Source organism: Peromyscus californicus, unplaced genomic scaffold (genome assembly GCF_007827085.1).
Source record: "Peromyscus californicus insignis strain IS unplaced genomic scaffold, ASM782708v3 Scaffold_9__1_contigs__length_137607984, whole genome shotgun sequence".
Classification (NCBI taxonomy): Eukaryota; Metazoa; Chordata; class Mammalia; order Rodentia; family Cricetidae; genus Peromyscus; species Peromyscus californicus.
Window position 1 is genome coordinate 72,182,043 of NW_026294617.1, and position 72,089 is coordinate 72,254,131.

A 72,089-nucleotide genomic window follows, 5' to 3' on the forward strand; every position below is an offset into this window, starting at 1 on the left:
ACTTATAAACTGAATGTAAATATTTGTCACAGAAGGCATGAAATCATGTCCAAGAACAATCCAGGGAACAAAATACAATTGAGGAAAAGGCCCTCTGCCTTTTTCCCTGGAGCCTCTCTCACAGTTCCCCAAGGCATTGCTCACCATAGATCATTCTTTTGACAGTGTTCCGACCTTCCTCCTCTCCATGGTGAGGAGTTCACTCTTTCTTGTAAACAGGTTCAGTGGCTGAGTGTCTGCCTCTCCTCACCTGCCCTCCTTCTCCTGAGTCTTCTTCATTTCCTGCTCATACTAATTTCCAAATCAGCCTGGAGCAGTAGAGTTAGAGGTGAACCCCAGCCAAAGAGGAACAGCCAAGCTCCCTCTTGATTTAGGCATCAAAGGTTAAAGACAACATGTCCATGTGCGTGTGGTAGGCAGGTTTGGGTCAAATCACACTCATCTGGCAGAAAGAAATCACTTTCCCTGGTTACTTTTGCTATGTTTGCAAGTTGCTTTATGGGAGCTTGAGATTACTTGTTTCCAACATCTGTACTTACAACAAAATCAAGATGCAGAAAGATAAAATATAAAATTCCCAGCTCAGATTGTCCTGCTCTTTCCATGTGCCTTATTCTTGAGGAGGAGACTGCCCAGTTACTCTATATGAGCCCCTCTTTCTACAAGCAGCAATTCCTAAGCATCCGTTTAATCTTTTAGAAATTATAAATAATTACTGTTTTGGAGTAATAAATAGAAGGAAATGGAAAATAAAAAATTAACTCCAAATTATCTTGTCTTAAAAAGGACCATGGACCCCAGAGACAACTTAGTCTCTGACATCTGAACTTATTGTATATGTCTAAGGGCTGGAATTAAACACATAGTTTAATGATTTTTTTTATTTCTTTATCACTTATTTTCTTCTTGGCATACTTAGTCATTTATGTATTTGAGGGGGGCTTTCCTGTAGTCCACGCTGCCCTCTCACTCACTCTGAAGTCCAGGCTGGCCTTGAACTCCTAGCCTTCCTATCTCTACTTCTGGAGTGCTGAGGTCTTAAGACAAGGTTATCTTGTATTATCTGGGTGGCTAATGACATCACAGGAGTACTTACTTATAAAGGGGGAAGAAAATGCAAAGTAGCAGAGAAAGAATGACCGTAGAGAGGCTTTCATGAGGCCAGCCTGGAGCCCAAACCAGGTGGTGTGGCGCCATCTATAGGCTGAAAAAGGCTACAGCCTCCAGTGTACTGTTGATGGCTTTTTTGTCCTGTACACTAATGCATTATGAAGAAGCACTCAGCTTGTCTGCTCCGCCGCAGCAGAATTAGAAAACTAATGTGTGCTCTTTTGCCTTATCCTGTTCAAATGCAGTTTGGTGAGAATATATTAATCAAAATAGTCAACAAATTCTGTGACTTTTTCTTTGTATCTAGACATTGATATCACAATAGCATTTCCAAAGAAATCAAAGCAATTGCTTCAAAAATGAAAATAAAGTATGGGTTAGACAGTCTGGTTTTAGTGACTTCAACGTCAGAGTTACACCCAAGGACACACAAAAGGGGCAATTAAGGACGGCAAGAGTCTACGGTTGCCTCTAACTCAGCTGCACACGAGCTCGTAAATGCTCACAGTTGTCAGGAGACTGCTCAGCACAGTGGAGGCCCACTTCATCTGTAGACATCTGCACAACTCTCAGTAGTAACATCTGCATAGCTCTCAGTAGTAACAGGAGCCATAGACATCAACTCAGTCTGCAGGGCCACAGGACCCAGACATGGCCCTAGGCAGCATTTTGGACCCAGACAACACCATCATGACCCTATGTAGCAGTACAGGCCATCCAGGCCAGCATGACCCCAAAGCCCTCAGACCCCAACATGGCCACAAGTTGCTGCCTAGACCCTAGGCATCTGTGTGACTTTTGGTGGTACCATGAGCCATGTACATCAACACAGACCCCTGACTGTGGTAGACCCAGACATGGTGCATGGCAGCAGCCCTGGCCAAATGTCACTACAGTCCCAGGTGGCAGCACAGCCACTCATATAGGCATGGCCCCCATGGCAGCATGGCCCTCAGACACCAACATGGCCCCAAGTGGAGGCCCAGACCCCAAGTATCAGTGTGGCCTTCAGTCATATCAGGAGTCACAGACATCAACACATCCCTAGCTGCAGTAGGGCCATAGACCAGACATAGCCCTCAGCCGCAGCCTGGTCCCCAACATCACTATGGTATCTGTGACAGTGCAGGACACTCAGATCTGGTCTGGCCCTGGCTGCAGCATGACCCTCAGACCCCCACCTGGCCTCAGGTGATGGTTCAGACCCCAGGTATTTGCACAGCTTTCAGTGATATCAGGAGTTACAGGCATCAACACAGACCTTGGCTGCTGTAGGGCCACGACCCAGACATGCCCCAAGTGGCAGCACAGGACACCCAGATTGGCATGGTCCCTACAGCAACAAAGCTCTCAGATGCCAGCATGGACTCATATGTCTGACCAGACCCCTGTCTTCCACAGGGCCTTCAGTGGTTACTGAAGCCATGGACATCAACACAGACCCTGGCTGCTGCAGGGCCATAAACCAAGACATGGCCCCCAGCAGCAGCTCAGGACTGTATTTCATCATGTCCCTCAGGGGCAACACAGGCCACCCAGGTCAGCATGGCCCTAGCAGCAACACAGCTCTTGGACACCAAAATGGTCACAGGTGACAGCCTAGACCCCAGGAATCTCCACAGCCTTAGAGGCAATATGAGGCATGGATGTCAACAAAGACCCCACCTGCGGTAGGACCATGGACCCAGATATGGCCCTAGGCAGCAGCCCAGGTGGGTAGCAGGCCTCCCACATCAGCCCATTCCTTACCACCCTCGCTTCTTTAGAACTGCTTCTAACCACAGCACGCAAACCATTCTGCCTCTCTTTCTCCACCATATACTTGCTCGTCATAATGGCACCCACCTACCCAGCATCACAAGGCACTGGGTGGGCCTGTGGATGCCTTCAGCCAGCCTGGATTGTGAGGACCCAGGCTAGCCCAAGGGTGTCTTTTGCCTGTCTGAGCCACGTGGTTTCAGCACTTTTTTTTGAAACAGGGTCTCAGTATGGATTCTTGGCTGGCCTAGAAATTACTTTGCAGACCACGCTAGCCTTGAACTCACAGAGATCAGTATGCCTCTGCCTCTTGATGCTAGAATTAAAGGCACTCACTACCACGTCTGACCAAAACAAGGTTTCTTAAATAAAACTTCTGTAAAGAATGTTACTTATCTATTCCTGACACTTCACTCATTGTCAGAATCTTCATACAATAGCTTCATTGGTCTGTAATTAGGTGTCTAACATAACAAATCCTACAGTTTAATAAACAAAATTCAACAATGAAGCTAACTGTGGTGGTTTCTATAAGAATGGGCCCCACAGGCTCATATATTTGAATGCTTGGTCATTAGGGGGTGGCACTACTTGACAGGGATTAAGAGGTGTGGCCTTATTGGAGGCCTTGTCACTAGGGGTGGGCTTTGAGTTTTCAAATGCTCAAGCCAGACTCAGTGTTGCTCTCTCTTCCTACTGCCTCAGCCATTTTTCTAGCACCATGTCTGCTTGCACGCTGCCATGCTTACCACCATGCTGATAATGGACTAAACCTCTGAAACTGTGAGCATGCCCCATTTAGGAGTTGCCATGGTCATGATGTCTCTTTACAGCAATAGAACAATGACTAAGACACCAACATCCTGTAATTAACAATTTAGAGGAAATTTTATTAGAATGCATTAATACTCATGAAATCCTGCCTTTGATGATAGCATGAGAACGTACTTCTCCCCAGGCGCTTTGGCTGTAAAATGGAGTTAATAATGGACACCTCACATAATTAACCTAGTGATTAATGAAGAGAACTTTGAGCTAATGACTAAAAAAAACGAGACTTAAAACCATGATAAGTTATAGAAAGTCTAGAGAGAAAAGGTGCTATCCCTCCTTCCAAATGTTTCCCCTCATTTCTTCATGTTCTAACTACTTTTGAATGTGAGGTGGATGAGAAGGCTTTTATTAGCATATGACCACACCAGGAAGGACCAAGTCTGATGACCAAAATCTGTCTTGAAAAAGCTTACAGCAGACTAGCATAATCTAGAGAAGAGAAACAAAGGCAAGGACTTGGGAGTGGGTAAGGCTCTCTTGGTCTGGCTGTGGACTACCCTGTCATCAGCTTGGTTCATTGTCTGAGGATCAGCCTTGCAGAGCCATGTTAGTACCAAGAAGGTCTCTGTTGCCTGAGGAGTAATTTCTGCCCTTTGATTTTGTTCAGCAATTGAGTGTGTCATTCCTGGGAGCTAAGGTAAGTGTAGGAGAGAAAGGCTTGGGAGAATTCAGAACTCAAAGGAAGGCTGCTATGGAATAATCCTTCTGTACACTGTGTGAATATATGTTGCTATGATTGGTTTGGTTTTGGGTTTTTCTTATTATTATTTTTTTTATTTTACAAACATCCGTGTTTTGCCTACATGTATGTCTGTATGAGAGGGTCAGATCCCCTAGAACTGGAGTTACAGACAGTTGTGAGCTGCCATATGGGTACTGGGAATTCAACCCGGGTCCTTTGGAAGAGCATTTGGTGCTCTTAACCTCAGAGCCATCTCTCCAGCCCTACTATGATTGGTTTAATAAACAAGCTGACTGGCCAGTAGCTGAACAGGATAAAGTTAGGCAGGACAATCAAAATGAGGACTCAGATGAAGAAGGGTGGAGTCTGAGGAGTCGCCAGCCAGACACAGAGGGAGCAGGAGATGAACGTGCCGTGTTAACAGGTACTGTCACATGACAGAGTGTAAATAAGGAATATGGGTAATTTAAAAATGTAAGAGCTAGTTAGTAATAAGCCTGTGCTATTGGCCAAGCATTTATAATTCATATTAAGTCTCTTGTGCTTATTTGGAAACAACTGCCAGGACACAGGAAAACTCCACCTACAGAAGGCAATAAGGTAGAGTCTGAAACAAAATGGAATTAGGTAGGTCAGTACTTGGGCCCTCTTTCAAATCCCCACTGTCAAGCTATCATTCTATTTTTTATAAAGCATTTATTGATTTATGTTGTGTGTATGTGTGTACATGTACATGTTCATATCATAGCACACATGTGGAAATCAGAGGACAACCCATGAGATTCATTCTCTTCTTCCACCATGTGGGTCCCAGGGGTTGAACTCTGGTCATTAGGCCTGGCAATGGATACTCTTACCCACTAAGCCATCTTATCAGCCTCCATTCCATTACTATTGGAGTGATCTGGAATGTAAGACCCAGTTATGACTTCCCCTTTTTCTTACCCATTCCTCAGTCTTGAGGGACTTGGAACACAGTGCCTTGACTTGACTGTCTATTGCTGAACTGGTACATAGTTCACATCCAGGGCACCTGAAGCATGTATGTCAAGAGAAACCAGATGTTCATGCCTGTAACCCCCATCACTTGGAGAGCTAAGGAAGGAAGACCAACAGCTGAAGAACATCCTTGGATATATAATGTGTCCAAAGTCAACTTAAACAAAGTGAGACCCTACCTTGGGGAGGACTTCCTTTTTCTCCCCTTAGTAACTGCTTTCAAGTGCCTGTGATCTGTGCTGGGTACTACAGATGCAGAAGGAAACCAAGAGACATTTAAAATACATGGTTTCCTGAAGGAAACAGGCAGCTTACAAATTTAGATTGAATTACCCCTATGAGAATTTACCTAAAATGAAAACTTAATGCAGGTCTAACTCAGATTAAATGATCATGTACATGAAGCCATTATCATAATGACTGTCACAGTGTAAACACCTTGCCCAGGGAAGACCATACCAAGAAAGGGAAGGCTACACTGACTCCACAGGAAGGGAGAGCTTAGCTATGGGAGAAGCTGGGCCAAAGCAGCAAGCAGAGGACCGACACTCTCGAAGACACCACGACAGAAAAGACTGTGGGATATTCAAGGAGTTGAAAAGAGACCTGGAAGGCCAAGACATACACCAATAAATGAAACCATCTACCAGACCACCCCAGAAAGAAAGAAAATGACTGAGAATATACAACTCTAAATACTGGATCAAAATACCAATGATGCAAATTAATTGCAATGGCCACTTCCTCCTTCCAACAACCTCCTCAACTGTCATCCCCTCCCATCACTCAAGGGAAGATTTGACTGTCCCTGACCCAGAATCTTACTTTGGTGCCTTGCCCTGTGCTTAACAATTCAAGGGTGCATCCTTCCTGAGGGATGTCTGGTAAGAACACATCCAAGAGAAGTGCAAAGAAACAGTAAAGGGGCAGCAACAGCGATTCAGTTTAGCCTCTCATCTGAAAGAATGCCTTGGCTACCACGCAGACAGACAAGATACATGAAATGATGTCTAAAAATTACTTTTTATTAACAAATAGAATTATCTACATTCAATACCACATGAAGTCTGAAGTATGTTCACAGTGGAATGGCTAAAACAAGCTGACTAATATATGCATTACCTCAGATGGCTGTTTGTAGTAGTGACACTCTATCAAGCATAAAATACACTTGTATTAATTACAGTTGCCATGACGTTACATGATAGCTCTATTTAACTTAACCTTTCTTAACTGAAATTTTGTATTCTTTTTTTTTTTCCGGTTTTTCGAGACAGGGTTTCTCTGTGTAGCTTTGCGCCTTTCCTGGGACTCACTTGGTAGCCCAGGCTGGCCTCGAACTCACAGAGATCCGCCTGGCTCTGCCTCCCGACTGCTGGGGTTAAAGGCGTGCGCCACCACCGCCCGGCGAAATTTTGTATTCTTTAACCAACATCTTCCCAATCCCCAATCCTCCCCACTGGATCTGATAACTGCCATCCTAACCTCTGCTTCTATAAGTTCTACTGTTTTAGATTATACTTATAAGTGAGGTCACATCGCATTTGTTTATCAGTGCCTATTTCATTTAACATGTCCTCCAAGTTCATCCATGTTGCTGCAATAACAGAGTTTCCTTTTCATAATTCTTATATTTATTTACTTATTTACCTGTGTGTGTGTGTGTGTGTGTGTGTGTGTGTGTGTGTGTGTGTACCACATGTGTCACAGAATATGTGTGGAGGTCAGACAATAATTTGAAGGAGTCCTTCTCTCGTTCTACCGTGTGGATGCTGGGGATTGAACTCAGATCATCAGGCTTGGTAGCAAGTCGCTTTATCTATTCAGCCATTGGGCTGACATTTTTGACTGTTGGGCTTGAAGAGGGTAAGTTGGGAGGCCTTGTGCTACTAAGATTAGTGAGGAGGATAAGCACATACACACAGACACACACACACACACACACACACACACACACACACACACACACACACACGATCTCATGTATCCCAGGGTGGCCTCAAATTCAACAGGTGGCTCAGCATAACGTTGAACTCCTGATCTTCCTATCTCTACTTTCTGACTGCTGGGACTGTAGGCCTGCCATACCACATCCAAGCTAAGTTATGATGGTGCTGTGAGTAACAACCTCCATCTGCTCCTCAAATCACTGCCCTGTCTCCATTTTGTTTCTCTGACTTGCTCATTCTCTGTGTTATTTCTATTTCCTCGATTACCTCAAATTCCAGAAACGACGAGCCCTGAAGGCTTGCACCCTATGATGGGAACCAGAACCAACCCTCAAAAGATAATGATTTTGAGGTTGCAATCAGGACCTTAAAGGGTGAAACAGAACACAAGGATCCACCAGACCAGAGCTTAAGATTGCTACAAATTTCTGGGATAACTTGCATACCTTCCCCAACCACAATTTGGTTTTTACCCTATACAATCTTGCAGCTATTCCAAGTACCTTGAAGACAGTTCTCAGGATGTCATTAGGCCATTGTCCTTCTGACCTTGGGAACTTGGACATAAGTTCCTTAATCCCATTTCTGTTTTACCACCTCTCTCTCTCTCTCTCTCTCTCTCTCTCTCTCTCTCTCTCTCTCTCTCTCTCTGTGTGTGTGTGTGTGTGTGTGTGTGTGTTGTTTGGAATTGTGGTAAGTAACCAACTCTAGTTCATTAGGAGCCTTCAAGTCAGATATCCCTGGCTCTAGCCTCTAACAAAAGAGAAAACTTTCAGATAAAAATGGGTGTCATGTAAAGCAAAGGATAACCAGGCTACAATCCACAACCCCAGAGAAGCTAGGTAACAAGGAGTTCCCTAAAAGGGACACGCATCACCCTAGGAAAGGGAAATAGAAAAGGTCTCCTGGGTAAGTGGGGGGGTGGGAGACATGACATGAGGGAATGGAAAATGGGATGGTCGAGTTGTGGGATGGTCGAGTTGGGTAAGGGACAGAGAAGGAGAGCAAGGAAAGAGATATCTTGATAAAGGGAGCCATTATGAGGTTAGGGAGAAACCTGGTGCTAGGGAAACTCCCAGGAATCCACAAAGATGACCCCAGCTAAGACTCTAAGCAATAGTGGAGAGGGTGCCTGAACTGGCCTTCTCCTGTAATCAGATTGATGACTACCCTAATTGTCATCATAGAACCCCCCCATCCAGTAAGTGATGGAAGCAGATGAAGAAATCCACAGCTGAGCACTGGGCTGAGCTCCTGGAGTCCAATCGAAGAGAGAGAAGAAGGATTATGTGGGGGCGGGGGGGGGGGGGGCTCAAGGTTATGATGGGGGAAACCACAGAGACAGCTGACCGGAGCTAGTGAGCTCACAGACTCTGGACAGACAACTGGGGAATCTGCATGGGACTCAACTAGACCCTCTGAATGTGGGTAACAATTGTGTGGCTTGGGCAGTTGGTGGGGCCCCTGGCAGTGGGACCAGGATTTATCCCTAATGCATGAACCAGCTTTTTGGAGCCCATTCCCTATGGAGGGATACCTTGCTCAGCCATGATGCAGGGCTGAGGGGTTTGCTCCTTCCTCAACTTGATATGTGTTGCATGAATTCTAAATGGTCTTATAATAAAAAAACAGAGCCAGGTATTAGGGTAAATGCTGAAAGATCAGAGGATACAAGCCACAGCCACTTCTCACCTCACCAACTCTTCAGTTGTTTCCAAGAACCCTCAGACTGAATGCCTCTGAGTCTTCAGCTGAAAGGGTCTCTGGTTCCTGTCTTCCTCTCGCCTTATATACCTTTCTCCACCCAGCCATTTCACTTCCTATCTCAACATTCCTAGTGCTGAGACTAATGGCGTGTGTACTTCCCAAACACTGGGGTTAAAGGTGTGTGCCACCACTGCCTGGCTCTGTTTCTCCCCTAGACTGATCAATCTCATGTAGCCCAGTGTGGTGTTGATGGATCTCTGCCTCCCGAGTGTTAGGATTAAAGGTGTGTGCCACCACTACCTGATCTCTATGTTTAACTCTGTGGCTGGCTCTGTCCTCTGATTTTCAGGCAAGCTTTATTTCTTAGATTACAGATATCACCAGATATGCCAGACTTTGTTGACTCCCCAAGGGAGGCCTTACCCTCTCTGAGAAGTGGTTGGGGGTTCGGGAGGAGGAGGAAAATGGGAGGAGGGGAGGAAGAGGGAACTGTGGTTGGTATGTAAAATGGAAAAAACATTTAAATTTAAATAAAATTTTTAAAAATGGGTGTCTTTGTGGGAGACCAGCTGGAAGACCGGCTCCCACATTTTACCCCAGGGTACTCTTGAGGAGAGAGGGATAAGAGATATAGATAGAAGGATAGAGGGGAGAGAAACAGATAGAAACACAGGATAGCCTTGGGAGAGCCTGGATCCTTATCCACCAGCCCCTCTGGCTCTTCTAAAGGGCTATTTATAGGAATGCCAAGGGGTGGAGCAAAAGACCTCCCCCAGCACAGCCAAGTGCAGACCCTTTCCAATCACCTGGTAACCATGCACATGGTCAAGCAATCCTCTAATGCAGCTCTGCTGAGTAAAGCAAGCTCAGATCTCACTAGGAAACTTTTGTGGGCCTCCACGTGTCTTAGGTAAAGGATGAGATAAACAGAAGATTAAGTGTTCCAACTAGAGAATTTGAAGGCATATAACTACCCACTGTGAAACAGAATAGAGAAAAAATATTTTTATTTTATTTAAATGTGTGTTTTGTCTGTACACTACATGCATGCCTGGTGCCCACACAGACCAAAAGATGGCATCAGATCCCCTGGAACTGGAATTGCAAACAGATGTGAGCTGCCATGTGAGTGCTCAGGATCAAATCTGAGTCCTCTGAAAGAGCAGCCAGTACTTTTTTTTGTTGTTGTTGTTGTTTTTGGTTTTTTTGGTTTTTTGAGACAGTTCTCCGTGTAGTTTTGGTGCCTGTCCTGGAACTCACTCTGTAGACCAGGCTGGCCTCAAACTCACAGAGATCCACCTGGCTCTGCCTCCAGAGTGCTGGGATTAAAGGTATGTGCCACCATCGCCTGGCCAGCCAGTACTTTTAAACCATCTCTCCAGCTCTATGCAGATTTTTGTTCATTTGTTTGTTTATTGCTTTTTAAGACTGGGTCTCACTAGGTAGCCTTGGCTGGGCTGAACTCACTCTATAGACCAGGCCTCGAACTCACAGAGATCCGCCCTCCTCTGCCTCCTGAGTGCTGGAATTAAAGGCCTATACTACCACTATCCAAATGTTAGAATACCCCCACCCAGATAAAATGTTTACATAAAGATTCCAGCCTTCTCTGAATTTAAGCAACTTAAAAGTATTAAGTAGTCAATCCCTTTCATTTTCTTCATAATTATTATTTCAAAACTAGCCAATCACGACAGACTCCAGGCAATGGGGGGAAGAGAGGGTCTGCCCCCTGTCCCCGTGTGCTTGCTAACCATGGTTGGGTCTTGGTGCACTCTTTCTTTTGACCAAAAAAAAAAAAAAAAAGGCAAAGCCTTGATAAGGGGCTCCCCTTGTCTCTGTATTCCTTTGTGAGATTACTCTGTCTAGCAATCCCCAGCACCGAATGAACAAGTCAGCAAAGCAATGGATATTCTTTTGTTGTTGTTGTTGTTGTTTGTTTGTTTGTTTTTGTTTCCGAGTCAGGGTTTCTCTACGTAGCTTTGCGCCTTTCCTGGAACTCACTCTCTAGCCCAGGCTGGCCTCGAACTCAGAGAGATCCGCCTGGCTCTGCCTCCCGAGTGCTGGGATTAAAGGTGAGCGCCACCTCCGCCCAGCGCAATGGATATTCTTTAAACTAAGAAGCTCCCATTAGACAGTTCAGGCTAACTCTATGGAACCAGTCCAGCAGCACTTTCTTTCAAAGAGACGGTTCTTGCTAAAGTAAAAGTTGATAATACAGTCTTATCAATACACAGACGCGCGCATGTGCGAGCACACAACACACAGATGGGCAACTGAAGAGTGTATATATTAACTAGAATGGACTGACTTTTTGTTGCTGTTGATGTTTTTTGTATTTTGAGACAAGGTTTCTCTGTGTAGCCCTGGCTGTCCTGGAACTCACTCTGTAGACCAGGCTGACCTCGAACTCAGAGATCCACCTGCCTCTGCCTCCTGAGTACTGCGATTAAAGGTGTGCGCCACCACCGCCCGGCAAGATTGACAATTTTAAATGTGCAAGTACCGTGCACCCAGAAGACCGGGATATCAACATTATCCACCGAGTTATGCCCTCCCGTCCGCCCAAGGCGAACTAACGGCTTGGTGACGAGGAACTAAAGGAGTCAGCTGACTCGTCGCGGGAGTGCAAGGGTCCATGCAAGCGCTTAGTGCGACTGGGAGCCGGGCGCAAAGTGTCCCGGAACCAAAAGCGGGCGGCGAGGAGTCTGCCCGCCCGGGTTCGGGGAGGCGTTGGCATTCCGGGCGGCGCGAGGCTCCGCCCTCCACCCGCCTTCACAGTAAATAGACCCGAGCAGGCGCTTGGGCTTGGGTAGTAATGCGCTCATTCTGGGTGAGAGGAGGCCGCAGCGTCCTGCCCTGGCCTGAGCGATGCTGAGACGCTGCGCTACGCGCCTGCGCACTCTTGCGGCCCCGCCTGCGAAGCCGCCGGGAGTAGTGTGGGTGAGTCCTGGGACGCCGCGGCGGTCGGTGCGAGCAGGGAGACAGCGGGACCGAGGCTAAGCTAACACCGGCGCTTGGCTGTAACGGGGCGCAGGGGCTCTTCAGCCCTGAGATTCGAGTCGGGAGGAACCGGAAGGGAACGTAACTCAAGGTTGAAATAGGTCAGCAGGGATAGGACCGCCACTACAACTGATATAATAAGGAAGGTTAGCAAGGTCACCCAGAAACACCATGAAAGAACCAGCCAACACAGAACCCTGGATAAGATCACCAGAATCTAATCCTGATGGTCTCTGATTCGTTATAACCAATTTGGGAAGAGGCTTCTGTCAGAATCAATTATGCCCTCTCTAGCCCATTTTCATCGCCTTAGAGGATGTTATAAGATTAAATGAGATCGTTTAGCATAGCTGGAATGTAAGTCTTAATTCCCTGCCCTTATTTATGTCCCTACCTTGTTTCATTGATGTAGTCAGTACTTGTTGAGCTCCAACAATATTCCAGGCATAACTGGCCATTGATGGTAAGACATATTACAACAGTTAGATAAGTAAAAAGAAAAAAACGTTCCTCCAAAGGAGTTTCTGGTCTCGTTTGGGAGAATGGGGTCAGTTTGCCAAATTCAAATGCCTGTATCCTTTGTGTCATTATAATAAATGACTAAGGAACGACAGAACAGCTCTGTGTTGAGCAAGAACCAAAAGAGAACTTTGGTTATTAGGTGACTGGCATCTCTCTAAAGCTAGACAGTGAGGGCTTGAGGTATAGCTCAGTGATGGACACACACACACAATTTTAAAAGAATAGTGAATGTATATTATTAACCAGGTACCGTCGTGCCCACTAGAAAAGAAAATGCACTGTGCTAAACTTACACAAATATGAATTAGTTTCTTTAATTACATGTTGGTGCCTGGCAGTCTGTGCTGAAAACAATTAAGCATTAGTATTTACAGGCTTTATGGCTTTAAGGAGGCATAAAAAGTCATAACTTTTCTTACAAGTCTAACTTTCATAAATGTATAACTAAAGATCAAGCGTGACCTTTCCTCTACTGAAAACAAAGGGTAATGATTATCCCTAGGGCCCATCCTTCATTCATGACTGTGCTATGAATTTACAAGTGCGTTTACTGCAAGTAGCTCTTAGTTCTCACCTCTTTGAACTGAAAATTGAGTTGTTTCCTACCACATTGTCCATCTAAGATAACTCAACATACCTTGAAATTGGTAGTTCCACTCTCATTCTCTCTGATCCACACTTTCACATTAAAAAAAAAAAGTCTTTTCCTTCTAACCATGCCATCAAATCCACAGCCCTGGAATCATCTAAGACTTGTGTGCCTTCTCTTCCCTGAAATTAGTAACGCCCCATTTCCCTGGGTTCTAGTGCTGAATGTCATTTGTGTAAGCATTACAGCTCGGATGGAAAGGTATCCTGGCAGCCAGAAGCCAAGGAATATCACAAAGTCACACTGCACAACAAACCTCACACAAGAGATTTATTGGAAGGGGAAAAAACCAGGAGGGTGGCTGCCTCTGCTCCAACGGGAAACAGCAGCAAACTAAACAGGATAGAGGGCTTATAGTGAGCTTCTTCGGAAGGAGGTGGAACTTTCCAGGGTGGAGATAGGTGGGATTTCATGTCAAGAGATTGGGCTTTTTGCTCTGCAGGGTGGGGGCAGGGGCTGGCAGTTAGGGCAGTTAGAGTTTACTGTGGGTGGAACCTGGCAGTTGGGGGGGGGGGCGGGGCTGGCACCTTCAGTGACTCAAGGGGCTTATATTCCCCTCTTTTTTTGTTTATTATTAATAAACAGTCAGGTCACAGGAAAAGGGGCGATGTTATCATTAGACTACTTCTTGCTCTATCAGGGCATTGAGGTTCTTTGGGCAATTTTTTTTTTTTTTTTTTTTTTTTTTGGTTTTTTGAGACAGAGTTTCTCTGTGTAGGTTTTTTTTTGGTTCCTATCCTGGATCTCTCTCTCTCTGTAGACCAGGCTGTCCTTGAATTCACAAAGATCTGTCTGGCTCTGCCTCCCGAGTGCTGGGATTAAAGGCGTGCGCTTTGGGCAATCTAGATCTTCATCAATTTGAACCTTTTCTTCTTATTCCTCTGTACCTAGTTCAACTTTGGACCATAACCTACCTAGACCTTTATAACAAGTCTTTGGCCACTTTCCCTTTTTTTCTTACCATTTTAACTCCTCCTTTTCACTTGATAAAACTTTCTAAAAACCAATGTTGTTACTTTGCTAAAGGCTCATTATGGAAAGAGGCATTTCAAAACTCAAGTATCACCTTCATGATTTTTTACATGATTGCCCTTTATTTAAAAAAGAAAAAAAATAGTTTTTAAATTTCTGTGTGTTGCCTCTTGTATGTCTCATGTGTGGCAATGCCTACAGAGGCCAGAAGAGGGTGTTGGGTCCCCTGGAACTGGAGTTACAGACAGTTGTGAGGCCATGTGGGTGCTGGGAATTGAACCTGGGTCGTTTGGAAAAGCAGCCAGTGCTTTTAACCACTGAGCATCTCTCCAGCCCCATGATGGCCTCTTTAAGTAGCTTCATCCTAAGTAAAAACATGTGTGACATAATAAGCGTGATGTGCTACTGATGTCCTTCTGTGTTATATAAATATATATAGTGTAAAGGATTTTATTATTACTGTAATTATATATCATGTTATTTATAATATTTAAACATACATCTGTCTTTGTCCTTGTGCTACCTAAAATCACCTTTCACACTAATTTTTTAAACCATTGATTGACCTAGAAGGTTAGATTTCAGACCTGTGGTGTGATCCATCTTCTGTTTTGTCAACCATATCTTGCTGTGCCTCTCTCCTCTGCACTTTCTGTCCATGAAGGTTGAGATCCTAGCAGTTCTCCTGTGTGTCATGTAGTCATTTTATCCGCTGTGTCTTTGCTTAGCATAACCCTAGTTCTCACTTTTGTGGAGGCCCACATAGATTTCCTAGTGAGATCTGAGCTTGCTTTACCCAGCAGGGCTGCATTAGGGGATGGCTTGACTGTGTGCGTGGTTACCAGGTGTTTGGAAGGGCCTGGACTTGGATGTGCGGTGTGCTTTGATCTAGCAAAGGGGAGGTGTTTTGCCCTGCCCCTTGGCATTCCTTTAGAAAGCCCTTTAGAAGAGACAGAAGGGGCCAGTGGATAAGGCCCTCCTGAGTATCCTGTGTGTGGTAGTATTGTGTTCCCCAATATATCGTGCACCCTAATAAATTTATCTGGGGTCAGAGAGCAGAACAGCCACTAGACAGACATAGATCCCAGAAAATGGTGGGACTCAGGCCTTTAATCCTATCACTCGGGAGGCAGAGATCCGTCTGGATCTCTGTGAATTCAAAGCCACACTGGAAACAGCCAGGCATGGTGACTCACGCCTTTAATCCCAGGAAATGATGTCAGGAAGCAGAAAGGTATATAAGGCGTGAAAACCAGAAACTAGAGCTGGTTAAGCTTTTAGGCTTTTGAGCAGCAGTTCAGCTGAGATACATTTGGATGAGGACTCAGAGGCTTCCAGTCTGAGGAAACAGGATCAACTGAGAAATTGGCAAGGTGAGGAAGCTGTGGCTTGTTCTGCTTCTCTGATCTTCCAGCATTCACCCCAATACCTGGCTTCAGGTATGATTTTATTAATAAGACCTTTTAAGATTCGTGCTACACCTGTGTTTCTTTTTTTGTTTGTTTCTTTTTTGTTTTTTTGGGTTTTTTTGTGTTTTTTTGTGGTTTTTTTTTTTTTTTTTTTTTTTTTTTTTTGGAGCTGAGGACCGAACCCAGGACCTTGTGCTTGCTAGGCAAGCGCTCTACCGCTGAGCTAAATCCCCAACCTCTTTTTGGTTTTTTGTTTTTTTGTTTTTTTGTTTTTACACCTGTGTTTCTATCTGTCTCTCTCCCCTCTATCCTTTTATCTCAATATTCTCACTTCTCCCTCCTCAAGAGTACCCTGGAGTAAAAGTGGGAGCAGGTCTCCCACACACTTTCATGAACTTTAGCTGCAAGAAATCCCTTTGTTGATGTGTGTGGTTTGTTTTTTAAGTGTCCCCCGAAAGCACTTGTATCTATCTATGTGTGTAGTAATATTTCCCCTATCTGAGGCTGTTAACACTTAAAGGCAGGACCTAGCTCTTGTCTTTTTGTCTTTCCTGTCCCTGGTATAAAAACAGGGCACCTAATAGAACTCAAGAAAATTTATTAGATTTTATTTAAAGGTTAAAATCAGACTGGACATGGTGGAACACACTTTTAATTCCAGCACTCAGGAAGAAGTAGGTGGAGCTCCATGAGATACTGTCTCAAAGAAAAAAAAAGGTTTAAATTAGGTAGGAGAGCCCAGGGAGTCAATCTGATTACTAAAAGTCTTCAATTAACTGTATTTCATTAGCCCATAAAATGATGCTAGAACTGATCAATTCGGGTTTCCTATTTAAGAGATCTGAGACGGGACAAGACACTGTGAAGACACAATGACCAAGGCAACTTATAAAAGAAGGTGTATATTGGGGGCTTACAGCTTCAGAGAGTGCGTTCATGACCATCATGGTAGGGAGTATGGCCGCAGGCAGGCAGGCAGGCAGGCATGGTGCTGCAGCAGTAGCTAAGACCTTACATTCTTATCTGCAAGTAGGAGGCAAAGAGAGTTGACTGGGAATGGCATGAGTTTAAAAGTCTCAAAGTCCTCCCTCAGTGACACACCTCCTCCAATAAGGCCACACCTCCTAATCTTTCCCAAATAGCTCCACCAACTGGGAACCAAACATTAAAATATATGAGCCTGTAAGGTTCATTCTCATTCAAACAACAATACTGCTCTTCCAGAGGACCCAAGTTCTGTTCCCAGCACCTCATGGGATGGCTCACAACTGTCTGCAACTCTAACTCCAAGTGATCTAACGCTGTCTTCTAGCATCCACAGGCATCCACACGTACATTGCCCACACTCACACAGACACATACATAGAAATAAGAATTATATAATTTTTTTTTAATGGTGGTAACTGGAGAAATGGCTCAGCGGCTAAGAATGCTTGCCACATGAGCATGAGGACTTGAGTTTGGATCCCAACACCCATGTAACAAGCTGAGCATAGCCATTTGAGTGGGTAACACTGTGGCAGGTAGAGATAGGTGGATACCCAGAGCATTCTGGCCACCAGCCTAGTTCCAGTTTCCATGAAAGATCCTATCTCAAAGGTATAAAGTGGAGAGTAAGAGAGCAGGATGTAGGACATCCTCCACATGTATGCCAAGCACACCCAAGCACACATGTGCACATACACACACATTTGGTGACACTAAGACTAAGAACATGAGAAAGATGGTGACACACGCCTTTAATCCCAGCACTCAGGAGGCAGAGGCAGGCGGATCTCTGTGAGTTCAAGGACAGCCTGGTCTACAGAGCAAGTTCCAGGACAGAATCTAAAGCTACACAGAGAAACCCTGTCTCGATAAACCAAAAAAAAAAAAAAAAAAAAAAAAAAACACAAGAAAGTGAATACTGAATAATTTTAAATGGCAGCACAGAAAAAATTTATTTCCCAGATTATGAGTATATTAAGGAAAATTGTATTTGAAGAGCTTGGAGGAGGCGCCAAAGGGCAATACCAAGAGCTCTCACTCATACATGAAAACTAAAAAAGCTAATTTCATAGAAGCAGAGAGTACTGGTTGCTAGAGACTAGAAAGGGGAGAGAGAATAGAGAGGCTGAATAACCAATAGCAAAATACAGGCACACAGGGGTGTAAACACTACAGCACAGATGGATGGTTATAGTTTATAGCAATTTATTATATATAGGTGTGTTCTTTTTTTTCTAACAGGGTCAAATTGGTGTCCTACCACTGTGTGTCTGTGTGTGGTGCATCCATCACATGCATACAGAGGCCAGAGCAGGCTAGCAGATGCCCTCCTTTATCACTCTGCATCTTTTTTTTTTAAGATTTATTTATTTATTATGTATACAACATTCTGCCTCCATGTATGGCTGCACACCAGGAGAGGGCACCAGATCTCATTATAGATGACTGTAAGCCATCATGTGGTTGCTGGGAATTGAACTCAAGACCTCCTGAAGAACAGCCAGTGTTCTTAACCTCTGAGCCATCTCTCCAGCCCATCATTCTGCATCTTATTTTTGCCTTAAGACAGAGTCTTTGATTGAGCTAGAAACGATATTTTGACTAGGCTGGTGGCTAACAAGCTCTTGGGGATCTACCCATCTCCAGACGCTCAGTGCTGGGTCATAGACACATTCAGCCATGGCCAGCTTCTATGGGTGCTAGGGATATAAACTCAGGTCCTAATGCTTATAGACAAACCCCTCTTACCCACTGAACCATGTCCAAGCCATCTCCCTAAGCCCCTATTCTATAGTTTATAAAGGACTAAAAGAAAGGCATTTGAAAGTTATAGCACCAAGAAATGTTAAATGTTTAAAGAGGTGAAAATGTGCCAGAAGTGATGGCACACACCTTTAATGCCAGCACTTGGGAGATGGAGATAGGTGGATCTCTGAGTTCAAGGCCAGCCTGGTCAGGCAAGGTTATATATAGTGAGACCCTATCCCAAAATAAATAAGAGAGACAGCAGAGACAGCGAGGGGGTGCTGTGCTTGCAAAATGCAAGCTGGGTAAAGGTACCTGCTATCAATCCTCAAGACATGAATTTGATCCCTGGGACTCCCATGATGGAAGAAGAAAACTGATTCCTGCAAAGAGCTGGCAGAGTGTGGGGCACACCTTTAATCCTAGCACTAGGGAGGCAGAGGCAGGCAGATCTCTGCAAGTTCAAAGCCAGCAGGGTCTACATAATGAATTCCAGGCCATCTGGGGCTTCGTTGTGAGACCTGGTCTCATAAATAAAGAAGATTTTCATGCTAGGCAAGATTGTACATGCCTGTAATCCCACATTTGGGAGGCAGGAAGATCACAAACTTTAGACCAGCTTGGGCTAAACACCCTGTTTGAAAAACAAAATAAGGTAAAACCGTTCTTCGTTTTTGAAATTGTATTTTAATTACAACATTTCTCCCTTCCCTTTTACCCTCTAAGTCCTCTCATATACCCCTCCTCACTCGCCTTTAAATTCAAACCCTCTTTTATCATCGGTTGTTTTTGCATCCTTATATGTATTTATATATACATACATAATCTCAGATATAACTGTTGAGTCCATATTAATGGTGCTTGTATGTATGTTTTCAGCACTGTCTGTTTGGGACTGAACTACCTACTGGTGTGCTCTTCCCTGGGAAGAACCACCTCTCCCTCCCATTGCCAGCTTTACTCAGTTGCCTGTAGTTCTTAGTGTAGGGTTGAAGCCTCTTGGGCTGCTCACTGTGTGGTTTAGCATGTCCGTTGCTGTCATCCTTGTTCAGCTTACATTTGGGCAGTCATGTGCTGAGACTTTACTGATATCTACAAGGAAACACAACCTCATGGCAAAGTCCTTGATCCTCTGGCTTTTACAATCATTCCACCCCTTTAAAACTTTTTTCATTGAAAAATTAAAAAGTAGATGGCAACTTCAATGGGAATGAACAGTATAAAAAGAGAAAAAAACCTAATGAATGAAGTTTAAAATTTTGGAACTATGCAACGTTTTTGCTGCCAGAGGCTTGCCAGAAATATGTAAAATCAACTACCTTAGCAGTGTAAATCAGGGTGCAGTACGTGAATCAAAGAACTTGGAGGAAATACATTGATGTTTTACCACAGTTTTATTTAGAGGGAGAAATAATGGGTAGAGTTTTTCTGTCTTTCCCAGGTTATCTAAACTGGGTTCTGAAGGGATGAGCTGATCAAAGAGGCATAGAAAATGAAGTTACCTATCCTGAGCTACAGGCAAAATGTGATTTGTTTGTTTCCTCATGTCTCTAGTACCATAAAGTCAGGACTTCCCATTTATCTCCATGGAAGGGTTTTTGTTGTGGTGGTTATTATTTATTTAGTTGGTTGTTTGTTTGTTTGTGAGTGGAAGTTGGGGGGCAACTTTGTGGATACTTTTGTTAGTTCTCCCCTCCCACCGTATAGGTGCCAGGGAGCCAGTTTAGGTCATCAGGCTTGGTGCAGGCACCTTTACTTACTGAGTCATCTCGCCAATCCAGTTTTTAATTTCATATAGTGCTAGAGACAGGCTCCTCTGGTCTTCCTATTGAACCAGGATTGGGGCCAACCCAGGCCCAGCAGAAGCCGATTCTTCCATCAGTGAGTGCCGAGTGGTATTTTGATGTCAGGGGTGCAGTCCAAGTGATACATACATTGATCAGAATTTATTGATAATGGTGACTAGAAATAGAAGACCACATAGTTGAGCCCTTCTATAACCTAAACTGCCTGAGATTTCTACTGTCCTTTCCTGTCTGCTGTCTGTGAGCATCAGAATTTATTGATAATGGTGACTAGAAATAGAAGACCACATAGTTGAGCCCTTCTATAACCTAAACTGCCTGAGATTTCTACTGTCCTTTCCTGTCTGCTGTCTGTGAGCATCTGTTTTATGCCCCTTCATAGATCATACTCTGTCTTCCTAGTCCCCCAACATTTCGGTTGTTGACTGGAATGGTGGCAATGCTCAGTGTTCCAGAGAAGCATCATGAGTGGAAGTCATAGTTACCATGACACCAGCCTCTCTTCTCGCAGCCTCCTCCTGTCCCTCTTGTATTCTTTCTTGTAATTAACTGTCATTTACTCCATGGTGCCATTTGTACACCAGGGATTGACTGTAGTGTTTATCCTATTCCTTCATTTGCTTTATGGAAGTAGTCTCTGAGTTCTGCTTTATGATCTCATAATTCTCACTGAGTTACCCTAATACCCCAAACCCTTCATTTGCAATCATGGACATTACCATTCTCTTTCCTATTATGACTAAATCTGAGCATGTCACTCCCTGCTTAAATAATCTGAGAGTGCTGCAGAATAATTCAAACCAGTTAGCTTAACATTGAGGCTTTGCCTATACCTCTATATCCTTCTGCTCCTTCTCTCACACTGTGACATTGCCTAGCTTCTTTCAGACCTTAATTTCATCATCTTTAAAATGGGGATAATAGTTCCTATTGCATAGAGTATAATAAAACCCTTCAAAACTGTTTCGTGCCTCTTTTACGTTTGCACACATTGATTTTGTTTTGTTGTTGCTGCTTGTTTGTTCATTCTTGTTTTTACATACACTACTCTTTCCAGATGGTTAGTTTCTACTTATCAATATTCATGTCAAAGAGCCAAATACTGAACCAAATTCTACCATTCCCTTGTGTTCCACCTTCCCATGTGTCACAGTTAGGGTCTCTACTGCTGTGAAGAGACACCATGACCACAGCAACTCTTACAAAGAAAAACATTTCACTGGGGTGGCTCACTTACTGTTCAAAGGTTCAGTTCATTTTCATCATGGTGGGGAACATGGAGATGTATAGGCAGACATGGTGCTGGCAAAGTCGCTGAGAGTCTACATCCTGCAGGCCACAGGAAATGGTCTGAGACACTAGGTGGTATCCTGAGCGTAAGAAACCTCAAAGCCCGCCCCCACAGTGACACACTTCCTCCAACAAGGCCACACCCATTCCAACAAAGCCACACATCCTGTTAGTGCCACTCCTTATGAGGTTATGGAGGCCACTTGCATTCAAACTACCACACCGTGTCTCTCTCACCCGTCCATTTCTCTGTCTCTGGTGACTGGCTCACCTGGGCTTAATGCTATCTCTGCCAGTAACTAGCTGGGAGAAGTTGGGCAAATCACTGCCCCTTTGTCATTCTCTCATTTCCATGAAGGGGTGTAGGACAAATGAGCTCAGACGTTCCCAGCCATGTTGAAGTGATCATCTTCTAGCAGTAAGAAAAAACAGCATGGTAGCCTTAGGAAGTTGTAGAAAATAGAAAATAGTATATACCTCCTGTTCTTTCTTGTCTCTGTCTTTTAGAGGTTATTTTCTTCTGAGAAAGTCATTCGCAAGGACTATGGTCTCCCGAACCCCAGCTGGAGCAAGGACCTAAGACGACTCTTTGACCAGTTCATGAAGAAATGTGAAGATGGTTCCTGGAAACGTTTGCCTTCGTACAGACAAAATTCTATTCAAATCTATAAAGAATTTCAAACCCGTTTTGTTGGTAAGAACAGCCACTTTCCCGTAAATAATATTTGAACATCAATGTAAAGTGTAACAAACTGAAGCACTAATTACTACTTAAAGCGAAGGAAGAGCCAGACATGGTAATTCCTCTCAGTAGGCTGAGACAGGAAGATCATGAGCTCAAAGCCAGCTGGGGTCACAGAGCAAGTTCATGACCATCTTGGGCTACACAGTAAGACCCCTTTTCAGGGTGGTGAGGAAGGAAAAGGGGGAATGGGAAGCAAGGAGGGACTGAAGGGGAGAGAAAGGAAAGAAGGGAGAGGGGAAAGAGAAAAAAAACAGTACTGGGGGTTCTATCGTCCCTAGGTTTTTTTTGTTTTGTTTTGTTTTTTTCCGAGACAGGGTTTCTCTGTGTAGCTTTGCACCTTCCTGGAACTCACTCTGTAGACCAGGCTGGCCTTGAACTCACAGAGATCCACCTGCCTCTGCCTCCCGAGTGCTGGGATTAAAGGCATGCGCCACCACCGCCCGGCCGTCCCTAGTTTTATAGGCAAGAAATCTCACTACATTTTGTGGATTGTGGGAGAACATAAAACATATTATCAAAAATAAGATAATCCCAACCTGGCATCTTGAAGCTGATATCAACAATCTTTCTCTTTATCTCAAAATCTGGCTCCTTCTCTTTGAGAAGATCAGAACACTTGAATTACCCTCTGTCATAGTGAGGGTTACTATTGCTGTGATAAAACACCATGACCAAAAGCAAGTTGGGGAGAAAAGGGTTTATCTGGCTTACACTTCCACATTGTAGTCCACCACTGAAGGAAGTCAGGACAGGAACTCAAGTGGGCCTGGAACTTGGAGGCAGGAGCAGAGGCCATGGAGGGGTGCTGCCTATTGGCTTGCTCCCTATGGCTTGCCAGTCTGTTTTCCTATAGAACCACCAGCCCAGAGGTGGCATCATCCATGATGGGCTGGGCCTTCCCCCATCAATCACTAATTAAGAAAATGCCTTACAGCCAGATCTTATAGAGGCATTGCTGCAATGCTCCCTCCTCTCTGATGACTCTAGCTTATGACAAGTTGACATAATAGCTTGTGTCAAGTTGACATAAACTAGCCAGCACACCCTCTAGTCTCTCAGACTTTAAGCCCAAAGACAACCTACCGCGTACCCAACACTCACAAATTACACTTCCCGTCATTCTGGGGTTTTTTTGTTTGTTTTATTTTTTAACATGCTTTGTATTAAATAACTATTTGAGTGAATTCTTTGAGAGTTTTATACAATATTTGATGACTTCTAATTAACCCTTAATGTTTCTTGACAGCCTGTCTCCTGTTTTCCTAGTCTGTTGACTCTCTGGCTCTTCTGGAGGCCTGCTCCTGACTTGCTCTCTACTCACACCTCTAATTCTTTCCCATCTCCCTCTCAGCAGGTCTTGCTCCCTGTGTCACTAACAAAAGCCAGCAGAAGAGCCTTTCCAAGCTCTCACCACCTCTTGTCCCCTCCTCTCTATACCTGAGCTTGGTCTGCTTCTATGCTGCATGAATGAACTGACCATAAATAAGGGTCTTTGTGCACCTTCTTCACTTCCCTTGGCCTGCTCGTGACGTTGCTCCCTGCCACATCTTTCTCAGCAGCAGACAGACCTGCCACAACTGCATTAGTCATCCTCATCTCTCAGGAACACTCCAACATACCACCATCAGACTCTCATAGAGTGTACCCATTTCTCAGTACATAATACTCTTTATCATTGTAATCCCATTCGATCTCATGGCCTTAGGAGCCATTCAGAAGCTGATCATTTCTCAATTTAATCAGTGTCCTGGCCTGTTTTCTGTTGCTGTAAACACCATGACTTAAAGCTACTTGAGGAGGAAAGGATTTATTTTATGTTTGCTGCTTACAGCCAGTCGTGAAGGGAAGCAGGAACTGTAGCGCAAGGCTGCTTTCTGACTTACTCTGGATGTCTTTTTCAGCCTGTTTTGTTATATCACCCAGGACCTAGGAGTGCCACCGCCCACAGTGGGCTGGGCTCTCCCAAACCAATCACTTATCAGGAAGATGTCCTTCAAGCTTAACTATTAGCAGTATGATGGAGGCTGTCCCTCAGTTAAGGGTCCCTCTTCCCGCATGACTTTAGCTTGTGTCAAATTGACAGAAGTACTAACTACCACACTTAGCTTCATACATGTTTAGATTGAAATTCTGGTTCTACACAGCACAGAAAACTGTAAGCTTGGCAAAGTGCTTTACCTTTGCCTGTGTTCTCATGGCTGAAGGACTAAATGAAACAAGTCAAATTGCTTTAACCAACAATAGTTGGTCATTTTCAGGTTTCTGTTTAGATTCTTCAGTTTAAAGCCAAGAATTATCCTATCTTATCAATAAAGGAAAAAATTGACTTTCAGGCAAGTCACATTATTAAATTTTAACTATTAAATTACTTAAAAGTAAATTTTAATGCTGGGTATGGTAGAGGATGTCTATAGTTTCAATACTCAGGAGGATGAGCATTTGAGGCCATCCTGGACTACACAGTGAGACCCTGTTCTAACTGAAACCAATCTCCACCCCAGTCCACAGGACTAACTTTTTTAAAGAACTTGACTAGTGTGCACAGAGCCCTGGGTCTAATCCCTAGCACTATAAAAATAGTGTTGTTGTTTTTATTAAAATTATTCTAACATCACACAGTTCATTGAGTGCCCATAACCTGATACAACCTGGCTCCTGCCTGCTCAGCTTTGCTGAGATGATCTATGCATGGAAATTATTACCAATCTACATGCCAATTTGGGTGGCCATTGTCCCTTTTATAGTATAAAGTTGGTCCTCTCACCTCTTGTGTCTCCGTCGAGGCCCTCCTCCCACCAAGAATGCCAGTCTCCTGTTGTTCCTTTACAGCCTTCCGCGCTATCCAGTCTTGGGCTTTAACCCAAATATGAAACCCTGGGAATCTTGTCAACGGGGGTAGAAGCTCAAATTCTATTACAAATTTGTTTTGCTTATTTTTCTCTTTTTTGTGTGAGATACCTCACAATTTGATAATCTTAACCAGAAATGTTGAACTCTTAAGCTGATTTCAGGAGCCACAATGGTTCTAACTCAAAGGTGGTGATTTATTGGGATTAACTAGTTGTTTCTAATTCAGGATAATGGGGTAAATTCACATCTGCCAGGAAAACTATTTCCTTACATTATTCATTTTCGTTAAAGTCCATTTAAACCAGATTTATGCCCAGAAGAATTTCTGTCTGCACCTCACTTTTTCACTCAGTTTCCTAGCATTTATATGCTGTATTCACTAATTCCTGTGTGTGTTGGTACTTTGTTTTTTTACTCTGTCCATGTATGTTTACATGTATGTGTTTGCTGTTCTAGAGAGTTTATGTTCTGCTATATTCTGTTCAGGTTTTTCTTGGTTTTGTTTTAGTTTGTTTTGAGACAGGGTTTCATGAAGTCCAGACTGGCCTCAAACTCACCAAGTAGCCTTGAACTTCTAATCTTTCTGCCTCTACCTCCCAAATGTCAACATTACAGTCATGCACTACCACACCCTGTCTTATGTGGTGCTGGGGCTTGGGAACCCAGGCCTTTGTGCCCGCTGGGCAAGCACTCTGCTAATTAAACTACATCCTTAGTCGCTGTACTGTTTCTGGTGACCTTTCCATTCATGTCTTGGGCATTTTGATCAGTTATCCATCCACATATGACTTTATCAGGGTACGGGGATTAGTTCTGTCGTGGCGTTTTTCTTATATCTGTTTTTCACCCTCCTGTTTCCATACCCCTATTTCTTTACAGACCCCAGGTCTATTTCGAAAGAAGAACAAATGTCAAACGCCCAACAGTTCAGCAGAAGCTTAGAGGAAGGCCTGGGCTTTGAGTATGTGATGTTCTATAATAAAGAGGAGAAGAGGATGGTTTGCTTGTTCCAAGGAGGTCTTCACCTGCAAGGGGTACCTGGGTACGTACTGTCCTAGCAGCATGGAGCTGAAAGAATTTTATTCTCATATATCCAGGGACTACAAAGACAACATTAAAATGGCAATACAGATACATAATTATTCATATAAAAAGATGTTTATAACATACTATTGAATATTATCTATATTGGTTAAATTTTAAAATTTTAACATAGTATTAAATGATGTATATAATATATTATTATAGGATGTAGAGCAACAGAGTATAATGAACACATTTACAGTGGTTTGGCCATGACTTCATGGTAGTATTAAGGGCCTTACGGTTTCTTCCTGTTATTTATCTTCACTTACTAAACTTTAAAGATTCCTTTTATTGTTAAACTGTGTGTGTGTGTGTGTGTGTGTGTGTGTGTGTGTGTGTGTGTGTGTGTATGTGTATGTGTATGCACACATGAGTGCAGGTGCCCAAGGAATCTGGAGGTGTCAGATCCCCCTGGAGCTGGAGTTGCAGGTGGTTGTGAGCCACCCAACATGGGTACCAGGAACTGAATTTGGGTGCTCTTAACTGCTAAGCCATGGCTCCAGCCCCACTTTGTAAATTTTAAAACAAGGAATATGTATATATACAAGCATAATATTTCTTTTAATTAAATGTTAGCTTTTTCATGCTGTAATATGATTTTCTACTAAGCTCCAGTTTTATTACAAGTATCCTTTCTGCTATGAACAAAGGAGATGGCTATTATTTAACATTAAATACACTGAACATGAGGTAAATGTTATAAGACACTTGAATAATTGATATCTTGAGAGGCTATTTCCTGAACTTCTGAAACGTTCTCTTCTGCTGCCGCTGTGACTAGATTCCTTCACGGAGGTGCCATTGCAACCATCATCGATATCACTACTGGCATGTGTGCACTTGCCGAGGGAGTTGCCATGACTGCCAACCTCAACATCGACTATAAAAAGTAAGTCTGAGATAATTCCCCTTATGTTCTGAAGTCAGATTCTCCAGCAGCAGATCCTGAGTCAAGGTCTATGTCCGTTACTATCAAGGAAGTGCTCCCAAAGGACTAGCAAGGGAGATGGAGAAGCATGGGAGTGAAGGAGCCACCAAGCCTGAGCTCTCAAAGTTCTGTAAAGAACAGCGTCAGCCAGACTGCACAAAGAAATTAGGGAAGAGAAATTCATGCTTCAAAATCATCCTTTCCATCAGCAAGGAAGCTGGAATCTATGCGAGTTATACATGGGGACTACACTGGCTCTCTGTGTTTGAGTAAAGCATCATCTAGGGAAATGATTTATCTTTATTTCTTATTGCCTTGTATATATGTGAGAGCAGGTACATGCCATGTCGTATAGAGAGTCGGAGGACAACCTGTAGGAGTCAGCTGTCTCCCTTCTAACATGTAGATCCATCCCACAGAGTAAACACAAGCCCTCAGGCTCAGCAGCGAGGGCCCCAGTTAGCTGAGCATCTCATGGGCCTGGGGAAATGCTCTTTTTAAGTTATAAAAAATATTCAGTAAGATCTAGATGGAGCCCAAATAGTCCCTACATGTTAAAAAAATAGAAAAGAATTTCTCATAACATATTTCTCATAACACAGAGAAATAGAATGTAAATAAGATGAGTTTGATATGCATCAAAAGCAAAATTCATTCAGCATGATCTTCACCATCCAGCTACAGTCCTACACCAAACAACAGAATAGCTTCCAGCAAGGAATGAAGAATGAACTGTAGGACAGAAAAAAGAGTGTTAGGACAAAGGCTTCAAAATAGGAAGTCTCCAAGGGAGGTTTTAATAGAATATGTAAGTTACTAAACATCTCGTTACATTTTACAAAAGCCATGTTACTTGAGCATTAGTTTTTGGAAGCCATGCTTCAAAGATTATAGTTTCTTGTCTATATAATACTTAGGTGTTTTGTACTAAGGTTATCCTATAGAAAAGTTTATTTCAGAGGTCAGCAAACATTTTCTGTTAATATTTTATATTTGTGGTCTGTGACACAGCTTTTCAACCCAGCTGTGGAAGCACAGAAGCAGCTGTAGATAGTGAATAATGATAGCTGTGTTCCAATAAAACTTCATCTATAAAAAGCAGTAGCCAGTGGGTTGTAGTTTGCCAAACCCTGGACTGTTTACCCAAAGGTCCAGTTAGAAAAGAGACAGAGCTGCTTGTCTTCTTTTGTAGTTCTCTCTGTCCCTTACTTCCCTCAAACAAAACCAGAGATTTACACCCAGCAGTGGTGGGGCTCACCTTTAATCCCAGCACTCGGGAGACAGAGCCAGGCGGATCTCTGTGAGTTCGAGGCCAGCCTGGACTACAGAGTGGAGATCCAGGACAAGCACCAAAACTAAACGGAAAAACTCTGTCTCGAAAAACCAAAAAGAAAAGAAAAAAAAAAAACAGAGACTTACTATTTTAACTTCTCCTCTCTAGTGGCCAATAATGGTAACTTCAAATTAAAATTATACAAAATTGAAATTTATCATCTAAGAACAGTCAGGAAAGGGTGTCCTAAGCCCCTCAGGCTCCCACAGATGTGAGTCTACATCCATTCTTTTGCATGTAAATATCCAATTTTTTCATTTGTTAAAGAGACTGTATTTTGTCCATTGTGTATTCTTGACACCCTTGTCAAGGATCAACTGACTATGAAATTGGGGAGATTACTCAGATGGTAAAGTTATTGCTGTGCATGCATGAGGGTCTGAGCTCAGAACCCCAGCACCCACTTTTTAAAAGTTAGGCATAGCATCACATGACTGCAGTTACAGTGCTGGGGAGGAGAAGGTAGGAAGATTCCTGGGGCTTGCTGACCAGACAGTCTAGCAAGGCAGTGAACTCTAGGTTCAGTAAGACCCTGACTCAAAATATGAAATAGAGAGTGGCTGAGAAAGACACCAGACAGTGACCTCTGTTTTCTCCATGCAGTCACTCACACTCAAATATGTACACCACACAGGAACAGTAGACTGTATGTGAATGGGTTCGCTTCTGAACCCTTTGTTCTGTTCCATTGATTTATATATCTATCTTTATGCCAATACTGTGTTTTATTACTCTGGTCTTGTAATGTATTCTGAGATCAAGAACTACTATACTCCAGCTTTCTTCTTTCTCAAGATTGCTCTAATGGGATTGGTTTTGTTGCCACACAAGTCACAGAATTGCCTTTTTAATTCTACAAAACAAAAACAAACAAACAAAAAAATGCCCCTGGAATTTTATGAGGGTTGCAGCCTTTTTACTTGTAAAAAGCAAAACCTCACCTTAGCCATCTCAATTTCCAGCCAGCCAATCTATTTGAACTATTCCCTGGTCTCTAAGTACATTGAGATGGATGAAACAGCTCAGAACTGGTGGAGCTGAAAGGGGCCGTATCTGAGCCAACAACTACCTCATGACATAGCAGGCCAGAAGCTCTCCATTGGACTTCCTGATTTTATGTGGCAAAAGAGAGATACTCAAGGACATTCTTCCTTCAACCTGAGCATATTCTGCTTCAAATGCATGCATACATACATACATACATACATACATAAGTGTGAGTATCAGGCTGGAGAGACAGCTCAGCAGTTACACCCATGCTGGGGAGCTCACAACCACTAGGGGCTCTGACATCCTCTTTTGGCCTCCATAGGCACCTTTACATACATAGCATACACATACACTTATATAGACATATACACAGAAATACAAGATACAAGTAAATTTTTAAAAAGCTTTAAAAAGTATCAGCAAAAACAATAAATAACAAATTTAGATCCTCAACGACTTTAGATACCTTTATGGGATAATCAAATGCATACTACCGTGTAAGATGCTTAAGTAAAATGAAAGAAAAAAAATCACAAAAAAGAGAAAATAAAAAGAAACTAAAGATTATTAATTAGATTTACTGTGGAATTTAATAGAATTCTTATGTAAAGGTGTAATTATTTAAAAAAAAAAAACAAAGAGGCTATTTACGTGCAACTGAAAGTGACCAGAAATGTAGAGCTAAAGAAATTACCATATAGACACAATGCCCATGAAGTTCAAAACCTTTTCTTTGAATCTGTTTAGAAATTCAAGCCAGGTAATGGTGATGCACAGCTTTAATTCCAGTACTCGGAAGGCACAGATCTCTAAGTTCCAGGCCAGCCTGGTCTACAGAGTGAGTTCCAGGACAACCAGGGCTACACAGAGAAACCCTGTCTCAAAAAAAAAAAAAAAAAAAAAAAAAAAAAAAAAAAAAAAAAAAAAAAAAAAAAAAGAAGGAAGGAAGGAAGGAAGACTCAAAACCACAGCCCGAGCTTTCTTTTCATTTTCCTGTTGTAACTGCCTCACCTTGTGGTGTGTCTGTATATCACTGCCACATGAAGGTTCTGAAAGCGAATCCACTACAGTTATTTAAAGCAGAGCTTTGCTCCTCCTCTTTAAAGAAAAAGAAGAATGGGTGGAGGCATCCCTATGGCTTTTGTCATCCTAATGGTTTACATTTTGTTCCTTCTCTACTCTTCAGAAGTTCAGATCGATGTGTAGCAGTTGGTTTCACACTCAAGAAGCTTGCTTCTCTAAAATGTACAATTAAATCCTGCCCTGTGTTTTCAATGAAAATTAACTTACATCCTTTTTAATCTCGTGGTTTTTATAATCACTTCTCACTACAAGATAGTTCCTTCTTGGTTAAGATTTATTCCAGATTCCATTCAACAGGCCTGTATGCTCCATGGTGGTGGTCAGCATTACTCCCCAACTCCATTATTTCAATGAGTTTCAATTCAAGTATATCCCACAATTTTATTAACATGCCCGCGGCAGTCAAACCAGTGGCAGATATACCAAGCTCAAATGGCAAAAGGAGAAGCAGAGTTCCAGTCAGACTGACATAGATTCAGTTTGGTCTAGCATTGGCTACTCTCTGACCCTCAGAGGTTCATCCAATAAGAGATGAGAACACTTTTTCTAGAAGGGTGTTAGGACTACTGAAGTATTCAGAGATGTTGAATCGTGGCTTGGAATCACTTTAAGAAGGAAGAGAGAAAGAGATGCTTTGAATCCAATGTAGAGAGGAAAGGAGTTGAGATATAAAGGGATCAAAAAGGGGTCAAAAAGGGATCAAAGCTCTAATAAGAACCCCAGAACAGTGGGAAAAAAAGGCTTAAAAAATGCTGAGTGAGTATATTCTGGTCTAGAATGAAAGAACAACACAAATCCACAGAAAATACAGTAACTGTCCATCAGGATAAATAACAGTAAGTCTGTACAGCTGGCCTAGAGAAGTTACAGAACTCTTAAAAGCATCAGAGACAAAAGAGCATCCCTAAGAGAGCTGTTTTGGAAGCAAGAGGGCGCCATTATCCTAGCAATAAACCTCCCACAGCAGCAGAAGAGACTCAGCAGTGAACTAGGCCAGTCTAGAACCATGCTCCCAGCATGCTGAAGTTCAGAGGGCAAAGTCAAGTTTTCATTGAACCAAACTTGAGAAAGGTTATGGAAAAATAGGACAATGCCCATGGAACATATCGAAGACTGCCACAGAAGGAAGGAACGCAGTGACAGAGTGACCAGAGGCAGGAGTGACAGCAAAGGGGTGAGCAGATAAATGGTGCATGTGCAGAGCATGGGTCTCAGCTGCAAGACGGGTGTCTGCATCCTGGAGGACAGCAAGAAACTGAAACAATGACAGATTTGGGGAGAAGATGAACAGAATCCCTTGTGTTTTCAGTAGGGAGATTAAAATGAGTGATCATTAATAGAGAAGCAGTAGAAAAGGACAAAGAGGAAAAAGTCAGTGTTTAAAACAAGGGAAAAAAGTTCAGAAATGTGAATCAAATAGGAAGCAAAGTAAGATCGTGAAGCAGCAGAAAGTCAGTATACTGACTGACCAGACCGTCAGCCAAGACAGGTCATAAAACTGAGTCTAATGTAAAAAGCTGAGAAGTATGGGAGACATTTTAAAATGATACAGAAAAAAAGGTTGTAAGTTTTTTGTTTGCTTTTGCTTTTAAAACAAATATATATATATATATATATATAATAGCCCTGGCTGGTCTAGGATACCATATATAGACCAGGCTGGCCTTGAACTCACAAAGATCCTCCAGCCTCTGCCTCCTGAGTGCTGGGATCAAAGTTTGCACCACTGTTCCTAGCCTGATACAGAAAAGTTTTAAAGAAAGAAAAATACGTGAGACAAAAGCCAACCAGAAGAAAACTGAGATCAGCAAAAATCAATTTGTACCTAAAATAAGTAGTAGTAGGTACAGAGAAAACAGCTTCAAAATAAAGAATCAGTCTGGGCATGGCAGAAATAGCTCCTACCTTAGCAAGGCAGGAGAGAACTCCCAAAGTTGTCCTCTGACCTCCCTTGCCAGCATTCCTGGTGAAACATACATGTCTGCCCGTACACATTTAACACATACAAAATAAGTAGATAAACAAGTAAAGAAGTTGGGGGGGGCTGGGTAGATGAGTCAGAGGTTAAGAGCACTTACTGTTCTTGCAGAGGATCTGAGTTCAGTTCCCAGCACTCACATTAGATAGTTACTATCTGTAGCTCAAGGTCCAAGGGATCTAGTGTCCTCTTCTGGCCTCTCTGGGGAACTGCACTCACCTGCACATACTATCACACAGATAAACAAACATAATTTTAAGATCTTAAAAAGAAACTTTAAAAAAAGAAAAAGAGATGCTGAACAGGTAAGAACACCAGATATCCCCAGGACCTTGACAAATTTAGATAGACACCAATGGAAGAGCAAAGCCTGATGTCTATATCAACGGGGTCAGGAAAAGCTAATGGGATGGAATGTTAAAAGGTAATGGGAGGGAAGACTGGGCCAGGGGACAATCACAGTGACATGAGTCACTGTGTCCCTTCATCCACATGGTGGTGCTGTAGGAACAGAGGACATTTCCATGTTCTACCCTTTGCATAAGCCAACAGAACTCTGACCTTCAAAGAAAGTTCTTTTCCATTGTGGCACTCTAGCTCCAGGATTCCCCGAATGACTAGCCACTAGTCACGTGTAGCTATTTAAATCTAAGTATAAGTTAACTAAAATGAAATAAATTGTAAGATTCAGTTTCTCATTTATACTAGCCACATTTCAGGTGATCAGTAGGCACATGTAACTACCACATTGGACAGCTCAGCTCTGGGACCTTTATATCATCATAGCACTGGCTTAGAATAATAAGGCTGTCACCAGACAAGTACTCTAAAAAGAAGTAGATAAGAAAATTGTTAATTATATGTATGTATTTATTATGTCTAGAGCAGGGTACAAGTGTACCATAGCATGCATGTGGAGGTCAGAGGCCAACTTGTAGGGTCTCCCTCCACCATGCAGGTCCCAGAGATTGAACTCAGGCCATCAGGCTTGGCTGCAAGAGTCTTTACCTACTGAGCCATCTAACTGACCCAAGAAATTTTGAAAATAGCAGAGACACTGACAAGGACTATTCCATGGCCCTGTTTTCATTTCTTTCTGCTGCTAGCATCAGAGTAGGCTCTGGATGTCCAAATGGGAAAGTCTGCCAAACAGAGCTGGAATCCCTAGTGATCTCTGAACTGAAGCCCAGAAGGGCAGTCTGGAACCATATGCCCAAGAAGGCCCAGCAGGCAGGAGTGTGGGGGGAAGGAAGCCGGGGAGAGAGAAGACACTGTTGGTGTCCGAGCCCTTAAGGAACGGTCCAGCTAAGTGGTCAGCACTCAATAGCATAGGGTATGTATCCACCATGCCGTGCACCTGATGGCCTTTTTTTCTCCCTTCTGCAGACCTATCCCCCTTTGTTCTGTTGTGGTGGTAAACAGCCAACTTAGTAAGACTGAAGGAAGGAAACTCTTTATTTCCTGTGATATCCAGAGTATTGATGAGAAGACTTTATACACATCGGCAACAAGTGAGAAGCTGCACTGTCTCCGGGAGGTTGGCCTGGGTTAGGGTTTGGAGTTGGGTTTGGTTTGAGTGTTTGTTTGAGACAAGCTTTCATATAGCCTGGGATGGCCTTGAAATTGCTATGCAGCAAAGGATGACCCTGAGCTGATCCTCCTGCCTCTACTTCCTGAGTACTAGAATGACAAGCTTGAATCATCCTGCCACAACTGGCTTAGGTTGGTTGGGTATTGGTTTTTTTGTGGGAGGGCTTTGGGGGGGATGGGGGGAGGGGTTAGGGGTGTCAGTGCTGGATCAAACCCCAAGGCTTTGTACATACTAGGCAAGCACCCTGTCACTGAGCTACGTACCCAGCCCCATGGCTAAGGACATTCTTACATACTGCTAGTGAAGGACCTATTTGCCAATATCCATTCCAATTGGAGGTGAGATAACATTTGATCTAATTCAGAACTGTATCTCATAGGTAACATAGGGGGTGCTATGGTTAAAGTATTGGTGCATCCCTCACTTCAACTGCAAAAGAATAAGCAAAGCTTTGACTCACTTCAGTGGAAAACTGACTAAAGAACTACAGTTCTTCCCTAATGTATGCCATAAAAATACTGTAGACTGGTTTAGTACCATAGGCAAAAGTGAGGAAAGTCTGAGGTGAAGCAAGCTCATTAACATACACTGAGTGAGAACCACAGGAGTCAGGGCAGAAGTCCTTCCATTTCTTCCATCCCCTCCCCTTCCCTTGCACTTGCCTCCTTCCTCTCCTCCCTCCCTGTATTTATTCTAAGAGCCATTATGTAGATTTGATATGGTAAACCCAGGGACATGGAGACCCACACACACACCAGAAAGAGCAGCAACAGTGGCCAGCAGCGTCAGAGTCTGGACAGGATAAGGAGGGTATATGCACGAGGGAGTAGCTCACCACAGGATGCCAGAGCCCAAGGAAGGTGTCCCTGGAGCATGGCAGCGGTGATGGGAGCAGCCTCACTCTGACACACAGTCATAGGTATGGGGAAAGTAACAGTTAAATCCTGTGGTTGCACGGGAGACACTCACTGGACATGTGTGTTTTCCCATCTGTTATTCTTTCAAATAGTATAATACCTTTTGAAAAATCATTTTATGCATACTTTGCTAAGCTGTTCTCTAATAGTTTAGAGAGGGAGATACCTTTGTGCCAACCTCACAATTTTTCTATAAGCTTGAAATTGTTTCAGAGTAAAAAAAATATGAAATGGGAGGAAAGGCAAATGTCTACAGATTATTTGCATGTGCATAGACCAGCTCTTGAAAGGTGCATGGGTGACTGTTCTGGAAAGGGGACTGGGTGGGCAGTTCACTGTAGGCGCTTTGTACGTCCTGAGAGTAAAGACACAGGAAATGATTACCAGGAATGGAACTGAATTTTATGGGTCCCAAAACTTAAAAGAAGCCCAATTTAACAAAGAGAGAGAGAGAGAGAGAGAGAGAGAGAGAGAGAGAGAGAGAGAGAGAGAGAGAGAGAATTCAACATAAACATGAAAACTTAGTTAGGATGTAAAAAGAAGCCACAACTTATTTCTGCTGACTTAGAGATGCAGGTTCCTTCCTGCTGAGATCTCTATAGGCAGCTTGCCAGAAATCTCACCTAGAAATGTCTCCTGTTTGTCCTTTGAGCAATGCATCCAACGGGGACTTTGCAGGGCCCTGGAAGCCTCAGCTTCAGATGCACACATAGCTTACACAGCACTAGTTACATTTTCAGTTTTTATTTAGTGCACCTCAGATGTACATGTTTATACTAACCGTAATTCTTGAGTTATGACATGATCCTCACTGGTATATAACTGTTCATCTTTTATTTATTCATCTACTAAACTTAATAATAAATAATACCCTAGGGCCTACCACCAAGCAGGAACCAGACTCTTATCATATTTTATCTCTACATAATTGCTGTCCTCATCTTTTCTTCCTCCTTAATGATAACTCTGATCCTGAATTTAATAGCTTGCATTATTTTGTAGCTTCTAGCTTTTATTTTTTAAATTTCCTTAAGGATGGTTGAGCATGCATGATGTGGGGGCACACACCTTTAGCCCCAGCAATCAGAGGCAGGCGAATCTCTGTGAGTTTGAGGCCAGCCTGGTCTACAGAGTGAGTTCCAGGACAGACAGGGCTACACAGAGAAACCCTGTCTCAAAAAAAAAAAAAAAATAGCTGAGTAAAATGGTTCCTACCCATAATCCCTGCATTAGGGAGTCTGGGAGTCTGAGGCAGGGGGATTATGAGTTTGAGGCCAGCATGAGCTATATAGTAAGACTCTCCCTCAAAAAAGAAAAGAATAGCATACATCTAAGGGAAGTATTCTTTAGTTGTTCATTTTTAACTTTGTAGAAAAGAGATTGTGGTGGGTGACTTTTTCTGGGTTTGGTTTTCACTGAATTGTATGTTGCTGAGATTCATCCACATTCTGGGCTGTGGTGTTCTCTTATTTCTGCTTCCGAGTAATACTCCATGAGCCACACACTGCGTTGACGTTGCTTGTCTGATAATGGGCTCTGCTCCTGCTGTGTGTGTTCTTGCTGGTGTCCTCCGCAAGGCAGGAGCTTGGCATCTGCTCAGCAGCAGAGTTTCTGGCTGTTGGGTATGTCAGTGCTCAGGGGTGCACGGGAGCCCACCTCGTCCCCAAAAACTGCCCCCAAATGTAGGACACTCTTTTGATCCCTGTCTTCTCTAGCAGTTGACAGTCAGCTTTCTCAATTTTTTACTAATAAAAGGTTTTTAAATGGAATCTTTTTTTCCCCCTTTTGAGACAAGATCTCATTATGTAGACCAAGCTGGCCTCAAACTCACAGAGCTCCACCTGCCTCTGCCTCCCAAATGCTAGGATTAAAGGTCTGTATCACCATGCCTGACTAAAATGGGATCTTAATGTCATTTAGATTTTCATTTCCCAGGTAACCTATAGAGTTGTTCATATGTTCACTGACCATATTTGTTTCCCATTCTGTGAAATTCCCATTGGTTCGTCTTTCCTTTTTTCTTGTTTTTACAAATTTGTAGGAATTCTTTAGTTAAAGTTAAGCCTGTGTTGGCTAGGTAAAAACGACATACATCTTTCAGTGTGAAAGATGGTTTTATTTGCTTTAAAGCATCTCTTTTTAATGCCAGTGTAGTCACATTTAGTATTTTTTTCCCTTTTCAAACCCTGTTTAAGAAATCCACTTTTACTGGGCGGTAGTGGCACACGCCTTTAATCCCAGCACATGGAAGGCAGAGGCAGGCGGATCTCTGTGAGTTCGAGGCCAGCCTGGTCTACAGAGCGAGATCCAGGACAGGCACCAAAACTACACAGAGAAACCCTGCCTCGGGAGAAAAAAAAATCCACTTTCCCCCTAAGCGTCAGCTTTTCACAAGAATGATGGGTAAGGGAGCAGGAAGGTGGCATTAGTGGTCTAAATCCACAGTCAGTTTGCAGCTCCATTCCAAGTCTTTCTAGTGTAGATTGCTTCTGTTGCTGTGGTAAAACGCTCTGACCAACTGCAGTGAAGAGAAAGAAAAGGTTTATTTCAGCCTACACTTCAGTTCACAGTCCACCAATGAGGGAAGTCAGGGCAAGAACTCAGGACAGAAACCAGAGAGGGGCACTGCTTCAGTAAGCAGGCTCACGCCTAGCCTTAGACAGCCCAGAGCTACTTGCTTCCATAGACCAACCTGATAGGAGCAATCCCTCAATTGAGACACCCTTCTCGGGTACCAAGACTGTCAGGTTGACAGTTAAAGCTTATTAGCACGCTCACTAAACCTTCCTTATCAGTTGACTGAGTTGTAAACTTACTTCTCATTTCCTGGCTTCCTCTTGATAGAAGTATTTAAGAATCAGGAAGTAGTAGAGGACCTGGAAGAGGTGAGGGAAGGTAATGACTTTGACAATCAAAAGTTGATTGATTTATTTTTGAGGCAGGGTCTAGCTGGCATGGAACTCACTCCGTAGCCCAGGCTGGCTTTGAACTCAGAGAGATCCACCTGCCTCTGCCTTCCATGTGCTGGTATTAAATGTTTGCACCACCACCCCCAGCCAAAAGTTGGTTCTTAAGTTTTCTGAGAAATGAGAGTAGAAAGATAGAGATACAAGAAATCCCTTTCTAGTGTCTTCCTGCTTGGTCTCATCAAATGGAAAACAGTTGACTTACGATCATCTGCTGTTTTGTTGGTTTAGCTTTATTTATAAAGCTGGATCCTGACAAACGTCTGACATAGAAGAACTTCTGGTGACGTCCACACTGTTCTGCATGAGGTCCTCCTCCAGAAGCGGTACCTATCTCCCTCCACTCCTGTCCCAGCTGCTGAATCCCCAGGAGAAAGCCTGGCCCACAGACCCTTCAGGACAGCCTCTGAAGCACAGGGCTGCAGGAATGGCCACCTTCCAGACTTTTTCATAAGAAGCACTCCCTGAAAGAGTCTCAGCGGTCATCTGTATCCCTAGGACAAATATGTGGTCCTGAAATGTGAACAGACTTCAGAGCTAACAAGCACAGCACCTGCTCCACGGCAGACTGCAGAAAAGAGACTGTATTGAAACTTCCACTGTAAACATGGAAGTGGAGTGGTGTGTGTGGAGTGCACATGTGCGTAAGCACGTACTGTGTGTGTACCGTGTGTACCAAGCGGGTTTGTTGTATGTGAACAGACATCTTTCTGGCCATAGTAGGGAACACAGCTCATTGCTATGGGAATGGATCCTAGAGATTAAACCGTTGTTCATTTTTACCTCGGCCTGTACTATTGTATCTTACAGCACTGTGGTTTGTCATCACTGGAAGAAGGCTCTGTTAACTTTCAGGGCCTATAATACACAACTACAGCTAGGTGGTTTAAACCAACAAAAACTGCGCTGTCATAGTTCACTGGCCCAGAGGCCAGAAGTCTAGTTAAAGTATTAAGAAGACCTTGCTCCTTCTGAAGGTTCTGGGTGGAAACTGTTTCACATCTCTCTCTTGGCTTCTACCAAGGAAGCCTCCATCATTCCTTGGTTTTCAGACACAGCATGATTTCCCATCTTCTGTTGTTCCTGTATCCAAATTTCCCTTTAAAAGGGTTTATTTCCCTCCCCCCCTCCCACTTCTCTCTGTTTGTGTGTGTGTGTGTTCAGGTGCTCAAATAAATTGGGAGAGTAATGTGCTAGAAAACATATTTGTTTCTTGTTTTTATGTTTATTTGTATATGTATGTGGGAGGGGGCATGTATGTGCCATGTATGTGTAGAGGTCAGAGGACAGCTTGAGGGAGTTGGTTCTGTCCTTCCAATATGTGGGTCCCAAGGATTGAACTCAGGTCATCAAAGTTAGTGACAAGCACCTTTGTCTGCTGGCCCATCTCTCTAGTCATCATTTTTTGTTTGGGTTTTTGTTGTTGTTGTTGTTGTTTTTGTGGGAGGTTTTTGTTGTCTTGTTTTGTTTTGTTTTGTTTTGTTTTGTTTTGTTTTGTTTTGTTTGAGATGGGACCTGGATCTTTCTAAGTAGACCAGGTTGGCCTAAAACTCACAGAGATCCACTTGCCTTTGCCTCTGCCTCCAAATGTCGGGGCTAAGGGTGCTTGTCACCACAGTGGGCTTAGCTACTATATTCTGCTACTGCTTTGTTTGTTTGCTTTAAAGATGTTGCCGGGCAGTGGTGGCACACGCCTTTAATCTCAGCACTCGGGAGGCAGAGTCAGGCAAATCTCTGAGTTCGAGGCCAGCCTGGGCTACCAAGTGAGTTCCAGGAAAGGCGCAAAGCTACACAGAGAAACCCTGTCTCAAAAACCAAAAAAAAAAAAAAATGTATTTTTGACCAGGTGAGATGATGCACACCTTTAGTCCTAGCAGTCAGGAGTCAGAGACTGTAAATGGAAGTTACTCTCCAGCCTGCCTGTTCCCAATTACCCGGCAGCCACTTCTTAAATAATGACTCTAAGTCTTAATATTACTTATAATGCTCAGCCAGTAACTCAAGCTTATTACTAACTAGCTCTTACTCTTACATTAACCCATAATTCTTATCTGTTTTAGCCACATGTCTTAGTACCTTTTCTCAGTACAACATTCTCATCTTGCTTCCTCTGCATCTGGCTGGCGACGCCGCCCTCCTCCTTCCCAGCATTCTCAGTTTGGCTTTCCTGCCTAACTTCCTGTCCAGCTACCGGCCAATCAGTGTTCTATTAAACCAGTTCAAGTGACAAATCTTTACAGTATACAAGAGCATTATCCCACAGCGAAAAAACAAAAACAATAAACCGGTGGATCTCAGTAAGCTCCCTGCCAGTGTGGTCTATAGAGTGAGAACCTATCTTTAAAAGGTTTATTTGTTTTTATTCATGTGTAAAGGTGTCTGAATGTGTGAGTGTATATCATGCATGCGATGGCCTGAAGAGGCCAGAAGAAGGTAGCAGATCCTCTGGAACTGGGACTCAAGCTCGGGTCCTTCAGAAGAGCCACGATAGCTCTTCATTGCCACACATCTTTCCAGCCTCCCATATTTTGCTTTTTTTTAAATATATTTTTATTAATTACTTGATAATTTTTATACATGTATACAATATATGTTGGTCATTTTTCTCCCCTATTCCTCCCTCAGACTCCTCCCAGATCCACCTTTTGCCTCCCAACTTTGTGTACTCTGTCTTTCAAAAAAAATAACCCACTGAGTCTAATTTTTGTTACCCGCATACTCGTGGGTGTGAGACCACCTACTGGAGTACGATCAACCTACCAAAAGCCACACTCTCAGCCAGGCGGTGGTGGCACACGCCTTTAATCCCAGCACTCGGGAGGCAGAGCCAGGCAGATCTCTGAGTTCGAGGCCAGCCTGGGCTACCAAGTGAGTCCCAGGAAAGGCGCAAAGCTACACAGAGAAACCCTGTCTCAAAAAAAAAAAAAAAAAAAGTCACACTCTCCCTTCCCCAGAGCCACCTGTCAATGGTTCCTCAACTAAGGCTGGGGACTTGAGAGCCATTCTGGGATATGGACTGGTTTGATCTTGTACAGGTCTTATGAAGGGAACAAGAGCTACCGTGAGCTCATGGGTTCAGTGGGCCTGTTGTGTCCAGAAGACACTGCTTTGTTCCAGTCCTCCCTGCCCTCTGGCTTCACCCGTTTTTCCACCCCCCCCCCTTCACAATGGTCCCTGAGCCTCGTGGGGAGTGGATGTGCTATAGAAGACCCACTTGTGGCCGAGCCTCCACAAACACTTAGGCTCTGTACTTCAACCACTTGTGAGTTTCTTGGTTAACTACCACCCACTGCACAAAGAAACTTATTTGATGGAGTCTGAGAACTGCACTGATCTGTGAGTGTAGAGATACTTTCAGCGAAATAATAGTAGACTCCTGGGGGCCTACAAGCTCCCCAGCTTTACAGTGCCAGGCATATGTTTCCTCCTATGGAGAAGGCCTTGAATCCAATCAGTAAGCAGTTGGTTAACCCATAACATTCATACCACTATTGCATCCACAGACATACCTTTCCACATCAGTTATTGTAGCTCACGGGGTCACATTTTGTTCTTGGTGCAGGCAACTTTGGGGACTTCTGTTTCCTACCTTTCTCTCCCTTTACTGAAAGTTTAGACTAAACCATGAGAACCTGCCATTTTGGGGAGGTCAGAATGGTCAAGTATCAACAACTTCCAGTATCTTGCCCTAATAATCTAGAGACAGCTGTTGAGTACTGACCTGAGGCTTTCTCTAAGCCCTGTTATATGAAAGACCATAGCTCCTTCTCTAAACCAGGAACATGGTAGGCAGAGCCAGTTAAAGCCTAGGGCCAGGGCCTTGAGAGCTTTCCCTGAGGCCCTGACATGTGGAGAAGGAACATAGTTCCTTCTCTGAAACTAATAATATGCTTGGCAGAGCCAATAACGGCCTGGGACCAGGGCCTCGGGGGAACTGCAGCTTTGAGTCCTGAGAACCCAACTCTTCCCACCTTAAGGGGCTAGGGTTATCAGTCCCAAGTTGTGTGCTTGATCTGTGCTGCTCTTGAGATACCCTATATTCCCTTTGTGTAACATTTCTTGATTAGCTTCCTGATAGTCAACATGAAGCCATCATACAATAGGGCTTCATCCTATTGTATGATGGCTTCATGTTGACTCTGTCTCCTTTTTTCCCCACAAACTGTATATAAGATTCTTTACTTAATAAACCTGCTTGCACATGAGCCATCAGCTTGTGCAGGACCTCCTGATACCAAACTTTACTGTCTTCTGTATCTCCTCATCCCTCAGTCATCATCCCCCCAGGTCAGGTAGCCATGTGGTATCCTACCAATCATTCTTCCACAGCCATAAGATCAGCTGGATACTCTAGAGCCAGAGCCAGGTGAACCTGGGATGGCCAAGCCACAGGAGGACCCAGGTCCTGGGAGAATTTCAGGTACCCACCTGTAACCCTGGAACAACAGGGAAGGCTCAACAGATGGGGTTGGGGGCCCAATACAGGTGAAACTGGCAGCTGCTTCTCCATGGAAACTCCAGTAGAGTTTGAGGAAATGCCTGGGAAGTGGCGGGGCTCACAGCTTTGCAAGCCATATACTTTTGAGCAACGGCCACCCTTTATTTCCATTCACCCTTTCAACTCATTCTGAAGCTTCTGGAAGAGTGGGTCATCATGACAACTTGCATTTCTTAGAACTTGGCATATTAAATGTGAAGCTGAAGGAACAATGTACCATTGCTGTCTGTTATCTAGTTACAGATGGGCATTGAGCCAGTGCAGATTCCCCATACCTGTCACTTGGCTTCATTGGACAGCCTTGTACAAGTGCTAGCAAACACCACCCCTCCCAACTGAAAGATTGCCAAGGAACATTTTCCTTCTCCCTGCAACATTCACACCCTTATGTGGATCTACTTTTTCCTCTCCTCTAGCCCACCTCTCCAGCTTCCATTCTCAGTCTGGTTTGATCATGTGCAAAATGCATTGCAGCATATAAAAAAGCTCAGCCCAGAGGAAGATGTTCCCTTACTTGAGAGCAGACTTCACAGGTGTCACAAAGCCTTGGCAGCCTCACCTTCGGGTTGAATTTGACATATATGTTTGGCCACTGTGTTAATTTTTCATCATGGTTAAAAGAAATAATTCAAAGGACAATTTATTTTTGCTAAATTTGGGACTGCAGGCTAACTGTGCCATGCACACCTGTAGCAGCCTCTTATTGCCACCACAGAGGGTATGGCAGCCCTTCTACTGTGAATCTCTAACCTCCTAACAGGTGCCCCCGGTGCCCCTATTCCAGAAGAAGAGCAGACACCATTCTCACCTTCCTAAGGAAGTTTATAGCCCTCAGATTGCCAGTCTCTGGCACCTCAGCAGCCCACCCATGTAATGGGGGCCCGTCACTCCTTCCTACTTCCCTCACTCCTTAGAGTCTCCTTGGAGTCCTGCCTGCTCATACAAGACTTCTTCTCCTCCTTCTGCCACCCACCAGAGAATTAGAGACTGCCTGACCTCTACATGAAGCCTCCCCTTTCTTCTGAAACTCATAAATAGGGAACTCCACTATGCCTCATGGGCCCGAACTTCCCCCTGCCATGCTGTCTGTCTGTCAAAAACACACACAACACACATACACATACTGCATGCATGCACACATCTAACAAATTGTCAATGCAGCATTCTGAGCTTAGGGTCCTACTTGTCTGCCTCACAGCATTTCACAGGTAAGAACTCATTACCAATTGAGCAGGGATCCAGACACTGAGACTTGGAGGCTGGCCTTAGGTTCCCATCATTCCCTGACTCCTGTTGTCTGCAGACTTCCACTCCCCTCCCCCACCTCATCTGCCCTGTTACCACATGGACAATTGCCACCTAGGGCAAGAACATCCTTCTCAGCTAACTAGTGACTCCTCTTCACCCAGCCCAACCTCTGCCACGCCACTGAGGCAGAGACCTCTTAACTACTTCTAGCACCCATCCTATGCCCTGTGTTTTGTCAAGACAGTGTTTTCCCTTGGCTAGTGGTCAGGGATCAGACAACCCTGGACTGTCTGAGACTGGATCTAGCCTTCCCCCAGAGGCCCATTAATATTCCCCACACTCACAGCAAATGGCAAAGACCTAAGAAACTGAATGGTGTTAAAACTCAGAGGCAGCAGAGAGCCAAACTGGCTCATAGGTTCAAGATGGGAAAATAACTTTTCTTTCTACAGGGCCTACGGTGAGCATATGAGAGGTAAACCAGGACAAGAGACCTATCCAAGGCGGAGAGAAAAGCCCTAGGCTCACCAGCATCAAGTAGAAGCTGGTGACATGGCCACCAGGACAAGAGCTGCCACATGCCTTGATTTGCAGTATGTTTACAAATTAGTTGCAACATCAAAAGATTACAGGTTTCACATAAAAGTCTGGATTGGCATTGTCTTTTTTTTAACAGGCATCCTGCAATCAGGAGTTGTCATGAGGAGGGATTGGAACACCGAAAATTATGGGGACATGGGAAACAATAGAAGCCTCTCCCTGGAGCCTAAGGGAAGCCTTTTGCCGGCTAAAAATCAAGAATCCCAGAACAATTACTCTGAACATTGCTGACAGCCAGACAATATCACTTTCATGTAGAGATATTTGAAAATAAGGATGTTAAAAAAGGTAATGAACCATCCTTAATGCTGAGGTCTATGTGACGGTTGAGTATGATCTCCTTTCCTAGATACTTTCTGGAAATCTCAGGAACAAGACTATCAACTTTTGTTTAGCATGAAAACATCTTCTGGTGACACTCTCATGAGCTAAGATTTTACACAGTAACTATCCTGTGATCTCATTTAAGTTTCATAGCAGCTCTTCAAGAGAATAATTTCAAAACCCAATATAATCCTATATAAGGCTATAGAAAGCCAATGAAATGCAACTCTCCTTTGAGAAGCCCATGGCCACACCCCCACGTGTGTACCTCATATTTCTCTGAGTGCTTCTCTATTTAAATCACACTTACAGCTGTGTTAAAAAAGTTGCTTTGGTGCCTGTAAGATGCCTCAGCAACTAAAGACTGTTGCTGCCAACCCTAAAGATCTAAGTTCAATCCCCGGGACCCACATAGTGGATGGAGAGAACCAATTCCTTTGAGTTCTCCTGCTAGTTCATACTGAAATTCCTCTCTCTATAGAAAGCAAGAATCTGTTGGAGGGAACTCTTCAGGCTGCTGTGGTGCCAGCTTGCAGCTGTGTCTCATCACCACCAACCATTGCAGAGGGGGCTTTTAGCTCAGCTTCACTACAGAAAATATGAGAGAAGAGACAGCACCTCCAGAAAAACAGGCCCAGAGGTACCAGAGGATGCAATAAGAAACCAATGTGCAGTCAGGAATGGTGGCTCATTTTGAGTGTCTTATTGTTTTTGTTGTTTTGTTTTGTTTTGAGACAGGGTCTTACTATGTAGCTCTGGCTATCTTAAGACTCGCTATGTAGTTGAGGCTGTCCTTGAACTCACAGAGATAGGCCTGCCTCTGCCTCCTGAGTGCTGGCATTAAATGTGTGTGCCATCTCGCCTGACCTCATTTTTAGTGTCTTTAGATACTCAGCCTCTCTCTTTCTCTCAAGATTTTACTTTTGATGTATGGGGGGGTATGCATACATGAGTGCCCATGAGGTGCCTCTGAAGCCAGAGGCATTCTATCCCCTGAAGCAGTTATGAATTGCTCAGTATGGGTACTGGAAACTGAACTGGGGTCCTCTGGAGGAGCAGTGTGCGCTCTTAACTTTTGAACGAACTCTCCAGCTCCTCAGTCAGTGTCTTTTTAGAATGTCTTCATTCCTGTCGGGATGGTTACATTTTCCCTACTGTTTTTACATCTCAGTCTTAAGTAGTTGGTTGGTTTTTTGCTCTTTTCTCTTTGGAGGCCCACCACCCAGCTCCTAAATAAATACACTGAGTCTTATTCTTACTTATGAATGCCCAGCCTTAGCTTGGCTTATTTCTAGCCAGCTTTTCTTAACTTAAATTATCCCATCTACCTTTTGTCTCTGGGCTTTTATCTTTCTCTATATCTTTCTTTACTTCTTAGTCGGTGGCTTGCTGTGTAGCTGGGTGGCTGACCCCTGGTGTCCTTTCTCATTCCTTCCACTTTTTATTCTCTCTGCCTGGCAGCCCCACCTATCCTTTCTCCTGCCTTGCTATTGGCCATTCGGCTCTTTATTAGGCCATCAGGTGTTTTAGGCAGGCAAAGTAACACAGCTTCACAGAGTTAAACAAATGTAACAGAAAAGAATGCAGCACATCTTTGCATCATTAAACAAATATTCCACAGCATAAACAAATGTAACACATCTTAAAATAATATTTCACCTCAGTCTTAAGGTAGAGTATGTCTGTGTCTGAAACTAATATCTTTAACAGAATATAAGAAGGAGCTAGGGTGACACTCAGGTAGGTAGGTGTAAGAACCATTTCTCCATACTTCTGGAAGGTGTTGTGAGCACACTATGCCAGAAACATAGATGAAGATTTTTGTGGTTTTCCACAATGTCAGAATTTATTGACTAACAATAAATCAACAATGTATAATGGTTCTAATGACAGCAACTTGCCAGATAATCCCACCCACATTGGTAATCTGGCCGAGATAAATGTAGGTTCTTTTATTCTAACCTTAGTTGCTATTAACTGTTGTATCACACAGTGACAGCACACAGTAAGTATATGCATGTGCATGCTTTTTGCAGAACAAATACAATTTAAAGAGGCTTCAGCAGAGTTTAAGAGGCTTTAAAAGCAGGCCGATAGAAATGTGAGTCTGTATGATAAGATGAACCCCAAACCAACCACAACAAAGCAGAAGTTGCTATAAAGACCCAGCTGCAGGAAAGTCAGGATTTAGAACGAAGATGTAGACAGATGAGAGAGCTAAACCAGGTTGGAGCAGGAAGCGGAGGGTTCAGGTGACAGATGGCAAAATGAAGCCCCAGAGACAGTCAGAAGAGTTCTGCCTGTCCTTAATGTGCACACCAAGCATTAGGGGACAAGTTTGTCATATGATGCCTTTGTCATTACAGACAATAAGTGTCCACCTTTATGGAGTCCAGATGAGAGAGTTATACCCTTTCCTAGTCTGATATTTCTGGTAGTTTTTTGGGCCTGGCTACTCTGATAGAATTTTAATGTGTCCCTGCATCTCTACAGTCTCATTTCACCCTGATAACTTTATAGCATGGCACCCTTTTTCACAACTAGGAATGGGCTGGATGGGTGATGCCAATAGATGGTGATGATCACTTGTCTATCCAGGAGTGCATCATTCTCCACCCTCAAAATGGTGTGAAAAACTGTTGGTAAAATGGAATTTGTCAGAGCAGAGCACAGTCTAATAAAAACAAGTTGTATAAAATATGGAGTGACTTAAAGTGGAAACAGCCTGGTCTCAACAGAAGGGTCGGAACAAGCAGTTCCATCAGAGTGCTGGCTTCAGACAGGGTCACCCTGTGAAGCCCAAGCTGGCCTGAGTCCTGATCCCCCTGCCTCAGCCCCCCAAGTGCAGCATGGTTTCATCTGGATTCTGACAACACTCCCCACCCCATGTCTCTGAGAACATTGCTGATTCACCATCGTGTTTGATCACAACCATCTTTCATTGCCCGGATGAGATCTGTCTGGATTGGTCTGATGGGATCCCATAATATGTAGGTAAGTGATATATTGTGGAATATTATTTTAGCTAGGCAAAGATGTGTTACATTGTTTATGCTGCAGAACATTGCTTTAACGGTGTAAAGGTATGTTACTTTTGTTTATGCTGCATTTGTTTAATTATGTAAAGATGTGTTACATTTGCTTCACCTTGCCTGCCTAAGGCACCTGATAGGTCTAATAAAGACCTAAATGGTCAATAGCTGGTCAAGAAAAGGATAAACAGAGCTGGCAGGCAGAATAAATAGGAGGAGAAATTTAAGTTTGGGAGAAAGAAGAGGAAGAATGAGAGAAAAAGGAGGAGAGAATGAGGGGCACACCAAGGGCAAGAAGCCAGGCAGATACCAGACAGACAGACAGACATAGAGAAGCAGTAAAAATAAGATATGCAGAAGTAAGAAAGGTAAAAAGCCCTGAGGCAAAAGGTAGATAAAGAGAAACAGGTTAATTTAAGTTAACAGAGCTAGCCAGAAATATGTCTAAGCTAGGCCAGGCATTCAAAACTAGTCTCTGTGTCATGATTTGGGAGCTAGTTAGTAGCCAAAAAGAAAAGTGATAAATGTCAAGCATCTGCTGCCAATAAAACCATTTATAGCCAATTTTAAGTAATGAAGAGTTATAGAAGAAGTAGATCTTTTTGTTTGTTTGTTTGTTTGTTTTTTGACACACATAGCCTGACTGTCCTGGAACTCTCTCTGTAGACCAGGCTGGCTTCAAATTCACAGAGCTCCACCTGCCTCTGCCTCCCAGGTACTGGAATTAAAGGAAGGCACCATAATGCCCAGCAAGGAATTGGATCTTAAATCAGCCCTACCTGGAGTTGATTCTTGAATTTTCCTTTTGTCTGTCCTACAGGTGAAGTCCAAGCATCTGAAAAATAATGCTCAGGTCCTTTTGCTAGAAGTTCCATTTCTACAAAATATTAATGAGTAACATTTCCTTATAAAACTTTCCAAAAACCGTCATCAGCTGGGTATGATGACACACTCCACCACCCCCCTTTTTATTCTGAGTCAAGGTTTCTCTTTAGTTCTGGTGCCTGTCCTGGATCATCGCTCTGTAGACCAGGCTAGCCTCAAACTCACAGAGATCTGCCTGGCTCTGCCTCCCAAGTGCTGGGACTAAAGGCGTGCGCCACCGCCTCCCAGCAAGCAAATGATTAAAAGTGGAATTTTGTAGTTCTTTTTATGATGATGGCAAAGGTACATGTTATGGGTTTATGGTCAGACAATTAACATATCACAGAACATCTTATGGTCTGGAGCTAGTTCTTGGAACAATGGAAACAATTTACAGTTGTAATTTATAAGATTATTGAGGTAGAGCAAATAAAAAAATAAAGCAAGTTGCCCTCTAGCTGAGGGCATGATCAAAGTCCATTTTTGTTTAACTGAAAAGAAAATTGACGGGCGGTGGTGGCACATGCCTTTAATCCCAGCACTCGAGAGGCAGAGGCAGGAGGATCTCTGTGAGTTCAAGGCCAGCCTGGTCTACAGAGCAAGATCCAGGAAAGGCACAAAAAGCTACACAGAGAAACCCTGTCTCAAAAAAAAAACAAAAAAAGGAAGAAAAAAAAAAGAAAAAAATGGAGTCAACTGTCCCTTAACAGAGGCATCTCTGTAGCTCCTGCAAATGTGCCTTTCAGTGGTTAGGACTGCAGCTCAGACTGCACAATGTTAACGGCACATCTGCAGGAGCTGCAGTAACCAGATATTACGGACATTCGTGTAATAGGCTTCTCAGATGGGACATGGGACATTGAGGCTTCTTTTCCAAGATGCGTTGTTATGCCATCATATAGACTCAGCAGATTAATATCCAAAGGCTGGCTGGATGGTGGTGGTACTCGCCTTTAATCCCAGAACTTGTGAGGCAGAGGTAGACAGATCTCTGTGAGTTTGAGGCCAGCCTGGTCTACAAAGTTAGTTCCAGGACAGTCAGGGCTAGTTCTAAGACAGGCAGAAACCCTGTCTTGAAAAACCAAAAAGGAAAAAAAAAATCCAAAAACTGAGCAGGTTGCCACAGTGGGGCTTGGGGAAGGGGGCCTTTGATTTGGTAACATAAGTTGATTGTTTATTTATCTATGTGTATGGTAGGTTTGTTCATTCGTTTGTTTGTTTTGTTTTGCCCTACATGTGCATACCTGGCACCCTCAGAGGTCAGAAGAGGGAGTCAGATTGCCTTAGACCTGGAGTTACAGTTGGGTGCTGGGATCTGCTGGAGCCTCCAGAAGGAAGAGAAGCCAGTGCTCTTAACCGGCATCTCTTCAAACTACAGCGCTGTGATATTAAAAATGTCTGGAATGTGAGGACAAAGAATTGCCTGAGAGATATAGCAAGGCTGCAGTCCTTGACAGACCCTGACTAGACCACACAGCTGGTTGTCTCTCTCTTCTTAGCCTCAGGAGTGTTCACCACACTTCATCCCTGTGAACAAAAACTGAAAAGAAGCTGTGCTTGCAGAGACTGACTGATTATAATCTCAGAACTGTGGAGTGGCTGGAATGGCGCAGGTCCAGAGGCTAGCTGCCTTCTCTTGGGCTAGTTCTAACCCTCTGGAACAGCCATTCCTTGCCTGCCTCTAGGTGGAAACTAACATCTTGTGACTAATAAATAGAAACCTTTTGGAATCATTAACTTAGCAGACCATTAGTTTGCACCAACCCCGACTAAGACTGTCATCAGATAGCATCTTGGACCTATAGAAAAGCTTCCCCATCTTGCTGTACCTGCCTCTCTGGTGTACTCACCAATGCATTTTAAACATGCCTTGCTTTATGGCATTCTTTGTTCTGTAAAACTATAAAAAAACTTCATGGAACTGCTCTCACGTTGAAATGTGTAAATTGGGGTAATCTGTATCTGTGTTCTCAGGCCATGGTCACTCAAAAGGGCTCCAGAATAAACTATCTCTTAATCCCTTTGAGATGAGAGCTGTGGGTCTTGTGTTGACATCCCTTATTTTAGCTACCAGATTATTGAAATAATGCACCCCAAGAGACTGGAGTCCTCCCAACAATCTCATTCTGAGAAAAGAGATAGCCTAAACACCACTGGCAAGAACAATGGTGTTGTCCCTGATTCGATGAAGGACACAAACAGCTGAAGCACTGCTGGGGGGGGGGGGGGTACAGGGGAAATTTAATACAGTGGATTGTCCTTATAGGGGAGCTTGGGGGGGGGGGCAGTGGTAGAGACATGGACAGTGCGGAGAGTAGTGAGACATGTAACTAAGGTTGGGCCACCTGGGCAGGGGCCGTCTGTGGGGGAATCCCTAGGGTGGCAGTCTTCTTCCAGGTGGTGTGTTTTCTTCATGCCTACTTGATGGGAGTCCATCCTGGAAGTGTAGAAGTGCTTTGAGAACGGCTGGAGGTCCAGAGCGGACATCCCAAGCCTTCCCTGTAACACACGAGTGGAGGTGTCAATAAACAGCTGCAGGAGCAGCCTGGCCACTACTGTGCGAAGTAAGAGATCTGAGGCCAAGGTCAGCCCAGAGGGTGTTAATAGGTTTTATGCCGCCTCCCCTCCCCCATGGAAGAGCTCTAGGGTGTGGAAGAGGAATGGTTCCAGACAATGACTGGAGACTGTGGAGAGCTCAGCTAGTACCTCCTGTCCACAATACCACACCCAACATGGATCTATGGAGGGAACAACTGAAACTGACCGAGAAGCTTCTCACACTGTGTTAGACCTTGCTTGTGTTTGACATTAGTATCTCCTTTGTGGTGACCTTCTATGATCGCCAGACACTTGCTTGGAATAGAGGACAATGAGCGGTCAGGAGTTTTACGAGGGTCATTTCCATAGTCCCACTATTCATTATGAGAGTGACTCCAGACTTTGGGTCAGTGTTCTCCTGCTCCTCTGTATAAACACTTGGTTACATCTGGGTAGTATGACACCAAGCTTTGAGTGTGTTTGCAGATTTGGAGATGCAGTTAAGAGGCACTGGCGTGTACCTGACAAAACAAGCCTTGGGAATTCATTTACAAAGGGTGCAAAGGCCAGGTGGCTGTGGGTTTTTGAGGGGGCTTTGGGTAAGGCACAAGTGATACCCACCATGGTGACTGGGGAAAGTCTGCAATAGTCTGTGCCTGTAATGTTAAAGGATCTAAAAGATAAAACCACATGTTCCTAGAAGCCATGAGTTGGTTAACTAGGAATCTCAGTATTAGGAGTGGGTGTTACCTCCTGTCTTAGTTACTGTTCTTTCACTCTGAAGAGACACCATAGCCAAGGCAACTTGTAAAAAAAAAAGTGTTAGTTGGGGGCTTGCTTATTGTTTGAGAGGATTAACCTATGACCATTGCAGTGGGATGTAATGGCAGATGACAGCCAGACATGGTGCAGGAGCAGTAGCTGAGAGCTTATATCCTGATCCACAGGCAACAGGTATAATATAGTACAAGACTGGGCCTGGCATGGGCTTTTGAAACCTCAAAGCCCACCCCCAGTGACACACCTTCTCCAATGAGGCCACACCTCCTAATCCTTCCTAAAGAGTTCCACCAACCAGAGAACCAAACATCCAAACATATGAACTCATGGGGGTCATTCTAATTCAAAACACCATACTTCCCTAGGAGTTTTAGCTTCTAGAGACCCCTAAAACAATAAAGGATATTGTCACTATTGTTTGTATTCCAGAATTGATAAGACCCTATTGCTGAAAAGGCTGCATGCTTTAGCTACCAGACTTGGAGAAATAATGCTAAGACTGGGCCCAGAGTGTCCCCTCCCAGTGAGTTAGCTCCAGTAGTGCGAGAAGTTGCTACTAAGGATGCTGGGGAAAATTAAACCTGTTGCAGGATATTTGATCACACTGTGAACCTTGAGATTGCCATATCTACTGGAAAAACCTGTTTCTAATTGTGGTGTGGCTCAGCCCTAGCACACACCTTTAATCCAAGAGCTTTCAGCTTGAATATTGTAAACAGGATTAAATAAAGTCAACCATAGGTCCAGAGACAGAGCAAGCAACCAGTTGACAGAAAGTGAGCACAGAAAACCGTAGAGAGTAAGAGAGAGTCCAAAGGGTGGAGAGAGAGACACACAGAAAGTAAAAGGAAGGACATTCATTTTGGGGAGTTTTATTTGAGACAGCATAGGAGAAAGGCCCTTTTCTGGGGCATGGGCCAAATAGGAAGGTCAGCTGGGTCCTTTCCCTGACTCTCTTAGCTAGCAGGCTTTCACCCCAGCATCTAGCTCCCAAGTCTTTATTGGTAAAATCGAATGATTGAGATTTTGTTTAAAACAGCATAAACCCAAAAGTATTACTCAGTTGCAGATCCTGAATGTCTCGTGATGGAAGTGCATGACAAGATGTGCCAGCTAACACAATAGTGGTTCTAGCAGTTATGGATAGAGCAAGCTTTCTACTTGGATTTCAGGCCCACTTCACAGGGAGAAATTCACATTTTGTACTGCGAATTTAGACCAAAAAATCCTATGACCAAGGAAGCCACGGGCTCCACTGGAGAATCAACGGCTATTGATTGGTAAATGATGTACCAGCCAAGATGCTTCCCCACATGTGGGTTTAAGAAGGAAAAGGTATGCTTCTCAGAGTGAGAACTTAGAAAAGTGGGCAGGCCTGGCTGTGTGGCATGAGTTCATGCAGGAGCTTCTGGGAAGGGTTAAGTACATTATTATTTTAAGGGGATAAATATACCTCCCATCTTCTCTGCATCAGATTTTCCTAGGGTTGGTCTCCTGACCAGATGATTGACAGGTCCATGTGGTGATTCCCCTGCAGGCTTTATAGCAGGCAGGGAAAAAACCAATCCCCGAAGAAACTCAGCTCAGCCCAATTTTATTGTACCCAGTGCTGGACCAGGACTTCTAGAGTCTGGCCCAGATCACTTTACTTTAGCCATATTTAAGCACAGCACAATTTTTGAAAAAATCATTCAGATAAACAATTAACTCAGTCCCAAGTGCACAACTATTTAAGACACGTTTACATGAGATTCCTTACAACATACATCTGGATTCTTTCACAAGAGCGGGTACTGTTGACTCAGAGATAGGGCCCAAGATATAGGGTCTAGGGGTTTTAACTGAGGTAAACACAATGCCTGTGGGTGTTGAGATTGGCCTGGCCCTAAGATGACACAGAAGTCACTTTGGCTGTTGTAAAACACAAGTGGCCTCACTCATAAGGGTGGGGTTTATGGTCTAAAAGCAGTGCTCAAGATTTAGGGGAAAGGGTCTTGGATACGTAAAAATATAAATTCTGGGAGATATGGCAGAGCCTGTCTCATCAGAGAGCAGAGGATCACCAGGCTGTAAAGCTACATCATTCCTAGTGTTCCAGGAAGAGCAGCTACGTGCCTCGTTCCATTGAAGAGGTAAGCTGTGTGTTTAACTTTCCTGGCTTCTCCAGTGCTTATCTATGTACACAAGGCCTTTTTGCCCTCTACAGGTCCGGTTGGAGCCTCTGGCTCACCTGTGCATGGACCTGGAAGCCCCATTCCTGTCTCCCTCCAAACCCCAGCCACTCAGAGAGTCTCTGAACAAAGGAAAGGCTCTAAAAGCCCAGTTTCGCATTCTTGGCAACTACTGCAGCTTCCTCCCTGATGCCACCAGCCACCCAAGTCCCCACCTACGTGCCTGGCTTTTGACCACACTTGGGGACAAACCCAGCTGTGCTGGACATGTCATCACCCCTCACCTCCCTGCCTTAGCTTGGGTATGCGACTTCTCTAGCCTTGTTCTGAGACCAGTGAACCCCAGAGTTGCTTTGTTCTCAATAAACCTGCTGTTATACTTTTTCAGTTTGGCTTGATCTGGCTTACTGCTTTGGTGGAGAAACTTATTATTTGGAGGGGGGGCTGGCAGAAAACCTATTAGAGTTAACTTTTTATTTAGTGAGATGGTGTGTGTGTGTGTGTGTGTGTGTGTGTGTGTGTGTGAGAGAGAGAGAGAGAGAGAGAGAGAGAGAGAGAGAGAGAGAGAGAGAGAGAGAGAGAGAGAGCATCCGTATGTGGTTGTAGGGCAATCTAGTAGAGTCAGTTCTCTCCCTCCACCCTTATGTGGACTCTGGGGATCAACTCAGGTTGTGAAGCCTGAGGGGCAAGTGTTCCACCCACTGAGAAATCTCACTGGCCCCAGATTAACTTTTTTTTTGAGGGGGGCATTTCAAGACAGGGTTTCTCTGTGTAACAGCTCTGGCTTTACTGGAACTTGCTTTATAGACCAGGCTGGCCTCAAACTCACAGAGATCCACCTGCCTCTGCCTCCTGAGTGCTGGGATTAAAGGCATGCACCATGACTGCCCAGCTCCCAGATTAACTCTTACTGGAGGAGAAAAAAGTATAAAATGTTCTCATCTCTGGAACAGATCAGAATGCCGGGTCTTCACCCAGGGCCTGAATTAGATCCCATCCTTTTTATCTGAAGGGCCTCAACAAAGCCGTGATATCACTGTAACATTATCCTCTCAAGAGCTGAGACCTTAAAATCTTTTAAGAGATGGATGAGTCAATCTGCTACTTCTGGCCTTTGTCCAAGGAAAAAAATTAGAATTTCTCTCTTTCGAGATCTCTGTCCTAAAACTGCCCAACCAGTTTCCATCTCCTATACTCTTGTCCTCACCATTACTTATGCTGAAATTCTTGCTTTTGTGTATTATCTTTATCTATTTATATGCATTATGTGTATTGTGTGGGCATGCATGCCACACTGTATTGGCAGGAGTTGGTTCTCTCCTTACACCATGTAGGTCTGGGGGATCAAACTCCGGTTTGTAGGCTCCACAGCATGTACATTCACTAGCTGAGCCATCTCACAAGCCCAATTCTTGCTTCTTTGCTGGCAAGAGACTTTATCTGGATTCCGAGGGAAGGGCTCTTTTCCTCTTCTCGTACCCCCAAGATCTTTCCTATCTTTCTATCCTGCCTCAATAGTGAAAAGCTGAAAAAGAAATTTATTCAATTTGGCCACATTGGAAGGAGGAAGAGAGAAGTCTAATGACCAAGTCAATCTTCAGGCTGTGACTTAGAGTTCAGGGTTAAACAGAGGGCAGGAAGTGTGCCTAACTAAGCAGCCCTGATGGGGTGTGGTCTTGCTATTCATTGCCTCATCACTGTCTCAGCTTCAGACTCTCCTTCAAAGTAGTCTCACAAGTTGGCAGAACTGTGGAAGTCTCTTTCCAGGAGACAAACTGCCCTTTAGGCTTGCCCCGGGGCTCTAGCCTTTTTCCCAGCCTAAAATTCCTGAGGAAATACCAACTTCCTGTGGCCCATCATCTCAATATTCTGAAAGCCAAAGGGAAGAGCACAAGTGAGTCTTTAGAATATCTTCATTCCTGGGGCTGGAGAAATGACTCAGCAGCCAAGAGCACTGATGCTTTTCCACAGGGCTTAAGTTCAGTTCCCATTATCGACATGGTAGTTCACAACTCTTTGTAACTCCAAACCCAAGGATCTGACACCTTCTTGGCCTCTGTGGGCACCCGGCAGGTACGTGGTGCATAAAGACACATGCAAAACACCTCCACACATAAAATAAAATGAGACCATTTCTGCTAAGATAGTTACAGTCTCAAGCAAAGTTATGGGAGTGGGGTCTTGGTCAAAAGTATTACTGCTGGAGTTTTAGGACAAAAGCTCTACCTCCAGGACTCCCAACAAATGGGGCTTAGCCATGTGTTCCAGTACACCAATTAAAGAGGTGAGTAGTGGAAAAATGTAGCCGGAAGGTTCCTCAGGTCCTGCCCGGCTCCACGGTCCCTCAGCGGCTTATAAAAATAATCCTTCAGAGGCTTAATATTAATTACCAATTTCATGGTCGATGGCAGGCTTCTTGCTAGCTAGCTCTTATAACTTAACCCACTTCTATTGATCTGTGTTTTGCCACATTGCTGTGGGATGGTCTGTATGTCAAGTGTGTTGCTGATTGGTCAATAAATAAATCACTGATTGGCCAGTGGCCAGGCAGGAAGTATAGGTAGGACAAGGAGGAGAATAAAGCTGGGAAGTGGAAGGCTGAGTCAGAGAGACACTGCCAGCCGCCACGATGAGAAACAGCATGTGAAGATGCCGGTAAGCCATGAGCCACGTGGCAAGGTATAGATTTATAGAAATGGATTAATTTAAGCTGTAAGAACAGTTAACAAGAAGCCTGCCACGGCCATATGGTTTGTAACCAATATAAGTCTCTGTGTTTACTTGGTCGGGTCTGAGCGGCTGTGGGACTGGCAGGTGAGAGAGATTTGTCCTGACTATGGGCCAGGCAGGAAAACTCTAGCTACACTTAACCCACTTCTATTAATCTGTGTTTTGCCACATGGCTGTGGTGTTATCGGTCTGCTGGAATGGTGCTCCTTGGGAGGCAGGCTGGCGTCTCCCCCAACTCCACCCTTCTTCGACTCGTCTTCAGTCTGAATGTGCCACCTAACCTTATCCTGCACTGCCATAGGCCAATGTAGCTTTATTTATCAACCAATCAGAGCAATACATATTCACAGCATACAGAAAGACATCCCACAGCAGACAAAGGAGGCCTAACCAGTATGGTCTGGTTGAACATTATCTCAGTTTTGCTTCTGCAAGGTGGTTCAGAGAAGTCGTAAAGCCTCTTATCACTTGAGAGCAATCTAGTTCCCATAAGATGACTGTTCCTGCTCCATGGTACAGCTTCACTATCATAGGTAAGTATCCTCATCTGAGGGGTGATCTTCCCTGAAAGGCTCACTGTTACTTGGGAGTAGTATCAGACCCTTGTCATACATTTGTTTTTTATTTATTGAGAAAAAAAATTCATGCAATGTATTCTGACCATGCTTTTCCCCTCCCCCAATTCCTTGATCCTCCCCACCTTCCCAAACATCCAACTCCTTGCCCTTTTTTCTCTCTTAAAAAAAAAGAAAGAAATACATACAAATATATATTTGTGTGTGTGCACACGAGTGTGAGCCAATAAGACAAAATTAGGACCAATAAGACAAAAAAATGCATGAACAAAACACTATGAGACAAAACATCTAAAAACTACCATTGAATTCACTTTGTTGGGCAACTACGCCCATTCAAGCCAGACAGGATCCCATGGCTGATATAGGACATGGATACAGGCTTCTACCCCTGACCAAGAAGCTGACACCCATTTGCAAAGAAAAATTAGTTTTTTCCAATGACGTCTCCCTGAGGATAGATGGCTATTAATAACTTCTGTTGTTCCTGGAATTCAAGTCAACTTCAGGAGTGGCTCAGGAGAACAAACTTAAAGAGAAAAGTAAATAAAGCCAGAGGTGGCAAATGAAGTCATGTCAGTAACCAATAGGATACTTCAAAATGACAAAGGAGTGACTGTAAATGTGTGGCTCTTAAGTTTTATGAATATTTGCTATGGAATAGTCCTCTGGTACGCTGTAAAAATTTGTCACTCACATTGGTTTAATAAAATGCTGATTGGTCAGTAGCCTGGCAGGAAGTATAGGCGGGGTGACCAAACGGAGGATGATAGGAAGGAGAAGGGAGGAGTCAGTCAGACACAGAGGGAGCATGAATGTGCCATGCTAATAAAGGTACTGCCACATGGAAAAGCATAAATAGAAATATGGGTTAATTTAAATGTAAGAGTTAGCTAATAACAAGCCTGAGCTACTGGTCAAGGATTTATAATTTATATTAAGCCTCTGAGTGGTTATTAGAGAGCAGCTGTGGGACACAGGAAAGCTTCCATTTAAAAGTATTTTCAAAATAACTATTAAGAGTAAGTTTCTGGGCTGGAGAGATAGCACAGCAATTAAGAGCAGTTTTTGCTCTTAATTGTAACCCCAGTTGCAGGGGATCCATCATGGTGCACATACATGCATGCAAGCAAAACATTTATACAAATCAAATAAAATCTTTTTAAAAAGCAAATTATGCAGCTGGGCAGTGGTGGTACATGCCTTCAATCCCAGCACTTGGGAGGCAGAGCCAGATGGATCTCTGTGAGTTCAAGGCCAGCCTGGTCTATAGAACGAGAGCCAGGACAGGCACCAAAACTACGCAGAGAAGTCCTGTCTTGAAAATATATATATGCTTCGGGTCCTGGCTCCAAAATTACCAAAAAAGAATAAGTACCAGTTGTACCAAAAACAGCCATGGCTATGTGCAGCCAATTCACTGCACAAGCTGTGCCCAGTGCATACCCAAGGGCAAGGCCAATAAGAACATCCTCTTGTGGAACACAACAGAGGCTGCTGCAATCAGGGACATTTCTAAAGCAAGCGTACATTTATGTACTTCCCAAGCTCTATGACAAACTGTGTTATTATATAAGCTGTGTCATTCATCACAAAGTGGTCAGGATCTCAGGAGACCAAGAAGAACCCAACACTCCCACCATGAATAAGACCTGTTGATGCTGCCCAGAACCCCACCAAAGCTCATGTAAATTGCTGCTTCATAAGGACAGATCTGGCCTCCAGGGACACTTCATGTACCTGCTGCATAAACGCCTGCTGCAAGCAAAACATCAATATACAAAATAAAAATAAATCTTAATTTTTTAAAAATTATATGAAAACAAATATTTTGGATTCTTGAAATCTATGAAAAGATAATTTTTGGGGTCTCATAACTCCTGACATATAAAAAAAATATTTTGTGACATGCTGTTACAAGACACCTTTTCTTGAGGCTGGAGAGGTGGCTAAGCGGTAAAGAGCACTTGTTGCCTCTGCAGAGGACCTGTATTCAGTTCCCAGCACCCACATGGTGGCTCACAACTGTTCCAGGGAATCTAATGTCCTCTTCTGAACTCTGTGGGCATAAAGCATGAATGTAGTGCACATACACATGCAAGCAAAACACTGATACACTAAATCTTAGCACTCACACAACTGAAATTTTTTTTTGTAAGGTGAGGAGAAGCAGAGAGAGGGGAGAGGAGGAGAGAGGAGAAGAGAAGAGGAGAGAGGAGAGAGAGTGCTGTGGGATGGTCTGTATGTTACATGTGTTGCTCTGATTGGGTAATAAATAAAACACTGATTGGCCAGCAGCCAGGCAGGAAGTATAGGCGGGACAAAGAGAAGAGAATTGGGGGAAGTGGAAGGCTGAGGCAGAGAGACCTGCCAGCTGCCGCCATGACAAGCGAGATGTAAGGTACTGGTAAGCCACGAGCCACATAGCAACTTACAGATTAATAGAAATGGGTTAATTTAAGATAGAAGAAGTAGCTAACAAGAAGCCTGCCATGGCCATACAGTTTATAAGTAATATAAGTGTCTGAGTGATTATTTTATACGTGGGTTGTGGGACTGTGGGGGCTTGGTGGGACCTGGAGAGAAACTCTCTAGCTACAAGAGAGGAGGAGAGAGAGGAGAAGAGAAAGAGGAGGAGAGAGAGAGAGAGGATGAGAGAGAGAGAGAGGAGGAGGAGAGAGGAGCACAACTGAAATCTTATTTAAGCTGCAGAGCAACTATTCTAGTGGGACGATAAATACCTGGAAATAAAGATGTTATAGTACATTTCCACATAGTACATAGCAATCGTTTAAGAGAATAAGCTTTATGCACTAAAGTTTTAAAGATGGTGGAACCCTGTTCTCCAGGCACAGCACAGCTGCTCACATCAACATCAGAGCCATCATGATTACCCACACCCTTGAAAGCCTGGGCCTGCTAATATCCTCTCATGTGGGGGAAGGGAGCTCATGAAGTGTATAAGATGGCCCTCCAAACATACAGGGGGCAGGACTAGAGAGATGACTCAATGGTTAAGTGTGTATTGTGTGTTGCACAGGATGATCAAAGAAGGAGGGTCACTCCAGAATGTAATTCCGGCTCTTTAGCAGCAGGGAGGTCCAGCCTCTGATGGACTGAACCGCAAACTGCTGTTCAGACGCATATTTATTGATCGTGACACAAAGGCTTTTTGGGGGGGAGGGGCGGGGGGAACGTTCCTCATACCAAAGCCCCTTTAATCTATTCTAAATGTTTTCTGAAGGAAATCATCACGCCCCTGCAATTTCAGTCCTTATTGTGTACTGTTTGCAGTACCCAATAATACAAGACACTCCAGGTGTGCCAAGATAGTCTTGTGACCAAAGTCATTTGACGGATGGAAAACTCCCTCAGAAAAACAAATCTATAAATCATAGGAAACAATCACTGTTTCTCTACAATGATTTCTTCAAGGTCTAAGTACCTCCAACAAATGACTATTACAGTCTAAAGTTACCCTGGGTAGAGTGAGAAACAACTATTTCATTCTAATGTGTACCCTAGATACAATGCCTCTACTAGATTCCCACTACAGTTAAGAGAACTGGATGTTTTTCCAGGAAACCTGGGTTCAGTTCCCGGCACTCACACGGCCACTCACAATTGTCTCTAACTCCAGTTCCAGGGAAACCAACTCTATCTTCTGGCCTCCGTGGGTAATAGACACACAACAAGTTGCATAGACATACATGCAGGAAAAAACACCCATATACATAAAAGTTTGTTTTTAAAGATGGACAGGAGCTCACAAGTGGCACCTAAACAGCACATAAGATGCACAAAACCCCTTTCCTCCCCAAGGACATAAAAGTTAGCAATTGCTGGAAGAAATACTCTTCTTTGGTGGTGTAGCTGTGTCCTAGTTAGCTTTAACTGTCAACTTGACACAGACTCGAGTCACCTTGAGAAGGGAGCCTTAATTAAGGGACTTCCTAGAACAAATTGGTCTGTGGGCATGTCTGTGAAGGATTGTTTTGATGGTTAGTTAATGTAGGAGAGCTCGGCCCACTGGGCATCGTTGATTCCCTGGGCAGTTGGTTCTTGGTTGTATAAGAAGCCATAACCATGAGAGTTAAACCAGCAAGCAGTTTCTGCTTCAAAGTTCCTACTTAGATTCCTATTTCCACTTGCCTCAGTGATGGGTTGTGACTTGGAAGTATAAACCAAATAAAGCCTTTCCTCCGCAAGTTGCCCCTAGTGTGTGCCTAGTGCCCACAGAAGCCAGAAGAGGGCATTGGATCCCCTGGAAGTGGAGTTACAAGTGGTTGTGAACCACCATGTGGGTGCTGGGAATCTTATCTGGGTCTCTGAAAGAACGAATGCTCTTAACTACAGAGCCATCTCTCCAGCCCCTAAAGTGTCAAAATTGGTAAAGACTGTGTGACTTTTAAAAGTTGGAATATATTTTATCTTATAATATTAACATCTGATCTTGGAAACCAAAATAAAAAGTTATGGCTTAAAGCGATGTGTTTGTCAAGATGACAAGGGGTGGGAAGTCTCTGTTAGCATCAACTATCAACTTAACAGCCTGGAATCACCTGAAAAGAGTCTCAATTATGTAACTGTCTTTATCAGGTTGGTCTGTGGGCATGTCTATGAGGTATTGTCTTGATTAGTAATTTATGCAGGAGGACTCGGCCCGCTGCAAGCTGTACCATCCCTAGGCAAGTGGTCCTGGGCTTTATAAGAATGCTAGCCAATATGAGCCTGTGAGTGAGCCAGAAAGCAGGGCAATGAGCAGCAGTGTTCCTACATGGTTCCTGTCTCTGAGTTCTTACCTTGACTTCCCACAATGATGGACTGTGGCTTGGAAGCATAAGCCAAATAAAGTCTTTCCTCCCTATAGTCAAACTTTCTTTGGACCACCAGATCCCAAAAAATGACACAGAGATTTTTTATTAATTATGAAAGCTTGGTCTTAGCCTAGGCTTGTTCCCAGCTAGCTCTAATAACTTAATTAACCCATTTATGTTAATCTACATTCTGCCACATGGCTCATTACCTCTCCTCAGTATTGTACATCTGACTTCCTTCATATCTTGTTGGCAAATTCCTTGAGCCAGATTCTTCCCTATAAGTTCCTCTCTCTCCCTGGAAGTCCCGCCTATCCTCTCCTGCCCAGCTATTGACTTCTCAGCTCTTTACTAAACCAATCACAAGGTACCTTAACAGAGACACATCTTCACAGTATACAAAAAATTATCCCACAACATTTCCCCCTTTTGTCTAAATAAAAAGAAAATGTTTTAACACAATAAACTATATACAATAAGAACAATTATCAGGTAAGAATTACATTCACAATGTCCAGTCCATCTGTATTTAACAACTTTGGAGAAAATATTTGATTATCTATCCTATCTTGGTGAGTCCAAAGTTTTGTACCTAAATTACTTTCTATCACAACTTGTATGATAAATACAACCTACAAATATCTTTTTAGACCTTAAAGCATTTTTAAATAAATAACTTAACCTTTTATACCCCTCAACCTTTATAAACTCTACATCTCTTTTGTGAGTTTTTTTTTAATTTGGCAACCAAGAAAACAGTATTCAACCCCCATCAGAGACCTGAGAAGGATAAAATATTACCTGAGTAAATAGGAAGTGCACAGCAAACAACTTCCAAAACTATAGAAATGACAGAGACAGCTGGCTGCCTGGGCAGTCACCCAAGGTTCCTCTGCAATGTTGGGGCATCCGTCTTCAGCCTATAGGCCTAGAATATCTGACAGACTTTTCTGTGAAGCAGGAATTCTGAAAGGCTGGTCTATCTTATCTTGGAAAAGTTTGGCAATTGACTTCCTTTGTGTCCTGCTTGTCCAATTTGGACAGCATACTATGAGCAGTCAAGGCAAGGGCAGTTTATTGCCCAGTGGCCAACTTTGCCACAAAGAAAGTAAGCTCCATATGGAGGTTCTTCAATGCCCATCATCTTCTCTGAAGTACATTAGTGCTGACAGGAGCAGATGTGTCTTGCTGTCATGAAAAGCCTTATGTTACTAAAACATCTTAAATGCCATACTCTGTAGATCTCTGAAGTTTTTGAAAACCATTTAACTTTCTAAAATATATCTCTGTTTGACCCTGAAAACACACCTAACATGACTACAAGTTTGATTGTTATAGAAGACTAACTAGGGCTGGAGAGATGGCTCAGAGGTTAAGAGCACTGCTTGCTCTTCCAAAGGTCCTGAGTTCAACTCTCAGCAACCACATGGAGGCTCACAACCATCTGTAATGAGATCTGGCACCCTCTTCTGACCTGCAGGGATACACGCAGGCAGAATACTGTATACATAATAAATAAATCTAAAAAAAAAAAGAAGACTAACTAATAATCTACATTTCTTAATTATCCTAAGTAGTTTATAATAACAGCTTTCAAGGACTAGAACTTTACATTACATTTTAATGAGCTGCATACGTGCAATACCTTAAACATGAGTATAAACATATATACAGTCTGTTATAACAAAAAACTTAAATTTGTATCAATATACAAAAATTCATACCAATGTAAAATATTTGAGACTAGTTGCTTCTTATTTTAAAAATAGATTCAATAATCTACCCTTTTATCCTATCACTCCTATACCCCTTTTCTCCACTAGATAGGAGAGAAAGAAGGATAGGGGAAAGAGAAAGAAAGAAAGAAAGAAAGAAGGAAAGAAAGAAAGAAAGAAAGAAAGAAATCCCTCAATCCAACCTCATTTGTTTAGTTTTTTTCCTGACCAATAACAACTTGCAATTAACCCCTTTAAACAATGATAAACATCCACAACCCAACGAACATCCAAAAACCACCCACCCCACCTCTTGGGAATGTGGGTGTCATGTTCTTAAAATTATTTCCTGTTGTCTGGGGTAACAGGATCTTTAGAGGACCCTGAAAAAATTGGGGTAGTGGTCAAGGCCTGGAAGAGCTAACTGTATCATTTGTTGTCTAGTCTCTGTGTGATAGGAAAGTGCAGGGCTTATCTGAAGTCCTGGCTGGAGTAGTCTGTGAGGCTGAACCATCTTAGCCAGCTGCTTGGAAGTTGTTCTGGATACAGATTTTGGAGGAAACTGCAACAGAGGCATTCTGAGAGGCTGGATCACCTGGGCTACTTGTCTCGTCTTCATTGATGTCTAGTCCTTTTGTTCTAAAAACATAGAAACTTTTAAAGGTAGCATACATATCTGCATTAACACAAATATGGAATGTGTAGTATGCACAAATCTGCTAAAGATTCTCTGCTCTATGTTTGAGCAAATAAAAGGATTTATCAATTTTATAAGTCCATTTAGACTGTAATATAATACAAACTATAATAGCAGTCTCCATCCATTCCATATGAAAGGATGGCATATAATAATAAGTCATGAGGACTCGATAGCCAGCAATATTTATCATGTCTCATCAAGTCTCAGAGATGTTCGCATGTAGAGGAATCAGCATATATGTCATATGTCTTGTAGTTTTTCTTGGTTTCTTTCTTCATGTCTATAGCCAAGATTTTTAGGAGGTCTCCCATGGTCAAATCTGATCTTTATTAATTTTGAAGGAATCCATAGCTTTTTGTTTCCTGTGGAAAACAAGGCATAGCCTCTCCCCCAATGCAACACATTTTCTGACTTCCATTCTGAAGTTAAGATATCCTTAAAATATATAAGCATGTTTAATTTAGCAGTTTTTTCTATAATCCAATGTCTCTAAGCAGTTGTTGGTTTTTGCTCATTATCATTTAAAAATGTTTAAATTAATAAAGCACTATATAGGATCCAGACTCCTTGTATTATGATATTTTCCATCCTTGTGTGGATAATTCTTTTTAAACTATTTTTGTCTGTGACTATCTATACCCATTTTATTTTCTTTCTTTAGCATCTAAGCACATTTTCAGTCAAACTGTAACTACTCAAAGACTGGACCTGGTTTTCTGTGTGTCTGCAACCTTCTCTGACCACATGAGCCAAGCCTAAAACATCCAGGCAATCTGTCACATAACTCCACTTAATACATGGCTATGGTGGCTTTCTCTATCTCCCTCAGGTTAGTCCAGCAGGCTACCCCACTGGTTATGGGCTGCAGCCATTGTTTGTCTTTCCATAAGAATCTAACCTCATGCCTGCAACATTGGCTGGGAGCCATGTTTACCCACCCAGCTCTGGGAATTTGGTGGGCCCAGACTGCAGCAGGCACTTCTACCAAGTGCTGAGTAGCATGCAGGCTGCTCAAGTGTTGGGCTGCACAACTTGGCCTCCTTAAAGGAGTCACACCTCTGTATGCCATTAGCACCAGACCTACCTAAGAGACCAGAACACCACATCTGACTAAGTGCCCAAACCCTTTAGGATACTTCCTACAGGTAATGGAGTTTGGTTATACAAAGAACAAATAGGACATTTCCTTATAATTTCCTTGGCTTGTTGCCAAGTGATAGAACATCTTTCTTCAAACCTTTGCTATTAACATTCTGTTTCTTATGAAATCCTGGGACTTCTAGCACAATTCCTACCTGGCGTCCAACGTGGTGGCAAGAGTTTCCACCTAAAACCTGAGAAAAGATTCTAAAACGGAGCTAAAAACAGTTCCTAATTGTCTCTCTCAAATGAGCGGCAGCTGCTGGTTTGAGCTACTGGTGGGTTCCTAGCGTGCGTGCTCGACCTGCCTGTGGCGGGAATGAGGCCTTTGCAAGTGGCACTTTGAGCTGCATGGTGGATTTAGCCTTTGCTGGTGCAGAGCAAAAGGGGAGGTTTCTGGGCTACACGCTGCTTGGCTAAAAGCATAGACCCCCGATAGCTCCCAGAGCTGGCGGTAAACCATGGCCATGTTGGGAAGCTGAGGTGGGTGGATTCAGCAGCCACAGCTGCTGCAGTTTAAGGCAATAGATTTACAATAAGACAGATTCAGATGTAATAGTTTACAATGTGTGTAAAAGATACGTAGGCTTGAAAGAGACAAAAAAGATGATATATAGAGTTATAGAAATAAATACATAGTTTTAAAAAATAAAGTCTTTAAAGAGACAGTAAAGGTAGTATAAAAAATAAGCCACGTAAAAATGGATATTACACAGAGAATCTGCATTGTGTTGTCTTTGGGACTTTTAACTGCAGAAAAACATTTGATTGTAAAAGCTGTTGAGTTATGCCAAAATGTATATTTTAAAGGTACCTTGACTTCAAAATTTGGATATAAGGATATGTTACTTTGGAAAGGAGACTCTGCTTTTGTTCCCACAGAAAGCCAAAGGCTATGGATTTGTTCCAGATTAAGATACATCAGGTTTGACCAGCCAAGACCCCCTGAAAGGTCTCCGATGACACCATGGCCCAGATGATCCAACATCCAGAATGGTTTGAAGGCAACTGGCTCAGACGATACACCCTCATGGACTTTTCCATGATCCTAAAATTTTCTTTGTATCCCCATAAGATACAGCGCCCCCCTCCAGCAGGAAGTAGTAAGAGAAGCTACGCCCAAATTCCCAAATTATATGTAATTTTACTTTGTTAAGGTTAAAACCTTCCTTTTTTTTTTAAAAAAAAAAAGGGGGGAAGTGCTGTGGGATGTTCTGTATGTCAAATGTGTTGCTGATTAGTCAATAATTAAAATACTGATTGGCCATTGGCTAGGCAGGAAGTGTAGGCGGGACAAGGAGGAGAATAAAGCTGGGAAGTGGAAGGCTGAGTCAGAGAGACACTGCCAGCCGCCACGATGAGAAACAGCATGTGAAGATGCCGGTAAGCCACGAGCCATGTGGCAAGGTATAGATTTATAAAAATGGATTAATTTAAGCTGAAAGGACAGTTAGCAAGAAGCCTGCCATGGCCATACAGTTTGTAACTAATACAAGTCTCTGTGTTTACTTGGTCTGGTCTGACGGCTGTGGGACTGGCAGGTGAGAGAGATTTGCCCTGACTGTGGGCCAGGCAGGAAAACTCTAGCAACAACTACCAGTAGCTGATCAATTTAATCATTACCTTCTACTAAAGGGCCTGGTAGACCTGTATGGGATCTGATATGTGTTATAGACAATGTATGATTTCTATTTCTGATTACTTGCTGTAGTTGTATAAATAACAAAGTTAATTTTGAATCATCTGGAATAAATTCAGAAGTTTCAATGTGTAAAACAACTCTTTCTGTGTATTGAGAGTCAGTAACTATATTGAGAGGTTCTGGAAAATGTAATGATACCATGAGGATAACATATAATTCTGACTTTTGAACAGAATCATAAGGGCTTTGAGCCACTTTACTTATTTTTTCTTGACTTATAACCTTTCTTTCCTGATTTATTTCCATCAGTATAGAATGTTGGGACTCCAGAAATTAGTATTCCTCATAACATGTGAAGAAGGATCCAATTAGTTTCTGGTTTTTTCTTTTTTTATAAACTGAAGTCTCTTGCTTTTGGGATATTTATTAATCTCTCCCCAAAAATTACTGCAAGCTGTTTGCCAATGTTCATTTTCTGCCCACAACAAGGTAATTTCAGCATTAGTAAAAGGTACCACAATTTTTGGGGGTCTATTCCTGCTAATTGATGAAGTCTCAATTTTCCTTTCAGAATCAATTCAAAAAACCTTTTCTACACAGGTCTTTTATTTTTTTACTCTACTTATGTGGCAAAAATATCCATTCTAAAATATTATCTTCTCTCTGCATAAGAATCCCTGTGGGAGAATGTGTAAAATAACCAGGATACAATCAAGCTCTGGATCCAAGTGATCCACATGTGCATCCTGTAATTTCTTTTCTATCAAAACCAATTCTTTCTCAGCCCCAGCTGATAATTTTCTTGGACTATTTAAGTCCTTATAACCTTATAAGGTTTGAAATAAATTGCTTAATCTTTTAGTTGTTAATCCAATTGTGGGCCATAGTCAGTAAATATCTCCCAGCAATTTTTGAAAATCACTAGTTTGCAATTGATCTCTCCGGATTTCTACTTTCTGTGGTTAAATTTTCTGTAAACCTATCTTATATCCTAGGTAATTAATAGAATCTCCTCTTTGTATTTTTTCAGGAGTAATCTGTAACCTCCAACAAGGCAAAGTTCTCTTTACTTCATTGAACATTTTTTATGCGCTATCTGCATCTGAATCAGCTAGTAAGAAATCACCCATATAACGGTAAATTATAGATTGAGGAAACTGATTACAAATAATTTCCAATGGCTTTTGTACAAAATATTGACACAAGGTGGGACTGTTTAACATCCCTTGTGGAATAATCGTCCACTAGTACCTTTTAACAGGCTTGGAATTATTATAAATAGGCACTGTGAAGGCAATTTTTTCTCTATCCTGTCCTTGGAAAGGTATAGTAAAAAAGCAGTGTTTTAAATCAATCACTATAATGGACCATTCCTAGGTAATAAGGAAGGCCAGGGAATTTCAGGCTGTAAAGAGTCCATTGGCTGGATCACCTTACTAAGAGCTCTCAACTCTGTTACCGTTCTCCATTTTCCAAATTTCTTTTTTAATGATTTATTTAATTTTTGCTTTATGTGCATTGTTATGAGGGTATCAGATCAACTGGAACTGGAGTTATAAACAGTTGCACGATATCATATGGGTGCTAGGAATTGAACTTAGGTCCTCTGGAAGAGTAGCCATCATTCTTAACCATTGAACCATCTCAGTAGCCCTCAAATTTCTTTTTAATGACAAATACAGAAGAATTCCATGGACTGGTCGATTCTTCGATATGTTGGGCATTTAACTGCTCCTGTAACAGCTGTCCTAGTGCCTGTAATTTTTCTGATGTCAAAGGCCATTGTTTGATGTCACAGGTCTGTCAGTCAACCATTTTAAAGGTAGTTGGTACCTTTGAAAGCTCAACAGCTGTTGTGCCCTGTTTATATACAACCTGAATGGTCCATGACTGTTCTTGATAATTCCTTTGAATATTCCTCTCAGAAACATTATTTTATGATTTGTTTCTGAGATTGGAGGAATGTTAATCTGTGTTTTCCATTGCTATAACAAATCACGTCTGTGGTGGTATTGTGTTCCCCAAAATATTGTGTACCTTAATAAACTTATCTGGGGTCAGAGAACAGACAGCCACTAGATACAGAGGCTAGAAAATTGTGGCACTCACGCCTCTAATCCTAGCATTCCAGAGACAGAAATCCCTCTGGATCTCTGTGAGTTCAAGGCCGCTTTGGAAACAGCCAGGCATGGTGACTCATGCCTTTAATCCCAGAAAGCAGCCTTTAATCCCAGGGAGTGGTGGTAGAAAGCAGAAAGGTTTATAAGGCGTGATGACCAGAAACTAGAAGCATTTGCCTGGTTAAGCATTTGGCTGGTTAAGCATTTGGCTGGTTAAGCGTTCAGGCTTTTCGAGCAGCAATTCAACTGAGACCCATTCTGGATGAGGACTTAGAGGCCTCCAGTCTGAGGAGACAAGACCAGCTGAGGATCCAGCAAGGTGAGATAGCTGTGGCTTGTTCTATCTCTCTGACCTTCCAGTGTTTACCCCATTACCTGGCTCAGGTTTGATTTTATTAATAAGACTCTTTAACATTCATGCTACACACATCCCAATAAATTCACTGCCATGTTAGCCACATATGATTTTTAACTTTCCTATCTGGCCTTCTGGCCCTACACACTTGACCCATCTTGTACTTTGTTTTACCCAAGATAAAGTTCCAATCCCTAGAAGCTGAATATTTACCTCCTGAAGAGGCCAATCTGGATGCCACAATTTTGGTGAAATTATTGTTACACTTGTGTCAACCAAACCTTCAATTACAATGCCATTTTTTCATATTTTTAGCTTTGGTCTTTGGTTATTTATAGAAGTTTGCCAAAATACTTGTTTTATGTTCTCTTCTGAAAATTTTTTTATCTACTAAAGCTGTTCTGTCATCCAGAGCAGTATGGTTTTTAACAACAGGCATTAAGTCTTTTAACTGCTCTGTGCATGAGTTTTTCCAATACTGATAGGGAATGATTGAACCAAATTTGATATTAGGGCCCTCGAGAGGCCCCCTATGGCAAAGTGTCGTGGGGTATTCGATCACAATGTGAACCCTGAATTTGCATTTGCATTAATTAAGTAAAATCAACCTTAAATCAAGAGGCAGAGCCAGTGACTAGCTGATTGGAATTAGGAATGGAGAAGTCAGCAATTTGGATAGAGAAGATGCACAGGAAAGAAAGGGTGGGGACTAGAGTTTAAGCTTCCTTTTGGTTCCAGGATGAGGGAAGAAACAAGTCTCTTGCAGTGTTTCCAACCAAAAAGCAAAGACAGCTCGTTGCTACTCAATCTCTCTGAGTTAGCAGGTTTTCACCCCAGCCTTTGATACCTGAGTCTTATTGATAAATAGAATAGTAATTTAAACTTAATTTAAACCTATATATTGCCACTGCAGCAGAGCTGGGACCGTGGAACTGGAAGCCCCACCAGACCATGGCCTGAGTGATCAGCAGGGCACTGACTGTGGGGCCATGGGACCACAGACAATAATTAAAGTATCAGTAGATTCATGTGCAGCCACTAAACCAACAGAAAAACATCAGCAAAGGATTGCGATTCCTGTCCCTTGTTGATCTGTATTCATTAGTCCAATCACAGCCTTTACCATACCTTCTGCATACTTCAGAAAACTAAGACTTTCTGTTTGGATTATCTCTAGAAAAAAAATTGTATCTAGGAATGCCTTGGCTACAATCCCTTTTCAGATTACCTTGTTTACCACAATTAAAACATGACACTTTGATTTTTCTTAAAATTTTTGGAAATCACTTCTATCAAAGTAGCAACATAAGTGGGAGATCCAATATCTACCACAAAATAGATCCAGTATTTTGGATCTATTTATCTATAGGTGCTGATCTTGACTTTAAATGCCTAATTTCAGCAGGTGGTGGTGGTGCACACCTTTCATCCCAGCACTCAGGAGGCATAGGCAGTCAGAACTCTATGAGTTTGAGGCCAGCCCTGTCTACAGAGCTAGTTCCAGGACAGCCAGGGCTGTTAAACCAAGAAACCCTGTCTCAAAAACAAAACAAAACAAAAAAAGACCTAATCACCCTTTTGCATTCTGAATTAGCATTTTCCAAAGCCAAAGATTCAATTAATATTTGTCTAACTTCTGGATCTGATATTTTTCTATTTGCAGCTAAAGTCAATCTTTGCAAAAAAAAAAAAAAATGAGTGAAGGCTTCTTTTGGGCCTTGTATAATTTTAGCAAATGACTCAGTCCTCTTTCCTGATTCTTCAGTCTTGTCTCAAAGATGCTATATGGCATAGAGCCAAGGTGTGATCATCAAATTCAAACTGTCTTTACAAATCAACATACTGACTTGCACCGAGAAACTGGCCTTGGGAAGTATCAATCCCTCTAGCCCTATTTTGTTGTTCTATGGCCCTAGCTTCCTCTTTCCAACATGTTCACCATTGTAACTGAGGACCAGCTTCCAAAATTGTAGCTAAATCTTTCCAGTCTTGGGGGTCAATTCTGTTCTGAGTTGCCCATGAATTTAACATCTGCTTCACACAGGGTAAATGCATACCATATGAAATGACTGCTTCCTTAAATCTCCTCAAATCTAACATTTCTATAGGATTCCAGTTAACTTCTGCATAGCCTCGGGGGTGCCTGTCTTCTGGTGGTCATTCTTGTATGGTACCTGGGTAAACTAAGGTTAGTTTTCTGATAACCTTGGTCCACTCTTCTTCATTTTCATCATGCAATGGTGCAGTAGGTTCTACTCTAAATTCCTCTGTCTGTGTGTGACTAAGAAACTTTTTCTCAGTTTCATAGTAGGTCTTTCTAAGGCTTGTATCTTATTAGTCAATTTTTCATA

General features: G+C 43.0%; 1 protein-coding gene across 1 annotated transcript; it reads left to right on the forward strand.

The window, feature by feature from the left end:
* Positions 1 to 11,684: 11,684 nt before the first annotated feature.
* Positions 11,685 to 38,671, forward strand: Them4 (thioesterase superfamily member 4). Its single transcript, XM_052731192.1, has 6 exons — positions 11,685 to 11,982; positions 21,930 to 22,116; positions 25,897 to 26,059; positions 26,885 to 26,992; positions 33,802 to 33,926; positions 38,121 to 38,671. Exons 1-6 carry the CDS (start codon positions 11,911 to 11,913, stop codon positions 38,159 to 38,161), a joined length of 696 nt encoding a protein of 231 aa, XP_052587152.1. The 5' UTR covers positions 11,685 to 11,910; the 3' UTR covers positions 38,162 to 38,671.
* Positions 38,672 to 72,089: the final 33,418 nt, after the last annotated feature.

Bases quoted from the DNA above. Each gene is read 5' to 3' on its own strand.
- Them4 (XM_052731192.1), top strand. From the start codon at position 11,911: ATGCTGAGACGCTGCGCTACGCGCCTGCGCACTCTTGCGGCCCCGCCT. The intron at 11,983-21,929 runs GTGAGTCCTGGG...TCTGTCTTTTAG, and splicing joins AGCCGCCGGGAGTAGTGTGG to AGGTTATTTTCTTCTGAGAA. The intron at 22,117-25,896 runs GTAAGAACAGCC...ATTTCTTTACAG, and splicing joins ATTTCAAACCCGTTTTGTTG to ACCCCAGGTCTATTTCGAAA.